Source organism: Hemitrygon akajei, chromosome 3 (assembly GCF_048418815.1).
Source record: "Hemitrygon akajei chromosome 3, sHemAka1.3, whole genome shotgun sequence".
Taxonomy (NCBI): Eukaryota; Metazoa; Chordata; class Chondrichthyes; order Myliobatiformes; family Dasyatidae; genus Hemitrygon; species Hemitrygon akajei.
Window position 1 is genome coordinate 142,590,035 of NC_133126.1, and position 72,089 is coordinate 142,662,123.

The following is a 72,089-nucleotide window of genomic DNA, read 5'->3' on the forward strand; positions in this document are numbered from 1 at the left end:
GTGCTCCATTTCTTTGCAGGAGAGAAGGAAATGTGTTTGCAAGTCTGTTACAATACTCTCCCTCACATGCACGAACACTGGAATAATGGTTAATGCTTGAGATGATGGTTGGTAAGTGCAATGTTGTTCAGATGATCGCTGGGTGCTTATTGTGTGTAAGTATGGTGCCTGAGCACTGTGATGGATTTGTTGATGGAAGAGCTGCACTGATGTTTTTGTTGGCTGATACTATGCATGTGTGGCTATTAAACGCCTGCATCATAGTCCTTTCTGCATTCTTTTTGTATTGGCGTCTCATTACCAATTTACTGCTGATCTAAACGCTTTCTGGCTTCCGAAGCTCGGAGGAAAACTTTTCTTCCACTTCACTCCTACAAATCAAGTGTCAAAGAATCAAAGGTGCCTGCTCCTGTTTGACTTGTTATTGCTTTGTTTGGCTTTGGAAAACTTCAAATGACCTCCAACAGGAATTATACAAATGGGGAACCTCCCCTTTAAGAGGGACAGACCTGACTTCAATCAGCTGCAGCTAAGCACTTCTCACCAATGCACACTAATGTGCAAATTCCGTCAATTTACACTGTTTGAACCTTGCAAACATTATTCAGAGGTCGGTACACAAATTTCTGTAACAAATGCCACTGAGGCAATTTCGGACAATTTCCTTGTGCATTGCCAGTCCAGTGCATTTTCCACTGCTGTTAGGTTTCAAGTTCTACAGTTTCATTTTGAGGGATAATAATGACAACTTTTTCAATATTATTTTTACATGGAATATAAACAGTACAGCACAATACAGGCCTTTGAAATTACTCAGTAACAATCAAAAGATCTTAGGATTTAGTTTCTAATTGTTTGAAATATCTCATCTGGTTTTAGTACTCCAGTATCAGCCTGAGACCCTTTCTCATTGAGTCTGCCTTTCAAAATCTGCATTAGGTGGTAGAAAGCATTGTCTAATGGACAAAGCCCAGGTAGGGTTCATTTGGTAGTGTTATTAGTTTGATCTGATTAACCCAGACAAGGTCAATTTCACTGGTTACTGGCCAACCATCTGGTTTGAAAACTGCCTTATATGAAGTTGACACCGAGAAATTCCCAGCCGTATTTCTTCATGCCTTTGTAATGATGAACTTGCACTTTGAAGACACGTAACACATCATCATCAGAGGTTTCTTTGATGCTGGTCTCAGTGCTCTTCCTGTCAGAAATGGTTTCCAAATGAGTCTGTTCCATTTCTACCACAGGCTCGGCAGTGCTTGCTTCACCACTGTCGTTGATTTTTTTTAAATGTGGCATTAGCTTCAGGCTAATACCATTTCCTACAGAGTACAGGATTCATTCCTAGCTTTTACCCATTCTTGCACATTCAAGTAGATCCTTCATTGCTGAGCTATCTTAATGAATGTATTCTTATGAATATGTTCACAGTATATTGAGGGTGACCATAATTAGGATCTAGTTTAGAATCTGTCCAATAATTCATATTCCATTGCATGCTTGGTGTAAACGTAAATGAATGGAGCACTGATAAGATATTTGAGATACTCTGAATTAATTTGAAGGACATAGATGGAGGGTACACAGATACTTAATTATTTGCCAATTTATGCACAAACTATAAATACATGAGTAGGATGGTTAAGCCACATAGCCTGCAAAAAAAAACATTAAGGGACTTGAGTTAAGAACAGACCATGAATGACTTTCAAATGCTAAGGGCATTCCAGAAACAAAACCTTTTCACTTATCTACTCACGCACATTGCTCTTTTTTGTCTTTTTCATTACAATATGTCAATATTTGAATACTGTATATTTTGTTTTGTACCAGTGAAGTGGGAAACAATTAATCAATTTTGCCTAATATCAATACTTAAAAATGTGGTGACGAGTAAATTACTTGACAAAGTGAATGCAATTTTAATGTTGTGACAGTGGGCAGAGTTTAAATTACACTGCTTTTCTTAAAATGTGGGAAATTGTTAGGCCATCAGTTTGATAAAAATGAAGGCAGGATATTCTTGAAACCTGTTAACAAGAGATGTAATTGTGTGTTCTTCTACACCTATCACTTAAACAGGCAAGTACAACAAACAATTCAGAAGGCAAACATTGCTTTTACTTACTCCAACACAGAAGGCGGCCATTTGGCCCAAGGATCCATGGCAGCAGAACAATCTCAACAGTTCCATTTATCCTCTTTATGTCTCTGCTAGTCTGTAACATATTTTCCTTTTCATACCTTTCAACTCATCCTTTGCCACCCACTTACGCAAAAAGATAATTTGCATACATTAATTAAACTTTGTGATTGGAAGGAAAGCTATGCAGACATGGAGAGGAAATGAACCTCCCCACAAGGTCAAAACTAAACTCGGGTTGCTGGGATTGTGAAGTACCAACACTAAATTGCCATGTCATCATGTTTACAAGGTTAGAGATGCCTTGTTTAATTACACAGGGCTCTGGTTGGACATTACAGGTCTGTCTCTACAACAGAAAGAACACATTTGCAATAGAGGGAGTTCACAAAAGCTTCACCTGATTCAGTACTGGCATGGGAGGATTCTCTGGTAGGAAGAGTAAAGCCGACTTGACCTGTACACTCTTATTCAAAATAATAGTTTAATTGAAAAATGCAAATTCTTCTTGGATTGGTAAATTATTTGATTATTGGCACGTGTACCAAGGTACAGTGAAAAACTTTATTTTACTTTATTTTGCTTGCCATCCATATTGGTCATTTCATTACAACGACATATTGAGGTAGTACATGGGAAAGTGCAGAATAAAGTGTTACAGATACAGAGAAAGTGAAGTGCAGACAGACAATAAGGTACAGAGCTATAACAAGGTAGATTGCGAGATCAAGAATCCACCTTAGATGCAGGAATGATTTTTCCCTAACTGAGCTGTCTAAAACCAACGGTTATAGTGGCAAAATAAAGCACCGGTCAGGACTGAGATGAGAAATTTCCATCCAGATTGTGACTAATGTTTGAAATACTAGAGTGGTATTACTGAGGAGATTCAATTACAGAGCATATTCAAAAAAGAGATCAATATTTTTTCAGATATTAAGGGAATTCCAGGGATTAGAGGATTGGTGCAAGAAAGTGATGTTACAATCAGGCAGAATCTTATTGAATGGCAGAGAAGGCACAAGAGTCAGTTTCATATGTTTCCATGTTCATACCAAGTCTTAGAAAATTAACTCCCCAGTAATAGGTTGGTGAAGAAACATGAGAAAATAAAACTTGGTAGCGGAAGATTATCCAGGAGACAAAAATTCTAAGTGTTCATTAAACCTAATATCAACTTTATGCTCCAGTTATTTCTTGCATGGCGTTCTGAACCCTAAGGTCTGTACTCATGAAATTAGAAGTTGAAAAGCAGCAGACGGAGGCAAAGGTAAAGAAAGCACCAGGCACATTCCAGCTTACCCACCTAGATGGCCCAGGAGAAGCTCTTGCTATTGATAGGCCAATTTAAATCTGAAGGTGGTACCTGGCATGTCTGCAAGCCGGGTAATACGCAGTGTATTCCCAGAGAACCTGCAGTGGGAGGTAACTAGCTGTCCTAATAAGGGAAGAGATCAATATTCTTAGTGTGGATGTCATAATGGTGGTAGAACAATGACCTGCTCATACTCAAACCTCTCCTTGATTATTGTAGCATCCAGGATTGAGGCTACCAAGCAGATAGACCCTAAATGATAGGATCCCTACTATCTTCATTTCTTTCTTCAAAGTCAGTTTTCTGCAAAACTTCAGCAGGTCTTTCCTCACAGCAAAAAGGAGTGAGAAACAAATGGGTGTCACAAGGATCAAGAGCTCCGAAGGCTCTTTTGGTGTTTGGGTTCATTCAAGACTTCTCATCTGACCTGCTGAGGAATTTGGAGAGGAAGGAACTAGTTGTTTTGGCCTAGGTGGGTACCAAAGATGTAAGAACAAGAAAAGAGGTTCTGCCGAGGGAATCTGAGCAGCTGGAGACTACATTAAAATGCCAAATCAAAAAGGTAACAATCTCTGAACTGTTACCTGAGCCACATGCAAATTGGCGCTGGGTTATTAAGATCAGAGAGCTAACTGTGTGGCTCAAAATTTGATGCAGAGAAATAGATTTGAATTTGTGGGACTTTGGCATCAGTACTGGGGAAGAAGGGAACAGTTCTGATGAATCAGACTTCTCCTGAACCACACTGGGGCTACGTTCCTGGTAAATTTCATAATTAGAGCAGTGGATTGGACTTTAAACTAAATAATAGGGAGTAGGATTGGGGGGGAAGGTGGGTTAACAGCTTGAAAAGTGTGGATAAATTAAAAGGGAAGGAGAGTGTAGGAGATGTTACTGAAATCTCCAGGATCAAATATAAAACAAAATATTTAGAAAAGAATAAAAATTTAACTTCAGGCAACATGGAGACAAAATTGAAAAGAAGGGTGGCAAAGACAGAACTGAAGATGCTATGTTTGAATACATACTATATCTGAAGTAAGACAGATAATCTTGTAATGCAGTTAGAAATTTACAAGTATGATGTTGTGGGCATCAGAGAGTTGTAGCTGAATGAATTTCACAGCTGGAAGCTTAACAGCCAACAATGCATATGATATCAAAAGGACAGGTAACACACTAAATGCTGGAGGAACTCAGCAGGTCAGGCAGCATCTGTGGAAATAAATAAATGGTCGACGTTTTGGGCCAAGACCCTTCTTCAGGACTGGAAAGGAAGGGCAAGAAAGCTGGAATAAGAAGTTGGCAGAGAAAGTGGGTTGCCTTTGTTGGTAAAGATTGAAATCAAATCCTTAGAAAGAAGTATCAAAGGCTCAGAAAATGTAGAATCTTTGTTGGTAGAGTTAAGTAATAGCAAAGGTAAAAAGACCCTGATGGGAATTACATACAAACCCCCAAACAGTAGCAAGGATTTGAGGGTACAAATTACAATAGGAAATAGAAAAAAGTATGCAAAAAGTGCAGTGCTATGATAATCATGAGGGATTTCAACATGTATGTAGCTTGGGTAAATTGGTGCTAGATTCCAAGTGAAGGAATTTGTATGAAGAATGCCTATGATATGGCTTTTTAGAGCAGCTTGTGCTTGAGCCAATCAGGTGAAAGATAATTCTGGACTGGGTGTTGTAATGAATCAGTTTTGATTAGGGACCATGTGGTAAAATAACCCTAAGGAGGTCATGACTATAGTATGATACAAATCACTCTCAAGTTTGAGAGGGAGAAGCTAAAATGCAATTATTGTTTTTACAGTGGAATAAAGGGAACTACAGAAACATGAGAGAGGAGTGGCCAAAGTTGATTAAATGGGGACACTAGCAAGGATGACAGTAGAGCAGCAATAGCTGAAGTTTCTGTGAGTAATTCAGAAGGCACTGGATCAGTTTATCCCTAAGAAGGAGAAGCATTCTAAAGGGTGGATGGGACAACTGTGGCTGACAAAGGGTAACAAAGGCAGCATAAAAGGAAAAGAGAGGGCATATAATATAGCAAAAATTACTGGGAAGTTAGAGGATTGGGAAGCTCTAAAAAAAAACAACAGAACAGAAAAGGTGATGAAGGTAAGCTAGCCAATAAAGAGAATACAAAAAGATTTTTCTCATAAAGAATCGATGCAGTGTGCAGTAAGACTGTGAGGAAGAACAGGCAGATGATAGGGCAAAATTGCAGTCGGTAGGTTGAATTGAAGAGTAACACGGGGGCAAAATTGAAATGAATGCAGGACTGAAGCTGTTATATTTGAATGCACTCAATGTACAGAATAAGTTGCATGATCTTGATGCACAGTTAGAGATTGGCAGGTATGACATTGTGGGCGTCACGTGGCTGAAAAAAGATCATAGTTGGGAGCTTGACATCCAAGGATATGTACTGAATCGAAAGGACAGATAGGTAGGCAGAGGGGTGGGGTGGCTCTGCTGGTAAAAATTGAAGTTAAATCCTGAGAAAGAGGTGACGTAGGATTGGAGGATGTAGAATCCTTGTTGTTTGACTTAAGACCTGCAAGTGTAAAAAGACACTAATATGAGTAATATACAGATCCCCAAACAGTAGTCACGATGTGGGATATAAATTTCAGCGGGAGATAGAAAAGATATGTTATGGTAGTCATGAGGTATTTCAGTATGTGGGTAGATAGGGAAAGTCAGATTGGTGCTGGATGCTTAGGAGATGGCTTTTAGAGCAGCTTCTGGGTGGGCCCACTAGGGGAAAGTCAACTCTAAACTGGGTGATGTGTAATGAACCAAGTTTAATTAGGGAACTTAGGACAAAGGAGCCCTTTGCAGGCAGTGATCATAATATGATAGAATTCACCCTGCAGTTTGAGAGGGAGAAGATAAAGTCAGATCTATCAGTATTACAGTGAAGCAAAGGGAATTTTAGAGTCACGAGAGAGATGCTGGCCAAAGTTGATAAAAAGGAAACACCAACGAGGATGATGCCAAAACAACAATGGCTGGAGTTTCACGGGGAAGTTTGGAAAGTGCAGAATGGATGCATCACAAAGATGAAGAAGTATTTTAAAGTAAAGATGAGGCATCCATGGCTGAGAAGAGAAGTTAAAATCAGCATAAAAGCAAAAGGGAGGTCATGTAAAATGCAAAAGAAAGGTCACATAAAATGCTGGAGGAACTCAGCAGGCCAGGCAACATCTATGGAAAAAAGTACAGTTGACATTTTGGGCTGAAACCCTTTGGCAGGACTAAAGAAAAACAGCTGAGGAATAGATTAAAAGGTGGGGCGAGGGGAAAGAGAACCACCAGGAGATAGGTGAAACCTGGAGGGGGAGGGATGAAGTAAAGGGCTGGGATATTGATTGGTGAGATGAGGTGAGAGAGGGAAATGGGTATGTGAAATGGTGGGGGGGGGGGGGGTAGGGAGTCATTGCCAGAAGTTTGAGAAATCAATGTTCATGCCATCAGGTTGGAGACTACCTATATGGAATATCAGGTGTAGTTCCACCAACCTAGGTGTGGTTTCATCATGACAATGGAGGATGGACATATCAAAATGGGAATGGGAAGTGAAATTAAAATGGTTGGCCACTGGGAGATTCCACTCGTTCTGGCGGATGGAGCGTAGATGCTCAGTGAAGTGGTCTCCCAATCTATGTCGGGTATCACCGATGTACAAGAAGCAGACCAGGAGCACCAAACACAGTAAATTACCCCAATAGTCTCACAGCAGGAGGTATAGGGGCAGGTGTAGCACTTGTTCCGCTTGCGAGGATAAGTGCCAGGAGGGAGATCATTGGGGAGGGATGAATGGACAAGGGGTGGCAGAAAGCTGGAAGTGAGGGGGGAGGGAAACATGTGTTTGGTGGAGGGACTCCACTGGAGTTGGCAGAGGTTTCAGAGAATTGTGTGCTGGACGCAAAGGCTGGTCATGTGGCGGGAGGATGGGGTAAGACCTGATGTGCGTGAAATGCAAGAGATGCATTTGAGGGCAGCGTTGATGGTGGAGGAAGGGAAGACCCTTTCTTTGAAAAAGGAGGACATCTCCTTCATTCTAGAATGAAAAGTCTCATCCTGAGAGCAGAGACAGGGGAATTGAGAAAAAAGATAGCGTTTTTACAAGTAGTAGGGCGGGATGAGGTATAGTCTAGGTAGCTGTGAGAGTCCATGGGTTTGTAGAAGACATTGGTAGATAAGCTGTCTCCATAAGTAGAGACAGTGAGATTGAGAAGGGGAAGGAAGATGTCAGAAATGGATCGAGACCCACGGACTTTCACAGTCCCTACACCGGCCCCTACATCTCCTCCCTCACTACCATCCAGGGCCCTAAACAGTCCTTCCAGGTGCGGTGACACTTCACCTGTGAGTCTGTTGGGGTCATTTACTGTGTTTGGTGGTCCTGTGTGGACTCCTGTACATTGGTAAGACCCGATGTAGATTGGGAGACCGCTTCGATGAGCATGTATGCTCATCCACCAGAACAAGCAGGATCTCCCAGTGGCCACACATTTTATTTCCATTTCCGATTCCCATTCTGATATGTCCATCTATGGCCTCCTCCACTGTCACGAGGAGACCACACTCAGGTTGGAGGAAAAACACCTTATATTCCATTTGGGTAGCCTCCAACCTGATGACACGAACACTGATTTTTCAAACTTCTGGTAATGCCCCCCACTCCATTTCCCATCCCCATCCTCTTTTTCCTCTCTCACCTATTCTCACCAATCAACTTCCCAAGTCTAAGTTTCATCCTGCCCACTTCAGGTTTCACCTATCACCTGATGTTTCTCTCTCCCCTCGCCCCACCTTTTAAATCTACTCCTCAACTTTCTCTCTCCAGTCCTGCTGAAGGGTCTCGGCACGAAATATCCACTGTTCTTTTTTCCACAGATGGTACGTGGCCTGCTGAGTTTCTCCAGCATTTTGTGTGCGTTGCTCGGATTTTCAGCCTCTGCAGATTTTCTCTTGAGAGAGGTCATGTAATATAGCAAAATCTAGTGTGAAGCTGGTGGATTGGGAAGCTCCTTAAAATCTAGTGTAAAGTTAGAGGATTGGGAAGCTTCCTAAAATCTAGTGTGAAGCTGGTGGATTGGGAAGCTCCTTAAAAGGAACAGAAGGCAACTAAAAAAAAACCGTAAGGAGAGAAAAGATGAAATATGAATGTAAGCTAGCCAATGACATCAAAGAGGAAACCAGAAGTTCTTCAGATATATAGAGAGTAAAAGAGAGGCGAGAATGGATAATGGACCACTGCAAGATGTCGCTGCAGAGGTAGTAAAGAGGAACAAACAAACTCCGGTCATATCTAATAAGTATTTTGTGTCAGTCTTCACTGTGGAAGACAACAGCAGTATGCCAGAAATTCGAGAGTGTCCATAGGCAAAAGTGACTAAGGGAAAGATGCTGGGGAAGCTGAAACGTTTGATGATAGGTCACCTAGATCAAATAGACTACACCACAGTGTTCTGAAAGAGGTGGCTGAAGAGATTGTGGAGAAGTTGGTAACAATCGTTGCAGAATCACAAGATTTAGGAATCATTCTGGAGGGCTAGAAAATTGCAAATGTCAATCCACTCTTTAAGAAGGGAGGGAAGCTGAAGAAAGGGAATTATAGGCCAGCTAGCCTGACCTTGGTGGTTGGGAACATGTTAGAGTCCATTATTAAGATAAGGTTTTGGGATATTTGGAGGCGCATGAATTTGGAGTCAACATGGTTTCTTTAAGGGAAATTCTTGCTTAACAAATCTGTTGGATTCTATGAGAAATAACAGGCAGGACAGACAAAGGAGAGTCAGTGAATGTTGTTTACTTGGATTTTCCCTTTGTGGCCAAGTCTGTGGATGATACAGGAATAGGTGGAATAGTAGGTGGTGTTGAGGAAGCAGGAAGTCTGCAGAAGGATTTGGATAGACTGGGAGAATGGGCAAAGAAGTGGCAGATTGAATCAAGTGTAGGGAAGTGTATGGTCTTGCCCTTTGGTAGAGGGGATAAAGGCATAGACTGCTAAATGGGGAGGAAGTTAACAATTCAGAGGTGCAAAGGGACTTGCAATTCTTTGTCCAGGATTACCTAAAGGTTAACTTGCAGATTGAGTTGATCATAATGAAAGCAAATGCAACGTTACCATTTATTTCAAGATGTCTAGAATATAACAGCAAGGATGTGCTTATAAATCTGAGGCTTAATAAGACATTGGTCATACCGCACTTGGTGTATTGTGAGCAGTTTTGAGCCCCTTATCTAACCCCTATGCTGACTTTGGAGAGGGTCCAGAGGAGGTTTATGAAAATGATTCAGGGAATGAAAGAGTTAACATATGAGGAGCATTTTATGGCTCCGGGCCTTTATTCGCTGGAATATCGAAGAATGAATGGAGATCTCATTGAAACTTTTAAATAGTGGAAGACCTTTATAAATTTGATGTGGAGAGGATGTTTCCTACAGTGAGTGAGTCCAGGACCAATGGGTACCGCCTCAGAATAGAGGGAAGTCCATTTAGAACAGAGATGAGAAGGAGTTTCTTTAGCCAGAGGGTGATATATCTGTGGAATTCATTGTATTGGATGGCTATGGAGGCAAAGTTATTGAGTATATTTAAAACAGAGGTTGAAAGGTTCTTGGTTAGTCAGGGTATCAAAGGTTCCAGGGTGAAGGCAGGAGAACGGGGTTGAGAGAGATAATAAATCAGTCATGATGGAACGGCAGAGCAGACTCAATGTGCCGATTGGCCTAACGCTTCTTTCATGTCCTCTGTAATAAAGAGAGCCCAGAGTGGATATCGTATCACAGTAAAATGATGCTGGATAGGCAGTAATGGGGAACCAAGAAATGGACGAACTGAACAGGTGTCAGTATTCAATGTGGAAGACACCAGCAGCATGCCAGAATTTTGAGAGCGTCAGGGGCAGGGGTGAGTGTGGTCATTATTAGTCAGAAGGAGCTTGGGAAGCTGGAAGTTCCAAACACAGTTAAGTCACCTGGATCAAATGGACTGCATCCCAGGGTTCTAAAAGAGGAAGCTGACGAGATTGTGGAGGCATTAGTAATAATCTTTCAAGAGTCAATAGATAGATAGATTCTGAAATGGAAAACTGCAAATGTCACTCCACTTTTTAAGAAAGGAGGAAGGCAAAAGATAGGAAATTATAGGGCAGTAAGACTGACTTCAGTAGTTGTGAAATCTTGCCTGACAAATTTGTTGGAATTCTTTGAGGAAATACGAAGCAGGATAGAAAAAGTCAGCGGATGCTGTTTACTTGCATTTTCAGAAAGCCTTTACCAGGTGCCATAGATGAGGCTACTAAACAAGATAGAAGCCATGGTATTGCAGGAAAGATACTATTATTGATGGAAGATTGGCAGTCTGGTTAAAGGCAAAGAGTGGGAATAAAAGGGGCCTTTTTCTCTTGTTAGTGACTAGAAGTGTTCCACATGGGTACTGTTTGGTCCACTACTTTTCATCTTGTATGTTAATGGTCTGGATGATAGAATTGATGGGTTTCAGGCCAAGTTTGCAGATGATACAAAGATATTGGAGGGCCAGGTAGAGTTAAGGAAGCAGGGTGTCTGCAGAAGTACTTGGACAGATTAGGAGAATGAGCAAAGAAGTGGCAGATAGATAGATAGATAGATAGATAGATAGATAGATAGATAGATAGATAGATACTTTATTCATCCCCATGGGGAAATTCAACTTTTTTCCAATGTCCCATACACTTGTTGTAGCAAAACTAATTACATACAATACTTAACTCAGTAAAAAATATGATATGCATCTAAATCACTATCTCAAAAAGCATTAATAATAGCTTTTAAAAAGTTCTTAAGTCCTGGCGGTAGAATTGTAAAGCCTAATGGCATTGGGGAGTATTGACCTCTTCATCCTGTCTGAGGAGCATTGCATCGATAGTAACCTGTCGCTGAAACTGCTTCTCTGTCTCTGGATGGTGCTATGTAGAGGATGTTCAGAGTTATCCATAATTGACCGTAGCCTACTCAGCGCCCTTCGCTCAGCTACCGATGTTAAACTCTCCAGTACTTTGCCCACGACAGAGCCCGCCTTCCTTACCAGCTTATTAAGACGTGAGGCGTCCCTCTTCTTAATGCTTCCTCCCCAACACGCCACCACAAAGAAGAGGGCGCTCTCCACAACTGACCTATAGAACATCTTCAGCATCTCACTACAGACATTGAATGACGCCAACCTTCTTAGGAAGTACAGTCGACTCTGTGCCTTCCTGCACAAGGCATCTGTGTTGGCAGTCCAGTCTAGCTTCTCGTCTAACTGTACTCCCAGATACTTGTAGGTCTTAACCTGCTCCACACATTCTCCATTAATGATCACTGGCTCCATATGAGGCCTAGATCTCCTAAAGTCCACCACCATCTCCTTGGTCTTGGTGATATTGAGACGCAGGTAGTTTGAGTTGCACCATATCACAAAGTCCTGTATCAGTTTCCTATACTCCTCCTCCTGTCCATTCCTGACACACCCCACTATGGCTGTGTCATCAGCGAACTTCTGCACATGGCAGGACTCCGAGTTATATTGGAAATCTGATGTGTACAGGGTGAACAGGACCGGAGAGAGTACGGTTCCTTGCGGCGCCCCTGTGCTGCTGACCACCGTGTCAGACCTACAGTCTCCCAACCGCACATACTGAGGTCTATCTGTCAAGTAGTCCACTATCCAATCCACCATGTGAGAGTCTACTCCCATCTCCATTAGTTTGTGCCTTAAGATCTTGGGCTGGATGGTGTTAAAGGCACTAGAGAAGTCAAGGAATGTAATCCTCACAGCACAACTGACCCCCTCTAGGTGAGAGAGTGATTTGTGCAGCAAATACGTGATAGCATCCTCCACTCCCACCTTCTCCTTATACGCAAACTGAAGAGGATCCTGGGCGTGCCTGGTTTGTGGCCTCAGATTCTGTATTATCAGCCGCTCCATGGTCTTCATCACGTGCGACGTCAAGGCAACAGGTCTGAAGTCATTCAACTCCTTTGGTTGTGGTTTCTTCGGTACCGGGACAATACAGGATGTCTTCCACTGAACAGAGAACAGAGAGCACAGCCTCAGAGTAGAAGGGTATCACATTAAAAAGAGATAAGGAGGAGTTTCTTTAGCCAGAAGTTGTTGAATCTGTGGAAATCATTACCATAGATGGCTGTGGAGCCCAAATCTTTGTGTACATTTAAAGAGAAGGTTGACAGGTTCTTGATTAGTAAAGTCATCAAAGGTTACAGGGAGAATGCAGAGAGAGATGTATTTGAGATGGAAAATAAACCAGCCATGATCAAATGGCAAGCAAACTCGAAGGGACAAATGGCCTAATTCTGCTTCTATGTTTTATGATCACATGGTCTAACTTTAAGATAGCTGACAACTGTGGAAACATGCAGCAAGTCAGATTTGTGGAAAAAGAAACAAATCTAACATTCCTCAAACCCTCAGACGTGAAATGTTAACTCTGTTTCCTTTTTCTAAAATGCTGTCTGACCTACTGATTACTTCAGTTTTTATTTCAGATGTTCAGCTTTTTCAGCATTTCAGTTGTTTTGATTATCAGCCTTAAGGAAAGCCATGTGAAGCTTCTCTCCAGTCCCCAAGGGCCATCAAGCACGGTGTATAGAATCGAACTGACATGATGACTCCGTTCCCAATTCAATAACTACCTTTCATTTATTTGTCACCATCAGGAATTGTTCGATTTCACTGAGTAAATTTTTAAATACTAACTCATTCACTGTTCAGGCCAGCAGATTGTACCTGAAGTTGATGGCACCTTCCTTCTAATATTGTTCTATTCTTCCATAACAAATGCATCCCCTTGATTTTCTTCATCCACCCAAATCAAATAGACAGCCAAACTGAAGCAACAAACGATCAGCTGGAGCAATTCAGCAGGCTGAACATTATCTGTAGGAGGAAAAGGATTGCTGACATTTTGGTCAAAACCCTGTGGTCCTGATGTGGAGATTTGACCCGAAATGTTAACAATTCCTTTCCTCCCACAGCTGATGCCTGACCTGCTGAGTTCTCGTTGCTCCAGACTCCAGCACCTGCAATCTTTTGTGTCTCCAGTTGACTTGAGATGACAAATTGATATTTTCTAAATATTTATGATTTTAATAGTATAATGCAATCTCTTTGAAATAAAAAAAAATCCCAGGCTTCGACGTTGTGAACTTCATAAAATCTTTTTTGAGCTTTTACCTTTTTCCATCATGTGGGAGAACTAAGCTAAACACAGCATTCCAGGACATTTTTAGACACTTTAGGAAAGATGACAAATCCTGAAAATGACATGCAAAGTGTAAAAAAGATTGAAATACCGGTGCAAAAAGAACGCTGAAGGAAGTGTCCTTAACTTTGTGGTTTGAGAAACAGGTTCTATTGGTAATAAGGTTGGATTTAAGGTAACTGATAAAAGAACAATGGGAAGATAAGAAAAAATAAGTTTGTTCAGCAAGTTGCTATGATTTTAAATGCAAAAGGTAAATTATTGTAGTTTAAGATAATTTAAGTTAATTTTAACTTAAAATAGAACAGCAATACTAAAACAGAATACATAGAATTATAGGGATAAGAGAGGGAAATGGGACATTAGACTATAAGACCATAAGGTATAGGAGCAGAATTAGGCCATTTGGCCCATCAGGTCTGCTCCGACATCTCACCATGGCTGATTCAACTTCCCTCTCTTTTCTTCTCCCCTTATCCGTTCATGCCCTGACTAATCAAGAATCTACCAACCCCTTCCTTAAATATACATAAAGACTTGGCTTCTGGCAATGAATTCGACAGATTCGCCAGTCTCTGGCTAAAGAAGTTCATCCTCATATCCATTCTAAAAGGATACTCCTCTGTTCTGAGTCTATGTCCTCGGGTCCAAGACTCTCCTGCCACTGGAAACATTTTCTCTATGTCCACTCTATCGAAGCCTTTCAACTTTTAATAGGTTTCAATCAGGTCACCCTTCATTCTTCTGAATCCAAGTGAGTACAGGCTCAGACCTATCAAACACTCTTCATATGACAAGCCGTTCAATCCTGGAGTCAATTTCGTGAACCTCCTTTGAACCCTTTACAATGACAGCACATGCTTTCTATGATAAGGGGCCTAAAACTGTTCACAATACTCCAAAGTGAGGCCCACTAGTGCTTTATAAAGCCTCAAAATTACATCCTTGCTTTTATATTCTAGTCCTCTTGAAATGAATGCCAATATCGCATTTGCCTTCCTCACCACCAGCTCAACCTGTAAAGTAACAGGTTTAGGGAATTCTGCATGAGGACTCCCAAGTCCTGTTGTACCTCAGATTTTTTGTATTTTCTCTCCATTTAAAAAATATTCTACCCTTTTATTTCTTCTAGTAAAGTGCATGATCATACACTTCCCAACACTGTATTCCATCTGCCACTTTTGCCCAGTCTCCTAATCTGTCTTCTGTAGCCTCTCTACTTCCTCAAAACTATGTGCCCCTCTACTTTTCTTTGTATCATCTGCAAGCTTTGCAAGAAAGCCATCACTCCCATTATCCAATTTATATTAAGCAATTCCTATGTAGAACTAACTGAAGAATAATGTGAAAAATTAAAATTATAACTATCTGATCAAGATAATTGATTTCAATTCAGGTACGTATCGCTTGATGTGAAACAAAGTGATAAATATGGCACTGTGAGAAATATTTTCAGTGCAAATTAATTAAAACATGCATATTCTGGATATACTTTATCCTTGATTATATATAATTTTAATGAGATTTGATAAATATTTCTATGTATCTATCTGAGGTAATTTTTGAACAAGACTTCAATTATCCCAAATCGATTATATTTATTATGTATTACTTATGTTGTTAATTTTAAAATGAATATTAACTAATAAACAGATTTTTGATATTACTTTGTTTGGTATTACCATGGAGCACAGTTTCAGAATTTTATAGTGTTGTGGGATTCAATACAACTTATAAAATGGACTATAGATTCCACATATTGATAGACATTGAATTAATGTCAGGCAAATCATAACTGATGCACAGGCTACCTGCTGACATTAAGCATCCTAAAGGCAGTGAAAGTAAAAATATGAATCTCTCCAGAGTGGCCTAGCATAGCTGCTTAATGGTACATCAATACTGAATGAGTTCATGTCTACATTTCTCCACATGGTGATTTCTTGTTGTTCTCCAGGCTATCTGAGGAAGATGATAAGCTGGGATGATGTGCTCACTCAGAAGGGGGAATGAAAATTGCTCATGCTTTCCCATACCCAACATCTTTGTGGCTGGAGAATTAAAAGTGATTTTAAAAGAGGAATATATAACAAATAAAGAGAACATTAAGAATTCAGAGTCAGATATGAATAAAAGATATTCACCTACCCAGTGTAACCTTCTGATATGCCACTAAAATCTTTGGCTTCTAAGTCAGGTTTATCCTTTGCAATCCCAACTAAAATGATAAAAAAAATGAAAGAAATTCTTTATTCCCATTGTGCTCTCTTGATTTCCACTGCGATGACTGTGTTAATTGCTTGCTTGCCCACTGAAAACAAAGACGAGAGAACAGTGCAGGTGTGGAAATTGTGTAAGGCTAGGGTTAAAGACCACATCCATGTGAGGTCGACCGTGGTGTAATGTAGTCAAACCCAGATGAGGGAAACCTTCGCAGTGAGACCGCTGGAGACACCTCTGCTTACTACAGATGAAACATGCAGGGATGGCTGTGGCAGTGTGGAGTAGTCAGACAAGCGGGGCCTCTGTAGTGAGGCTTTTCTAGAAAGGTCTTCCAAAAACGTAACATCCCTTTACACAATAAAATGTGACCTTGGAGCGACGGAGGATAAGAGGTGACCTGATAGAGGTGTATAAGATGATGAGAGGCATTGATTGTGTGGATAGTCAGAGGCTTTTTCCCAGGGCTGAAATGGTTGCCACAAGAGGACACAGGTTTAAGGTGCTGGGGAGCAGGTACAGAGGAGATGTCAGGGGTAAGTTTTTTACGCAGAGAGTGGTGGGTGCGTGAAATGGGCTGCCGGCAATGGTGGTGGAGGCGGATACTATAGGGTCTTTTAAGAGACTCCTGGATAGGTACATGGAGCTTAGAAAAATAGAGGGCTGTGGCTAAGCCTAGTAATTTCTAATGAAGGGACATTTTCGACACAACTTCGTGGGCCAAAGGGCCTGAATTGTGCTGTAGGTTTTCTATGTTTCTACCTCTATAGGAAATGGTGATTGACCTTGCAAGTAAGGAATTCAAACATATACAATTTACTAAATGGCTAATATCCATAACTGATTAGCCAATTCTGTATAAAAATAGCAAGTTTTCTGTCCTGGCTTCAGAACAGTGTGGGTAACAGGGGCCATGCTGTATTCGTTGTACATAAATATAAATAAAATATGTTTCGGTCATAAGAATGTGTGTGTTCTGAGTCCAGTTATTTTAGTCATTTCAGTTTATTCATTATCAGTGACAACAGTTACTTGGAGTCTCCCACTGAGATGGCTCCCCTTCGACTTAGTTACACAGGAGAAAGGAACTCACCCCCAGTAGCTGATCAGTCCTACATCCTAAGCTGCTCATAATGGAGCAAGGGACTGGGCTTACGACTGCAGTACAAATTTCCTCCTGTGTGGAGCAGTGAAGGAATGCCAACATCAACATGGGAAATCTGAAGCATTAAAAAAAAGGTTACTGTGGGTGCGGGTTGCATCCCGTAGGAGGTTACTGTAGTCCAGGTCATCTCCCGCGTGAAGTTGCCACGGTCTGGGTCAGGTCCTGCACAAAGCACAGGAAAATTTAGATAGTGTGTGGTTAAGATAAAAGGTGATCTAAAATGTGTGTGTGTGTGTGTGTGTGTGTGTGTGTGTGTGTGTGTGTGTGTGTGTGTGTGTGTGTGTGTGTGTGTGTGTGAGTGTGTGTGTGTGTGTGTGTGTGTGTGTGTGCGTGCGTGTGTGTGTGTGTATATGACTGGTAGCATGAAAGTTCCCACTTTGGATCTTCTAAAGATCTCCAGTCGCATGCATGTTTGTACATTATGGACTGGAAATCATTAAATCAGTTTATGTATGGGTGGAACAAACTTGTGAGTGTTGGCAGACTTTGTTAGAGAAAGGAAAATATGAGAAGACTGTAAGGTTGCCTGTGATTGTTTAATGTAGATGTGAAATGCAAAAATGGTGAGATGAAACCAGTTAAAAAAAAGCAGAGGAAGTCAGCAAAAGTTACAGAAGGCCAAGGCACAGAAAGAGCAGCCAAAGGATAATAATGTTGACCTCAGTGTTTCAAAAGAAACAATTAACAGCTGTGTCTGAGCATGAAACAGATGCTCTATCCCTGCCTTCCCCAGGCATGGTTTCATCAAGGCCCACACCAAGTGACACCTCTTGAGTGCTCGGTGAGGCTGGCATCAGCCAGTGTCCTGCCACGGGCAGATTCTCCAACATAGGAGACGACAGGTGGAGAGGTGGAGGGGTGGAGGGGGATGAGCACAATGGTGATTTATACGCACCTTGAACTGATCTATTAGGAGCCCAAAGAAAATGTTTCCCTTGCGCTGTAGACTGGCAATAAAAAAAAGTGTCAGACAGAAGACAAGAAGACAATGATGTTAATGAATAGGTAGAGCGTGTGGGTAAATGTTTTTATCAAAAGTATTCCGGATTAACTGTAGAAGTGTGGAATGTTTGTTTCAATAAATGTTATTGTAAGTAAACTGCAGCCGAGGTTGAAGTAACAGATATACTGTTACTTGTGTGAGACAAGGGAGTTAAGTAAAATTGTGAGTATTTTACAATATTGCCAAAAGCAATTACAAACTCAAAGGATTAAAGGTATTGCAAGGAATGAGGACAGTACTTGCGGAGGCTTCCCAGGGTGCTCCACTAAAGTCTCCGGACAATATTGTACATTGCTTACAAGTATTGTGATAGATGTTATTCTCACTTTTAGCTGTGTTTTGTATTTAACCAAATTGACAGTGACCAAATTTTGGCTAATTATTGCCAGATTAACTTCTTTTAAAATGTCACTGTAAACTTTGGTTTTAACATTACCTGCCTTATGGACATATGGATCATGTGACCCAAACAAGAGAAAATCTGCAGATGCTGGAAATCCAAGCAACACACACAAAATGCTGGAGGAACTCAGCAGGCCAGGCAGCGTCTATGGAAAAGAGTAAAGACTACGTTTAGGGCTGAGACCCTTTGACAGGACTGATGTGACCCACTTGTGACAAGTAACTTTTATTTGAACAGCGTAGTTGTTTAGATAATACTATTCTAAGTGTTTGGGGTTTACAGTTCTTTGATCCAACAAACATGGAAACGTGAAGGTGGACGCAGTGGACACAAGCATGAGGATGTCTGGGAGGGCTATGGTTTGTTTGTGGGTAGTTTAGCCACTGGGCTCGAAGATGCTGTCAGGCCAAGGTAATTTTGATAACAGTTTCCTCCATCACCACCAGCACCAGTTTAAGTAATGTTTCTGAACTGAACCTAGCAACTTGTACGATTTCGATTCTGCCCATTGTGAAATGCCACCTTATGTAAGCATGTATGTAATTTTTCTTTGATAGCTTTTCCTCCTTTGATATGGAGAAAAATTTTAGTAGAAAATCCAGTGGAATTGCAGTGTGTGCCCCCCATTTAGCGGGTAAGGCGGCATAGCTGCCATCTCTCCTGTTCTGCTCAAGCAGCTGAATCTTTTTACCTCAAGAAAAGCCTACATCGTTGCAGCTGGTGCTGCTGTAAGTAACCACACTGAATCTCATTATGCTTAAAGGCTGATTTATACTTGTGCGTCGCATCTATGCAGTAGGTACTGCGTACCCTACACCGTACCTACGCCGTACCTACACCATAGGGTGACGTACACCTCCCCAAAAAAGTAACTCACGCGTTGCGGTGATGCAGACCGCAACAACTGTGATTGGTCCGCTTAGTAGCATCGCATTTCCTCCTACGCATTTCCGGTTGCTTCTTCTCCGCCATGTCTGTACACCGATGCGAAATAGATGAACCAAATCATCAAAACTACCTGCCGACATGCAAAATGTTTGAAATGTATTTCCTCGTCCATGTCTCTCACGAAGAAACTAAACACAGTGGTATAGAAACCCCACCACCAACTAACGTTTTTGCACACACCAACGCATGCTCGCTATGGCGTAGAGCCTACACAGCGGTGAAAATCAGGGCTACGGCATAGCCCGTACACACAAGTATAAATCAGCCTTTAGGAGTGACAACGGACAATGGACAATTAAGGAATCTACATGGGGTTATCTCCTCTTCGGAATCCTGATAAAACATGGTGAACTAACTGAAACTTCTCCTGCTTATAAATTATTTACAACAATTGTTGTTATTAACTATGTGGTTCATACTAATGGGAAAGATGAAATAGCTAGAGGGAACAAACTCCTTTGCTATGGCAGCAACAGCAGATCTTTATGGCCACATAGTGTCTCAATGTGTTCAGGCTGCCAATTCTTTTTCAAATTCTGTTGATGAACTTATAAAATTTCATTGTTGCTGAAAGTATTTTGTGGACTACGGCACACTTTGAACAGGACTCTCAGGGCCTCTGGCATCATCCCAATGGTTGTTCTGTGGCAGCCTCCACTCCCCTTCCCTGGCTTGGTTAGCGGTGCGTGATCTGACATAGGCGGGGAAAGGGGCAATGATCGATATGAATGAAAATGAGTAGAAGGACCCAGCATTTCCAGCCTTAGCAAGAAAAGTAGCAACGAACTGTACGATTTGTCAGAGACATAATCCTGGGGAAAACACCACCAGTACCAGCTGCTGTTGGACCCTCCCCCTGGGGACCATTCTTGCATCTCCAAATGGACTTTGTGCAATTATCCAAATGTATGGGTATAATTATGTGCTTTTCATTCGTTGTATGTTTGTTTTCTTGCTGGGTAAGAGCATATCCAGCTAATAGAAATGATGCTATAACTGTCATTAAACTCTAATTACAAAAATTTATTCCTGAGTTTGGAATGCACGAAACGTCCTCAAGTGATTATAGCCCACACTCCACAGACAAGGTGATACAGGAGCTAATGAAAACCTTATAGTGTAAGTAACATTTCACCTGCCTTTACCACCCTCAATCTGTTGGGACAATTGAAAGGCAAAATGGGGCCCTGCAAAGCAAGCTAGCTAAACTGTGTGAGGAAACTGGACTGAGGTGGCAAGAGACACTTCCACTGGCCCTCGTGGCAATGCACTGTGCTCCAAACTGTGTAACAGGACATTCTCCGCATGAGGTAGTATTGGGAGGTCCCATGTGCTTGCCAATCACTTCTCCCTTTTGGGTAAAACAGACGGACATCCACACTGTAAGTGAAAACACATTCCAGTATTGTGTGCCATTCACGCAAATGTTTCCATCACCAGGTATCTGAAGCCCAAAGAACGAAAACTGTAGAGTGCCATACCTCCCAGCAAGGAGACTGGGGACTGGCGAAAGCCTACAGACAAAAAGAACTGCCTGGAACTCTGTTGGGAATGTCCATTCCAAGTATATAGATATAGATATAGAGCCTAAAAGGTCCAAGGAAAGCCAATATGGATACATGCCTCACGTGTTAAGCCAGCAGTGTCACCAGACCAGGGAACGGGTGGCCAGAAAAACCTTGCTGATAAGGAATAATGAACTGAACTCTTGATCTTTACTATTTGACATCTTAAGTAACCAAAATGCGATATATGTTTTGAGTAACCTGGACACCTATTTTCAAACTAAATGCAGAAGTATCCCACAACACTAATACCCCTAACACATTTCTTCACCACAGCTAAGAACATGAGTTACGTACTGATCAGTCAAGTTGTTGGGTGTGCTCTAGAGGCTCTGTACATTTGGAAAGTGGATGGCCATGCATTTATACCCCTGAATCGTCGTGAGTTTGATTATGTGTTTTACTTTGATAACAAATGTAAAGCTGTAAAGGGCCTGCCCATAGGAAAGACTCTTGTCAATGCCACCTGTTTCAATGACGAAGGGTCTCACCCCGAAACCTCGACAGCGCTTCTCCCTATAGATGCTGCCTGGTCTGCTGCGTTCCGCCAGCATTTTGTATGTGTTACCTGTTTCAATGGTTGGGCACAGCCTACCTACAGTGGAGAGAATAACCCCCCTGTGCTGACACTCCCTCACGAGGGTAGGGCCGAAGGATGTAACTGTAACTAAGAGACAGGACTAGACTTAGATAACAGTACATGCAGTACCTGTACGACTGGTGACCCTCTGGATCACAAGTTACTGGTAGGTACTGGGTGTGTGGCTACCAGGCCTATCACTGGCTGCCAGGAATACCCTGAAACAAATGAGATCTTTGGCCTGAACCAAAGGCATGGTGCAGTTGTTGTTACTTGGCCTATGTAGTACCATAAATGCCTGCCTACTCTCTCTCTTTCCAACACACTGTGTGAGGCTTCCATAAGGACTATGGGGCCTGAGTGTTTCTGAATTGTGAAAGCATTAACACCACTGGAGAAATTGACTAATGATGCAACCTCAGTGCCATATGACACGAGCCAGACCATCAATGACATTATGGCTGGAAGGCTGACAATCCACACTGTGGCCCTTCAAAATCAACTAGCACTTAACTTTCTGTTGTCTAAGAGAGGTGGTACTTGTGCCATTATTAACCAGGAGTGTTACACATATACCCCCGATGAAACTGTCACGGAATTTCGGAGACTCTGCATTACTGAAGGACAAAGAGGAGGGATAGTGGAAGCTCTGGTAAGGCAAGGGTTAAGGACAGCATCCATGTGAAGATGACTGCCATGGTATACAGTCAAACCCAGACAAGGAAGACTGCTGAAGTGAGACTGCTGCAGACACATCTGCTTCCTACAGATGAGATAAGCAGGGGTAGCAGTGGCAGTGTGCACTGAAGCCTGACGAGTGAGGCCTCTGTGGTGAGACTTTTCCGAAAAGGTCTTCCAAAAACATAGCGTCTCTTTACACAACAGGGGGTGCCAGAGACCGATGAGATAAGAATAATGGAAGCATGCCCAGCATCTACAGGCAATTATCTTAACGAACTTCAAATTAGCATCATCTGTCCGCTTTCAATTGACTTTTAACACATCTATTGTGCATGACCATTGATCATTCAAGTAAGGAATTCAAACACACAATTTACCAAATGGTTAATACCCCAAAATAATTACTAGTTCTGTATAAACATAGCAAGTTTTCTGTCCTGGCTTCAGAACCAGGGTGGGTGACAGGGGCCATGCTTTCTTCCTTCTGCACAAGTAAAAATAAATACGTTTGAGTCATAAGAATGTGTGTGTTCTGGGCCTAGGTATTTAAGTCATTTTAGTTTATTATCAGTGGTGAGATAAATTTTGGTGACAACAGTTCAGATTGCTGCCATATTCCAGGCACTAACAGACCCTAGGAAGGAAAACTACAAGTCTTCCAGTCTCGTGGCTTTGAGAAAATGACCGTGCTGAAAAAGAACCATATTTTTACAACATTTATTTAACTCATCATTTTAAAATGTGTTTCTCCAAAGAAATTTATTGAAAATATGTAATTTTAAGTACTTAGTATTCACAAAAACACCTCGAATCAGTAAAGATAAACGTTTATTCCCTATAACGATGTGGTTAAAATTGTTGATTAATAAATCTGTTAAGTAACTGGCATTAATTTAATTAGCTACAGTATCCAAGCAAAATATTAGTCCCAAAACAATGGAATCCTGAGTAGAAGGAAAAATGCTTGTTTTTCTGTGTTCATATTTTCAATAGGTACTATCAACAATTTTCATTCAGCCATGTGATGTAGCTGAGTCCAGCAATTGCTTTCCTTCATTAATTACTCCTGAACTGAGTGATTTCTGAGGTCATTTCAGTTTGCAGTTAAAAATCATATATAGCCCAGCCCAGGTAAGGGCAGCAGATTTCATTCCCTGAAGGATATTAGTGGAGTGGTGGGGATTTACAGCAATCCAGTAATTTTCATTACTGATGCTATTTATTCCTAATCTAATTGGAATACTTGAATTTAAATTTTCCAGCTGTTCTGGTGGGATTTTAATTTATTTTAGCAGGTCAGTGATCCGAGCCTCCTGACGCTGGTTCAGCTGCCGTGCTACTATTTTCATCACGTGACGTTTTGTAGCATACATGTAATAAAACTCAGTCCTACTTACTGGAAACTTTATCTGAGACACCAAAGAAATTGAACATAAAACACCAAAGCATCCATTGGGACGATGTTGGTTTCTTCAAGGATAATTGAACCCCTAAACAAACCAAGCCCTGACACATCTTTTTTTCCATTTCATCCATTCATTTCTTGGGGTCTAGGCACAACTCACAAAGATAGCATTTATAGCATATTCCTAATTGCCTGAGAGAGGACACTGGTAATCCACCTTCTTGAACTGTGGCAGCCCTTGTGAAGAAGTTATTTCCATTATGTTGGGGAATTTCCGGATTTGCACTCAGCAACAATGGAGAAATATTGGTTTATTTGCAAATCAGGACAGGATCCTATTTGGAGGAGATATATTCCCATGGACCTCTTTTCTTTCATGTTGTTATGCGTCACAGATTGGGGATTACTGACTGAGTGGCCAAGTGCACGTTATGGACAGCACACTTCATGGCTACTGTGCACCAGGGAGGGTTGAGGTAACTTGCAGTCAGTTATGTGCAACTACATACCTCACTTCACTGACAACTTCGGGTAGGTCATCACATCAACATCGCTTGCAAGATGTCGTAGGTGCAGGATGTCATTGTGCATGCTGCAATCACGGTGACCCCTGATCACTCCGATTTTCAGCTAGAAGGTTGATGAACACCACCCCAGCAAAGCAATGCTGAACTACAACCACAAGATATTTCTGTAAGCCTGCGCTGTTGCCATGGTGGTATACCCCTACTTAACTCAATTTCTTGAACACATCTGCATCTGGACAGTCATTGGTTGATCAGAGACAAGGTACATCACATTAAATCATTGCTGACAATCCCCAAACACTGAGATCAGTCCACCCAAAGCCATGGGACAACCATTCACCGTGCTGTGCATGCCTTTAATGTGTTGGACACAGGGGTGTGATGGCCACACTTCTGTGATGAAGTGATTGAGGATTGCTTCAATGGGGTAGACACAGATTCATGAATTGGAGTAATGCATGTGTTACTCATTTTGTACAGGCAAATGTGCTCTGTCTCCACTTTTCTTGAACCAATGATGTCATTAAAAATCCTATAATACTGAATTTACAAGCCACACTCATGGTGCCCACTTCTATTAATACCTGTTGCACTCTCTGAATGATGTTTCTTCCACCCTCCCACAACAATATATACATAATGTCCCTTGCAGTCTCCACAACTATGTGCCTTTAAGCAGTGAAGCTGAAATTTATTCATGTGCGTCAACAATAAATCTAGTTAGTCTAATTGGTTTGTAAATCTAAAAATAATATGTAAGTATGTCTGTGACTAAGGTGCTACTGAAATCTTCATGTCTTTCCATTGTGTACAAAAATACTGAGCTGCACAGTTGAATGTCTGGGTTAGTGTGCTTAAATTAACAGGAAGGGATTCTGTTTAACAAGTGTGCTGACACAGTTGTTAAGCTGAGGAGCAAAAATTGATTGTCACTATCTGTGGGCTAATGGGCACACATCGCTCATTTACATGGTGCACTGTACGTCCAATGCTAAGCTGGAGGCTGAATTGCACAAGTGTGCTGGTCATGAGAACATTGTGGTAACATCTTCTTGACCCCTGGACCATCATAGGATTGTAAAAGATTTTAATGATGCCAGATATAGCCATTCAATCCATAATTCAACATAATTTTACCCTACTGTTAATGCACTTTAGACTTTTCCATCAGTTTGAGATTCTTTCCAGTGCAACCAATTTTGTGTTAAATTGCTTTGTTGAACAATTATTGGTAAATTTGCCAATATAATTTATCGATGGTTAATACAGTGAAGAAATCTAGCACAGCAAAAACAAATGTGAAGCTATTGAAATCTGAATGTCTCAACGATCCAACAGCAAATATTTTAAGCGTGCCTAATGTAATTCACTGTCAGGAATGACAATGCAAAAAAAAAGTTCTGCTGCACAGCAGGTCTAACTCCATGAAGCAAGGCAACGTTCCACATATATTTATTAATGGACTTTTTAAAAATTAGGAACATCAATTATAGAAAAAAAGAGAACAGTTTGTAATTGGTTTTCACTTAAAAATAAATCACTACTTACTGATTACTCACTACATTTAAAATTCATAAATACATTTCATTCTAGTTTCTTCATGTTTGTGGGAATAGTAGCTTTAAAACGCTCCCCAGCTCAGTACTTCCACATCTTGTTACTTGATTCCATTCCACAAATTTCTATAAATAATGTTTTTAAGGCCCATTTGTCAAAGCACATTTTGAAGGGGAGCTCAATGTTTAGCATATTGATACTGTTTATTGTTTTGTAAATGACTGCAGCTTCTCTTAGTGCATCAATTTATGGCTAAAGGGCCTTTGAGCCTCCAATCTGCAGTGTAGCGTAGTTCTTTGATGCTGTGTGAGAGCCACACTCAAAACCTGAAATTCTTCCTAAGCTTGTAAATCTATCATTTTCTGAAAAAAAATATTATATACAATATTACAAAAATGACTCTATTGTCAGTGTATGCCTCGTGTAATATATGCAACACCACACTAGGGATTTTCAGATTTGCAGCATTTCCTGCTTTCTGCCTGAAGTTTTGATACCAATGTGGAAGGTGGCAATGTCAGAAAATAATGGACAAGAAAAATATTCAAAGATACTCACAACCACAATTCTACTAAGAAAATTTCATTTTGAGAAACTTGCTAATGCAAATAATGGGCTTGTGGTATAAATGTTACTGATATATTAGCGGAGACATACTCTGACTGGCTGAATCACAGCCTGGCATGGTTGCAAGAAACTGTAGGAGGTGGTAGACTTCTCCAGTTTCTACACAAGTACAAAAACCCTCCCCATCCCCCACCCCTGCCATCAAGGACATCTTCAAGAAACAGTGCCTCAAGAAGGCAGCAGAGATCAGTATCCTTCACCATCCAGAACGTACGCTCTTCTCGTTACTACCATCATGGAGGAGGTACAGGACCATGAAGACCTGAGCTGAACAATTTAGGAATAGCTTCTTCCCTTCCATCAAATCAGATTTCTGAACAGTCCATGAACCCACCAACATCACCTCACCATTCATTTATTTTGCACTATTTATTTATTTTTGCAATGTACTGCTGCCACAGAACAATTAACTTCACATCATACACGACAGTGATGATAAACTTGACTCTGGTTTGATCAATCACAAGATGCAATTGCCAGGTGACAGAAGTTTTACCCCCTGGTACCAGTAGGTGGAGACACAACACTGCAATAAAAATTCTAGAATTAAAATCTCACTATTGAAAGTAAGTTTATAAAAAACACAGATCAGAAGTTGGCTTTTGCTCAGCAGGTTGTAAAATTAAATAATGTTTTAGTTTGTGCTCTCTTAATTACTTGCTGGACTGCTTTATGATTCATTGCTTCTGCAGTAAAGGGGGTGCAATGAACCGGTATCAAACACAGAGATAAATATTGTGAACGAAATGTCATTAAAGACCAGCTACATGCACTTAAAAAAAGAGTTAAATTTATACCCCGCTAATACAACAAACCATCAAGGCAAATTCTATATGTAGGAGTTGATTTTAAGCAACATTACCAGAGTGGCAATCACCTCAGGATTGGGTTGGTAGCTTTCGTCCAGGCAAACTCAGCAGTCATCTGCTGGCATTCATGCAGGAGACTGTCTCTTGTTGGCAGATGAACAGAACAACTAATTTCAGGATCCTATTCTACAAATGATTCTGACAGCTTGCTCTGTTTTACACTCTGACTAGTTTCACTGGTGATAAACCTAGAGAGATCCTGGATGGACATAAGAACAGTTTCAAGTGCAGTACTGGAACTGCCATCCTCCTAATCCCCATAAATCCCCTCAGGCATGCCATCTTGCCTTGGGCTAGAATCCACCAGTGCCCATCCCTTTCCTCATTCCGCTTCCCACTGGACAAGGCTGCCCCATAGCTGCTGATGGTTCTCACTCCTGTGTGAAAAACCAGAGAGGTATCCAGAAGCATCCATTGCTCATTATAGTTCAAATCATTCCTGGCTCTTCAATCAGCTGGCCAAAAGTCTATCCTGTAAGTATGAAACATTATAAAGCAAAATGTTTGAAGATAATGTATGATTTTATTCATATGAGAAATAGGAAGTCTTTAATTTATAAGACACAGCTATCTACATCTTTGTTGTGGGAACTAGTATGATTAATTCATGTATAAACAACAACCATTAAAAATCAAAACAAATTCTTGAGATTAGATTCCTTTGTGTAAAAATAAATTATGCCAGTATTTTCATGTGATTTGTGTCCAATAAAGGATTTAAACAATTTTCATAGTCTATTTAATCCTCCTGTCATCACCAATAATGTTATTCATCAAACTAAATATTCTTGAATATGTTTATTCTGCAGAATGCATATTTATATGATCTCTTGGTTAATAACAAAATATAATGCTTGTAGTAAATGAAGGTGTTTGCTTTCTGGTACATTTTCACTGAATTTAAACCTTTTCAAACATTCTTTTGATAGTCTATCATCAAAAGCATCCTCCTCTGCTGCACAACCATCATCATTTGCTGATAAGTTAATAGGATTCTTCCCAGCACACAACAGGCCCTCTGTCCAAACTTAGTCACATATTTCACTAGTAATATGGACATCTCCTTGAAGAAGGAATGACTGTAGGTACTGGGTAAGTGACAAAAGGTTTCAAGAATGTTACCAACAAAGTGGATGTGCTGTTCAGATCTCACTTATCAGAGTTTGATGTAGGAGAAGAATCCTTCCTTCTATGTTTTATTTTGTTTGGAAGCAGATCCATGAGTGATTCTTTCTAGATGTTTGGCTAGGTGTGAGCTGATACTTTTGGAGCACACACAAGGTTCAGCAGTGAGGATCTTGGCAAGTTTCTTGCCATTTTTTGCATTTCTTTCTTTTTTATAGCCATCTGAATAAAATTTGGAAAAAAAACAATAATACTCCTGGTAGCATAAACTGAAATTGCAATTCTAAATTATCGCAAAAACCGACGGCGATAAACAATGGAAATATGCATCAAACTTAAGGAAGATCTGATCATATCATATGGCATTCATACAATCATACCCAATCATTCTCTCTGTAATTCCCAGACCTCAGATGACGGAAACAAGAAAGGAGGAAAAGTGGAAGCATAAGGCTACTTGCTAAAGGATCAGAACCCTTCCTCGCTTCTTAATAGTGGAGTGAAACAAAAACGCAAATAAGCAGAAAAATATAATGGGTATGGAAAATAAACAGATTAGGCAGGACGTGCCAAACACTGCTCCTCCCAGCTGACTGCAACAACGCCTGACAATCCCTTATCACAAGTTCCTACCCAACTTTTGCAGTTCTGTCGAAGCTCTGATTCAACCCCCCCCCCCCCCACCCCCATTATCAAACCTCTCATCATTACAATTCCCATTCCTCAACCCTGCAGTGGCTGAAGGCATAAACTCAAAATCTGGAAGGAATATGTTTTTGCATGTGAATCCTTGAGCCTCAAGCAAAATAGAAATTGCAGAGTTACCATGCTTTGACCCAAACATATCACTGGTTAAATTTACCTTTTGAGGAGCAGAACAACAAGTTAAGTTTACAAGGGGTGATTGATAAGTTTGTGGCCTAAGGTAGAAGGAGTCAATTTTAGAAAACCTAGCACATTTATTTTTCAATATAGTCCCCTCCTACATTTACACACTTTGTCCAGCAGTCGTGGAGCATACTGTCCTGGTTTGCTATTGATCTTGGTAGAAAGAGATGAGTTATCAACTTCAAACTTTCTGCATAATCACTCAAAGAGTTGAACTGCATGTGTATGTAACAAGAGCTGTATAACTCATCTCCTTCTACCTTCGACCACAAACTTATCAATCACCCATCAGTGGGCACTTTCTGGAGGTCCAAGATCCGTATGCTCCACGGCCACTGGACTAAGTGTGTAAATGTAGGAGGGGACTATGTTGAAAAATAAATGTGCTAGGTTTTCTAAAATTGACTCCTTCTACCTTAGGCCACGAAGTTATCAATCACCCCTCGTATGTTCAAATGTTGGTCAGAGAGGAAGACATAAATTCACATTTATCTCACACCTTTTCTGATCTCTGGAATCTCAAAATGTCTGCAGTTAATTATTTTCCTTTAAAGTACATTCGTAAATGAAAGGCAAGGAATCTAAGAACTAATTTGTACATTGCAGGTTTCAAATAAATTAATGGGATGAAATATACAGTCAAGACAAAGCCATGGTGTTCTCCACTGACCGTCTGAAAATTGCCCAAAACAAAGGATTTCAGTCCTCTTCCCAAAAGGGTAGTTGGAGCCTTTAAGCCCATCTGTGAGGTAGACAGCACCCTGATTAAGTATTTCATGAGACAAACAAAACTAAGATTAGGGCTAGTGTAGAACTAGAGTTAGGGTTAGCACCTGCTAATACTGCCTTGCATCATTCTAGGCTCAGAATTTAAACTATAACATTCTAACTGGAGTTGAGACCCTTCAGAGTGAAAAGATTAATAAAACTAAACTTTTGCCTTGCTAGGCCGTTCCATCAATTGAACCCTTGATTCAGGAATATTGGCGCAACAGTAGTCCAATAGTCTCCTTAAGCTAAGTCACGGCTAATCCAACATACTTTCATCTGAGATTTCATTACTACAAACATCCTTACCAACAAAAATCTATAAAGTTTAGACGGACTATCTTACATACAGTCACAATAAATATTACTCATCACTTCTTGTATAATGGTAACAGAACAGACAACTATTTGAATATGAAATATGAAATTACTAAAAGAAAATCCCACAGGATTCACCTGTTTGATGTCTTTTATTATACTGGAATATGACAACTTGCACAGACAGTAGTCACAGTCCTTGGCAGATCCTTGCACTCTGAAGTGATGTGAGAATCTCCTACATGAAATTTCCTACATGAAAATGGTTATGCATGTCTCAAAGTCTATCAGATATCTGAAATGCTCCACTGTGGGTTTAATGTTGCTACCTCCTGACGCTCGTGCCCCAGCTTAGTGGCAATAGTGGATTTTTTTTCTTCTCCCTGGCAGGATACTGACATTACTTCACCTTCCAACCTCCTGTCCTGGTTTGCTATTGTTACTTGTCATGTCAAGTTGTCAGTCTAATGCCAGATAACTGTCTGCAAATCAATCCTCAGAATCAATGCTGAACTCCATGGCCGGATATAGCTGGCTGTAATGTCCCAGCCACAGAAGCAACGAAGCAAAAGATCTCACAAATAGATGATGATTCTATTCAAGAAGTCCATTTTTATACATGTATGTGTTTGTTCAGATAAATTACAGATAAATTGGGGAAAATAATTCATCAATCAGTTCAGCAATGGTAACCTAATTGCTGAGACCTAATTTGTAAATAACCCAACAATTAAATTAACACAAAAAGCATTTTTAAATCCTGTTTGATGTGATTACCGGTAGTTCAAAGTGATATCAATACATGAACATATATTTGCCATCTTTAATTGAAAATGATGCAACTATTTTTGGTAATGAAGGTTGAGTTACCTGCTTTCAGGCAATATGGCAATAATAAGATTTTGTGAAATTTAAGTTCATATGTCATGGAGATTAGCATTGAGAAATTGAGGCAGAAAATGGCTGTGCAGTAATATTAACAACACCTCTGCCAATTAATGAGCTCTTCAGCTTTAGCGATGTTGGATCTGTCTAACCATGGAGCAAAGGTGGGAAATTTGGCATAAACTAAACCATGACAGACGTGTAATTTGTGCAATAGAAGAAGGAGAAAATGAGAAAATCCCGGTGCATGCTTCAGTACAATAGCATAATGAATTGTACGCCAGTGGCATTATTAAAAAGATTCTTCAAGATGTCGCTATTTTAGTAACAAGCGCAAAATTTGAGGAATGATTTGAAATTCAATACAGTAAAAAGAAAACTAAAGGCAATTAGAAGTACTGAAACATTTCACGATTTAAGAGAGAGAAAAAATACTAAACTGAAGAGCACAAAGAAGCCATTTGGGCAATCTTGTAAAATAGTTTAAAGTCTAGATCAGAAGCAAATACTTAAAAGATAGGAAAAAATACAAAGCTGTGACCTAACATTCTAATTTTAACTTCAGTACCTCATTTGACATATGGATTTCATCATTTCCTTTTTTGGATGAGATTCCCCAAGGTATCTTGACTTTGTTATTTAATCGGTCAATCTCAGGAGCTAGAGGAATGTCGCTTTCACTTACATAGTTTGTTGAATTGGTTTGTTTAAAACACACAATATGTTCTTCCAACAATGAGGACACTGTGGAAAGTTTCACACAATAAACGACATAAAATTATTTATGCACCCAGCAAATATTAAAATATGGTTGCCGTTCATGTGGTAAACAAAACATGGAGGTGAAACTACATATACAAAAATTCAAGCCTTTATTTTATTGAACTGACTGATTCAATCACATAATAAACTTTAAGGAAATTCTGAATGTTTAGCACTTAAAAGATCTATGATTATTTCAGAAGGCAGCATCATTAATTTATACTTCAATTTACAAGACAGGAATGATAAATTTTAAATCCTGAATCATCAATGATAGTTCACCTTGAAAACTCTATTGTAGGGACACTGGTAAGCTTTCCATGTTATGTTCAGGCTACTGAGGAAACTACATCTATCACAGAGCAAGCATTAGGGGAACTATTTTACTTGTTGATTTAAAAATTGTAATAGCAATTGGGATTCTCAACCTAACAGTCCAGTTGCAACAGTAAAGTCACTAACAGGTTGTAATGCTAATATAACATTTTTAAATTGTGACACATGTCTAACATGTGACATAGAATGACTGCTATTTGTGAAATTGAAACTCAATTAATTATAGTGACAATGGCAACATGGATATATAATTAACTGTGAAAACGGAGAAGCAAAGGAGGTTTGATTTCTATGCTGGAGTATATACATGGTCATGTCCCCAGGGGTCAGTATTAGGACCATTTCTCTACTCAAAATATATTAATGGCAAGGACTTGAGTATAAAGTGCACAAATCTGAAGGCTCCAAATGACATACAATTGTGAATTGTTACAACAGCTTCCTGGCAGCATTGCCAGTCCAGTGAAATGGGCAGTGTGGAGGATTGTGAAATGATGCATGTTAAAATGAACCAGTAGCAATATAAAATACAGTGGATTCTGGTTAATATGGGAAGACACTTAACTGGGACAACACTTAAAGAACAAAAAACTAATCAAGAAAATAGCCAGCATTCCCTTCATTTAATTGGGACACTCTGCCGCTTAATTGGGACAGGGGACTGTTTGCCAAAGTTTCTAACTAGCGTCAGTTAGGAGCACTTAAGTGACAGTTAGATACTATAGAGTGAATAGTTTTTAAATCACGCCAGTTGCACATGCTTGAGTTATGTTATCTATTTGGGCCAACAGATGCCAATTCAAAAAGCAGTGATTTTTGACCATTTTGTTTTTATTTTGACTTTATGCAGGAAGACAATGAAGGTTGTCTACTATGTGCACCAGTGTCTATGCTGATTTTGTTCACTTACAGTCAATCAAAAGAACAACATACATTGGATGAATATCTCTGTTGATAACTATTAGGAATTAATACACAGTTTATAGTACTATAGTGGTATTGGTATTGTTCGAATCTGCTCTGAATTTCATTTAAATGCATAATTATTTACTCAGTTAAATGGTAGTTTGCCTTTTTTATACCTTTTAACTATTTCCATACAACTTCAGCTAATTAGCACAGCTGCTTAATTGGGCCAAGATGTACTGTTCCCAATGCGTCTCAATTAACCAGACCCCACTAATCTGAAACTATTTTAAAGCAGGAAATGAATCTACATACAAAGCACTTGATGGCAGGCCAAGTTGAAATGGTTGTTTAAAAGTGTAAGTAGCTTGGTTCTGTAAAAAGAAGCCATAGGGAACAAACAAGACAATTTTACTAAAAGTTAGTAGTAAAATAACCTCTGCAAATATCTGAAATCTAAAATAAAACCAGAAAATTCTTGAAATACTGTATTTACGTGTTGAGCAGCATCCATGAAGAGGTGACGGATAGGCTGATGGTCTTTCATTAGGATTTTGACGTTCTGATACAATGTTATCAACTTGAAAATTTGCAACACTCTCCGAGAAGCCTGAACAGCTGAATAGTATCGATCTTTTCTGAATATGCTACATCCTTTATAAAACGAAGGCACCGTGCTCAATTCTGGGTACCTCACTTTAGAAAGGTTGTAAAGGCTTTACAATTAATTTTATTAGAATAGTATCAGATATCAGGGAGTTCCAGCTTGTGGAGAAACTGGAGAAACTAAAGAAGCTGGATTGTTATCCCTTGAGAACTGAAGACCGGGGGGATATTTACAAATTATTAAGTGTTTTGAAGATGTCACAGATTTGACCTGAGAATAACTGAAGACCTGAAGAAAATGTCTCTGATACAAAAAATCAGGATCTATCCAAAAGAATAATGGAAACAAATTGGGGAAAAAAAACATTCAGAAGGGAACTAAGAGGTCAGTGGAAATAGCCAAACTGGATAACTCCTTCAAAGAACCACCACAGACTTATTCAGTATTATGTTCTCTATTCTATGATTCTGTGATGTTAATATGGTTGAACATATTATTTAATGAAAATTAATATAACATGAAGTATTAATCTGAAGAGACTGCTTTGTTGAAAAGGGCAAACCCTAAACAAAACATCAAATTATTGAAGTATATCGTTCTCCTGAATAGCCAGAATAGGAAAGCAATAATGAAGATTTCATAAGTTTAGATCCTGACAAAATTGAGTTGCCCTTCCAATCAAAATTTACTGATGAAAAACTTGATTATCAGTATAGCTTAGACAATCTACATTTTCTTAACAACAGTGAAAATTTGATGCATCAAGAGCAACATTTAAAGACTAGCAGCAGACATTATGTCAGGTGAAACTGCAAAGTGAGTTACTATGGAGAGCAATTCGAACATCCAACATGAGTTAAATTCACAAAAGGATAAAATTCTGGAGGGAATGAATGAAGAGATTCTGATAAAAAGACAGATTGATGTTGTTCTTTGAAATGCAGACAAGCTTGTTTAGAACTAATGAGTTTTCCTTGGTCATAACACTGCCGATAAATCAGATATTTGCAAAGCAAAAGTGACGTACCTCCAGCTTAATACCCTGAAGCTACCTTTTTCTGGATGGATCTTCTTATGTTGTTCTCTTTCAGCCATGAAATGAACATGTGACTTGTTATGGCAAATGAATAGACCATATCCTTCCACAGCTTTAGAATCCAGATAATTTGTTCTGATTATGAAGGACCAGTAACCGCAATTTAAAAAACTAGCTATTCAAGAATTTTTTGTAAAATATACATTTTGATATGTATCAGAATATGGCACAACTGCCTGTGCATGGAGAAAGGCTGAGAACTAATTGAAGAACTTTCAGTTCAAGCAATCTTTTATAAACTAAGATATTGAATATGTTGTCTTAAGCTATGAAATACATTTTTGTTTTAAATTGTTATTAGCCTCATATAAGATTTAACCATTTAGGTTTCTGAAAATTAAAATTTCAATAATAACATAATTATCCAATTTTGTAAATAAGGATTAGTTCCAAATGTAACATTCCTATTGCATTTCTTCTAATTTTGCTTGATATATCCACAAATGCTATATATTTCCCACATTAATATGCCCTCATTCAATTAGTTAAATAGCACAGCCATACTATTAACCAGAATAAAAATGCTCCAAGCCAATCTCCTGAATTAATTAAGCATTCTATTAAATTCATTCTTGGGACATCGGGGTCCCTTAAAAAAGCTTAAATTTACTGCATATCAGAAGGCTCGAGATTGGTAATCATGAAAATATTTCAACAGCAAGGCAAAACAGTAGTTCCAAAATATTAACCCAGTCATGAAGAAAGAATAGAAACAAGCTTTTTTAAAAAAAATCTGCTGATGCTGGAAATATAAACTAAAAACAGAAAGCGCTGGAACATACAGTGGGTCAGATAATGATTGCGGAAAAAGTTTAAAGTTTCAGGTCAAAACTGGAGACGAGAGAAAATCTGCAGTAGGAGAGAGTTAGACTGAACAAAGGGATCTCTAAAAGGTCAGACCAAAGGGCTTAATGCAACAGAAACACAATATGCTTATTTGTCTGAATAATGGCAAGGTTGTGGGATATGTCCAGCTTGTATTTTCATGTTCGGATATACAGTACTGTGTGACCTGGTGAGAAACTTGGAAGTGTTGCTATTCCTTTGTACTTGCTACATTTGACCTATCTGATAGTAGAGATCATTGTTTCGAAAGGTGCCGCTAAATAAGTCTTGGTAACTTATAACATCGCTGTCTGTCAACAAAGAACACCACCCGCCACAGTATGCTGTTGGTGAAGGAAGTGGATGTTTAAGGAAGTGGATGCTTAAGGTGGCAAATGGAAGCTGATTAAATGGACTTCTTTGTACTCAATGGTGGCAAACTTCCTGAATGTCAAAGGAGCCACGTTTTCTATCATGCTCCAGACTTGAGTACATGAAGCAAGCAGGCTTTATGCAGAGTCTAAATGTAGCAAAATCATTTCTCAGCTTAAAATAGAAGACAAGCAAAAACAAAAAAAAACCCAGCAAAACAGGACACTGTGGCAATTTATCAGATCTGTTTCAATTTTCATGATCCAATAAATTATCGATATTAAGATATATTAGTCCATTGAAAGATTTTAAAAAATCAGGTATCAGAGAACAGTTGGCAATAACTTGGAAAGCTTATTTAATGAAAGCAGTTTACTTCACTTGCTAATACCTGTAAAATCCAGAGATTATTGAGTCCACTGCGAGAGATGTTTGCCTAGTTATCCCTATACTGTTCAGGTTGCCTGCTTGTGAAAGGTGATTTTTTTATATCAAAAAGTTTAAAGGGAACATTTGGGGAGGCTTCTTCACACAGAGAGTGGTGGGAGTGTGGAATGAGCTGCCAGATGAAGTGGTAAATGCAGGCTCACTTTTAACATTTAAGAATAACTTGGACAGGTACATGGATGAGAGGTGTATGGAGGGATATGGTCCGGGTGCAGGTCAGTGGTACTAGGCAGAAAAATGGTTCGGCACAGCCAAGAAGGGCCAAAAGGCCTGTTTCTGTGCTGTAATGTTCTATGGTTCTATGTTCTATATGTAAATCTGAGCAACAAGAACTTGATTGTATCACAGTTACAATTACAACATTTATTGAGGTAATATCTCTTCAGTCTGGATTGGTTATTGTCGTGAATCAGATATACTGTATCTGTGACCGAGAACGTTTACAAGCTAACCGGCTACAGCTAATGTTGTTCTTTAATAACTCCCACAGGGTATGAAAAAGTGGGACTGAGTAACTCACCCACCCACAATCCTATGAAGTAAGAGTCTCATCTCTCACCTACAGAAATTGTCAATGAGTATTTAGCTTTCTTGTGGCTCAGGGAACTAATGACTGTAAATATGTTAAAGCACAAGTTCTGTTCAAATCCAATTCTGTAATTGAAAAACTATTATTTTGTGAACATGCAAATAGTCTGTTATGCCAATATCATTTTCCAGTGTCTACCATGACGCCTAATTATCTACCTTAAGGGAATTCATGATAAATAACTGTGCATAGCCCTGGCTAGTTGATATATTGCTTTGTTTCATTTCATCTGTCTAAGTATATTCAATCTACTTACTTCTCTATGTAGTTTGCAACCTCATCAAGATTATTAACGGACTAGGGTGGGGAAAACTGTCAAAGCTAAAGTAAGTATTTTACTTGGGAGAAAGAAATGTGTTGATTCTTTGACTTTAAAATCTTCAAAATTCACAGAAACACAGAAAGGCAGTCTGAAGGAGCTAATAGTGACATCATAAAATTGCCACAGTGGAGATGTTAGAAGAAAAGTCAAGCATGATGTATATTTATCATTAAGAAGGGATGGTGGTAAATGCTATAAGAAATACTAATGCCTATAAGAAAAAGAGAATTAATAATTCTAGCAGTAGTCGAGGGCAGAGATGAAAGGGTCTTTGCCGACTGGACGAGGTTTGTTTTGCTAAGTATTCTGCTGAAGAGTTAAAGGAATTTCCTCAGGAAAGAAACAAGAAGTGCTTGAATAAAAGCACTTTGGCATGAAAGGAGAAACACAAATGTTGTTAGTTCCTTCAGAAATGGAGATATGAGAATCTCTGTGACATCAGGGAAAGTAGTGAAATTATGAATGTTCGTAGATTAGTAAATGATGCCATGAAATTTATGAGGAGGCAACTGATGCTTAGATTCGCAGCAGTAATGTTTCCAATCAATGATGTTTAAATACAGAAAATTTTAAATTTTGCTCACCTCAGCCCACAAAGCCTGGGAAGAAATTATGAATTGCAACCACAATTTTCTTGCCAGAAAAGAATCAGACTTTTTGCTTAGGAGCTGGATTATTTTTGCACCACTTTTATTGAGCAGGTGCCATAGCTTTAGTAGAAACTTCAGTGGAGAATCGTCTTTACAACATTATGGATCACCTCACATTCCTTATACAAGATCACAAGACAAAGGACCAGAAGAACTCCACCATGAGCTGAACTATTCTCCTATCTAGTTCCAATTTCCGGCTTTTCCCCATATCCCTTGATACCCTGAATAATTAGATACCTATCAATCTCCTCCTTAAATACCCTCAATGATCGGGCCTCCACAGCTATATGTGGCAAAGAATTCCATTAACCTACAACCCTCTGGCTAAAAAGAATTTCCCCTTATCTCTGTTTTAAATGGGTACCTTCTAATTCTAAGACTGTGGCCTCTTGTCCTGGACTCACTCACCAAGGGAAACAGCCTTTCACATCTACTCTGTCCAACCCTTTCAACATTTGAAACATTTCTATGAGATCCGCTCTCATTCTTCTATACTCTAATGAATACAGTCCAAGAGTCGACAAACGCTCATCATATGTTAGCCCCTGCACTCCAGGAATCATCCTCGTAAATCTTCTCTGAATTCTCTCCAACATCAGTACATCCCTTCTAGGATAGGGGGCCCAAAACTGCACACAGTGTTCCAAATGAGGTATCACCAGTGCCCCATAGAGCCTCATCAACACCTCCTTACTCTCATACACTATTCCTCTTGAAATGAATGCCAACATAGCATCACTTTCCTTACTGCCAATCCAACCTGGTTAACCTTTAGGGTATCCTGCATGAGGACCCCCAAATCCATTTGCACTTCTGATTTTTGAATTTTCTCCCCATCTAAATAATAATCTGCCCAATTATTTCTTCTTCCAAAATGTACAACCGTACATTTCTCAACATTGTATCTCATCTGCCATTTCTTTGCTCACTCTCCTAAACTGATCAAGTCTCTCTGCAACCTTTCCGTTTCTTCAACACTTCCTGCTCCTCCACCTATCTTGGTGTCATCCACAAACTTAGCCACAAAACCACTTAATCCATAGTCTAAATCATCCATATACAGTGTAAAAAGCAGCGGCCCCAACACCGACCCCTGCGGAACACCACTAGTAACCAGCAACCAACCAGAATAGGATCCCTTTATTCCCACCCTTTGCTTTCTGCCTATCAGCCAATGCTCCACCCATTCCAATATCCTTCCTGTAATTCCATGGACTCTCATCTTATTAAGCAGCCTCTTATGTGGCACCTTATCAAAGGCCTTTTGAAAATCCACATACACAACATCCACAGCCTCCCCCTTGTCAATCTTATTCGAGATTACCTCAAAAATTTCTAATAGTTTGATGAGGCAGGATCTTCCCTTCATGAAACCATGCTGGCTTGGGCCTATTTTGTCATGCACCTCGAGGTATTTCATAACATCATCCTTGATGATCGACTCCAATAACTTTCCAACTACCGATGTCAAACTAATAGGTCTGTAATTTTCTTTTTGCTGCCTCCCTCCTTTCTTAAACAGCGGAATTACATTTGCAACCTTCTAGTCCTCCAGAACCATGCCAGAGTCTATTGATTCCTGGAAGATAATTTCCAATGCCTCCACAATCTCCAAAGCCACCTCCTTCCGAACCCATGGGTGCACCTCATCAGGTCTGGGAGACTTATCTTTCCTTAGTCCACTTAGCTTCCCAAGCACTTTCTCTCTAGTAATCTTGACTGTACCTAATTCTATTCCCTGAGACCTCTGGCTATCAGGTATGTTGCTAATGTCTTCCACTGTGAAGACTGATGCAAAATACTCATTTAGTTCCTCTGCCGTCTCTTTGTTACCCATTATAATTTCTCCAGCATCATCTTCAATCAGTCCTATACTTACTACATTGAAAGAAGCCATTCAGCTGATCAAGTCCATGGCAGCTCTAGCAACTATTCTGTTAATCCTATTCCCCACTTATTTCCATGTAGTCAATTCCCTTTTACATGCTGCTGAACTCCTCCCTGATTCTCCTATCACTCCCCTACATAGATATAATAACCAATTAATTTATGAACCAGCAAATCTTTGCGATAAAGGAGGAAACCGAGCACTTGATCAAAACCCCTGCTCCATGCAACCAGTTCCCAAGGTCAAGATCAAGACCAGGTGACTAAAACTGTGAGGCAAGAACAGTGCCCACTGCACCACTGTGCCACACAAGCTCCAGCTGCACTCTATGACACACAGCATTTATAAAGTCAAGACTTTCTTAAACATTTATTATTGCAGTGTAAACTAAATGCAGGAAATGGGACTGAACAGTAGAGTGAACTCTCATGATGTTTAATTCCACAGATCAATTATTTCAGGTTAGTTGAGATCTGAGATGAAGAAGATCTCATTATATTCAACTGGGCTGTAAATGGGGTTTGGATGAGAAAGAAAGGCTGCTTTTATTTTACAAAATTATGGTATGAAAATTTGGTTAGGCCATATTTAGAGTACTGTGTGCAGTTCTGGTTGCTGCACTGTAGGAAGAATATGGAGGCTTCAGAGGAAAGCCGATGAGGCTCACCAAGATGTTAACTGGATCAGAGAATATTAACTATAAGGAGAGGTTAGACAAATGTGGATTGTTTTTCCTGGATTATTGGAGGCTCTGATAGGAATATGTAAAAATCAAGTCCACTCAAGTCAACTTTTATTGTCTATTGTCTATAACTGCTGGTACAGTGCATAGTAAAAATGAGACAACGTTTTTCAGGACCATGGTGTTACATGACACAGTGCAAAAAACTAGACTGAACTACGTAATAATTAAAAAAAACAACACAGAGAAAGCTACACTAGACTACAGACCTACACTGAACTGCATAAAGTGCACAAAACAGTGCAGGCATTACAATAAATAATAAACAGGACAATAGGGCAATGGGTGTCAAAGACAGAGTGGATAGAGAATCTTTTTCGCAGTGTGCAATTGTCAAATAGAACAGAGGGTAAGTTTGAGATGAGTGGAAAAATGCTTAAAAGAAATTTATAAGGCAAGTTCTTTCTCTACATACAGAGATACATGGTGTCAGAGTTGACTGCTTCTAAAGGTATCAATTGGACATAGAAACAGTTAAAAGTTTTCTTGACACTAGTAAGCTAATAGATCATCAAGGTAGTCCAGGCCAGGATCTCAGGATCTGTCATCTGAGGCCTACTTGGTGCCCATGGATACATTATCTCATGGGGAAACCAGCGCAGGGAAGCAGACATGATTGCAAAGTGTAACAGGCATTGAAATACGTGCCTTTTTAAATGCTTTTTAAAGATTGCAATTGTATTTGCTTCCACATCACCCCTGGCACCACGTTCCAGGCATCTGCCACTCCTTGCGCAGGAACAGGCTCTTCAGCCCAAGGTGGCGTGCTGACCGTAATGCCAACACAAACATGCCTGTACATGCTGGAGGGCCTGTTCTTGCATCTGTACTGTTCTATGCTCCATGATACCACTCATTGTAATCCTCTGGTATCAAGAGCAGGAGGCAAAAAGGCTGAAAAAGGGGGGGAGAGCACAAATGTCCAGGTGTGCCTGACCTTGGAGGGACCCCTGGGATCAACACCCTTCAATGCATCAGACAAACAGCAATTTTTAAAAATTGAGATACTGCCTTTCTACCCTTTGAGGCATGCCGCCCAGCAATACCTCGATTTAATCCTAGCCTAATCATGGGACTATTTACAATGACCAACTAACCTCTGTGGCAGGAAACCTTTGGACTGTGTGGCAGGAAAACTGGAGCACCCAGAGGAAACCCACACAGTCACGGGGAGAACGTACAAACTCCTTACAAGCAGTGGCAGGAATTGAACCCAGGTCACTGGCACTATAAAGCATTGTGCTAACCACTACACTATCGTGCCACCCTAATTGAACTAGATTGTGCTACCACTTGGTCACCCTTTACTTTAGCTACTCATGGGTACGTATAATACTTGCCTCACTGCTCTGGCTGGCCCTTACAATAATATATCCTAGAGCAGCAGGTGACAGATCCTGAGTTCCTGACCTAGACCACCTTGATGACCTGTTGTTAGCTTACTATTGTCAAGAAACTTTTTAACTGTTTCGATTTCTGATTTTGATACCTTTAGAAACTGTTGAAAAAAATTAAGATTACGCAAAATAGCATTAAAAATATAACAATCTCTGAAGATCTATACTGGGCCCAACATATTGATATAATTACAAAGAAGGCAAAACAATGGCTATATTTCATTTGAGGAAATTCAGTATGTCATCAAAGACTCTCGCAAATTTCTACAGATGTACCATGGAGAGCATTCTAATTTGTTGCATCACTGTCTGGTATGAGGGGTTACTGCACAGGATTGAAAAACGCTGCAGGAAGTTGTAAGCTCGGCCAGTTCCAACATGGACACTAGCCTTCCTAGCATCGAGGACATCTTCAGAAGACAATGCCTCAAAAAGGTAGCAACCATCGTTAAGTACCCCCATCACCCCGGATGTGCCCTCTTCTCATTGCTATGATCAAGGAAGACGTATGGGAGCCTGAATTCCCACAGTCCAAGTTTCAGGAACAGCTTCTTCCCTTCCGCCAAAAGATTTCTGAATGGACAATGAACCTCTGAACACTTCCTCACTAAACTGTTTTCTTTTTTATTGCTCTCTTTTTACACTACTGATTTAATTTATTTTTTAATATATAGTTCTTCTTGTAAATTATTGTTTTTATTATTATGTACTGCTGACATGAAACAATAAATTTCATGACATATGCCAGTGACATTAAGTCAGATACTGAAAATATTGAAAAGAAGTTTATTAAAAGCACACAAAATTTAAAATAAAAACAAACATTCCCTTAAATCAGTCTCCTTACATTTTTTTTAGCCCAGGTCAGTGACTTTATTCACATGAATGGGCTCAGTCTCAATAAGCCAGCCACAGCTGGTGAAAAGGGTGCAGATGTGAAGTCTATCCAGACAGCTGGCCTCCATCTCCAGACTCAGTGTCGAACTTACCAACCTCACTTCCACTCTGACCAGTGCACTGCAGTTAGACACCAGACCTCTATAGAATCACAAGGTCACTTGTAGCATAATCTTGGCCAATGCATCAGTGGTAAGATGTTCAGGTTAAGTGGTCAATGAGATGTGCCGCTGGGCTCTAACCACAATGGTTACTGGTAGTAAGGTCACAGACTTCACTAAACAAGACAACTGGCCAGAGTTGAAGGCTGCAATTGTATTGATCAGTTGTATGCACAAATTTCAAGTAGGAACTGCACCAGATTCATTCTGACACAACGCTCTCCATAATCACGGCAGCTGGTAAATTTCCATCTTCCTCAGAACACACTGGTGCAATTCTACACTATCATTCACAGGGAGCAGCATCACCTCGGCCATAACTGTCTGGTTTGGTGGAGCAGGTTTTTACAAGATATGAAAACTACAGCAAACTGTCAGGTCAGCAGAAAAAGTCATTGGCTGCAGTCTACCATCGCTGCAGGGCTTGTGCATGTCCAGGACAAGGAGGCAGACAGGAAAAATCATTACAGACATTACCCAGCCTGCAAACTGCCTTTTGCCGAAAGAACCCTTCCGGAAAGCACTATAGGGCTATTAAAACAAAACCTTCACACCATCTTAAAAGTTTCTTCCCCCAGCAGTTAATCTGCTCAACCATTCTACTCAGACAGCCCACCTCCCTCTGTCTATTACCCCACTCACTGTACTGCACTGCAGACGTTTTAAACCACTTTTTATAATGATGCTTACATTGTAAATACATGCTGGTATTTATTTATTCATGCACGTTTTATTTCATATCCGTCCTTTAACCTTCAACTTTATTAGCTTTTTTATAGACACCCGTGGCTACTTTATTAGGTACACCTGCTCATTAATGCAACTATCTAATCAGCCAATTGTGGCAGCAACTTAATGCATAGAGGCATGTAGACCTGGTCAAAAGGTTCAGTTGTTGTTCAGACCAAACATCAGAATGGCGAAGAAATGTGATCCAGTGACTATGCCCGTGGAATAATTGTTGGTGCCAGATGGGGTGGTTTGGGTAGCGTAGAAATTGCTGATCACCTGGGATTTTCATGCACAACAGTCTCTACAGAGAATGCTGTGAAAAGCAAAAAAAAAAATCCAGAGAGTGGCAGTTCTGTGGGCAAAAATGCCTTGTTAATGAGAGAGGTCAGAAGAGAACAGCCAGATTGGTTCATACTAACAGGAGGGCGACAGTAACTCAAATAACCACATGTTACAACAGTGGTGTGCAGAAGAGTATCTCTGAATATACAATACAATGAACCGTGAAATGAATGGACTACAGCAGTAGAAGATCATGCCGGGTTCCACTTCTGTACCTAATAAAGAGGTCACTGTTTATAAAATTCTTTATTCTTTGTAATTGTTGAATATTATTCTTTTTCGTTGCATGTCACACCTTGACCAACACACCATAGCAAATTCCTAATATGTGTAAATGTATATGGCGTGTAAAGTTTATACTTGACCCTTGCTTTCTTGTGCAATCATTTTTTTTATTTAGAGATACAACACAGTAACAGGCCCTTGTGGCCCAACTACACCCATGTGACCCAGTAAACTACTAACCCACGGTCTTTGGAATGTGGGAGGAAACCAGAGCACCTGGTGGAAAGCCACACAGTCATGGGAAGAGCGTACGAACACCTTACAGAGAGCTGCAGGAACTGAACCCCAATCACTGGAGCTGTAAAGCTCTAGCAATGTTAACCATAATGCTAAAGTGCTGCCCTTAAAGAAAGATGTGCCCAACATGGGACACAAACCCACAACTCTAAGATTAAGAGTCTCGTGCACTACTGACTGAGCTAGCTGGACGGTAACGTCTGAGCCTGTCAATTCTACTAATTTAAGTCCACCAAATTTTTAAAACTTTAAAATTAAAAATACAGCATAAGATTAGCTCAGAACAGCTTCTTTTTAGTGAGTAATTACAATGATTTTATTCTGATTTTATAGTGTATTTCTTCTCAAATTTTTACGACATGGAATACAGGCCATTTGGTCCACTTCATCTCTGGCAGCTCCCAGAGCATTTCTATCAGTGCCATTCCCTCACTGATTCCCTCTCTTATGCCCATCAATCCCCTTTCTAGCCCCCAATCACAATTTCTTGCCATCCACAAACAATTAACCTTACAATTAACACGTCGTTGGAGTATAGGAGCTAACTGGAGTACCCAAGGGAAATCCCACATCTGTCAAAGGAAGAAAGTGCAAATTTTGCATAGGCAACACCAGAGGTCAGGACTGAAACTCAGCTGCTGCAGATATGAGGCATTTTGTTGTCCTTTTTCAAACTTAGCAAATGTAAATTTCATATTACTATTTGTGGATCGGCGCTTTCCAACACAAGCAGTAGCATCTGAAATGACTGGCTAGAATATAACAAAAACTAAGCTTGAAACAATATAAAATTATTATAACACAGGATTCTAAGGAGATGCGAGCTAAGTACTTTTATTTACAGAGAAAAAATCTTATAATTTAATCCAATAACAAGAAACTACTGTTAAAATGAACATTGCAGGAGTACAGTGGTGAAATCATAAATATTTTTCAGACATCCACTGATCCAGATCTTTGGCAAGTGGCAGACAAAAGTATAGGCCCAACACAAAACCTACAGATTGGTAATAATTAACTTAAGGAAAACAATCTGACCAAGACAATGACCAAAACTCACACAAGAATGTAAATAATTGAATGGAAGCAAATACTGCAATAATACTGATTTTCCCCGTGAAGCTGGAGGATAGAACTTTCTCTTTCTCCTAATGCTCATTCTTTCAGTAAGCCAATGCTTCATACAGAATTCACATCTTTTGAGTTTCAGACATTTGCTGAGCAATTTATCGCAGCTTGCATTCCCAATTCCCCCTCCCAATATCCTCTTTCTCTCCACTTCACATTCAATAGACAATAGACAATAGGTGCAGAAGTAGACCATTCGGCCCTTCGAGCCTGCACCGCCATTTTGAGATCATGGCTGATCAATTACTATCAATACAATAGACAATAGGTGCAGAAGTAGACCATTCGGCCCTTCGACACAGTTTCACAAAACTCTGTTATATATTCAATCACATTCAGCCTCACTTGCATGCACAGTTCCATTCACCTTTTATTAGCAATCTCATAACTACATTGACGCTACTGTTACTTTATCATTATCAGAAATAACAAACAGTGCCCAGAATTTCCCCTCAGTTGTATAGAACCCAGTGCAAAAGATCAAAGGATATTAGGAGCAAATTACCTGTAGTGCGATACCTGTTAGTACATTATTAGCAGTAATTTAACAACCAAACCTAGAAACCTGCTCCTTCCATAATTTGCTCATGTCCCCAGATGGAATTCATCACCTTTGCAAGTTTCTGCCAATTTGGCATATTTCAAGGCCTCCAGGAAGGCTCTGAAAAGTAAGCTGTTTTAGTTAAGGCATGAACACATTTTGTTTTCAGATGTTTTTATTTAAATTTACTAAGAATGCAACCACCAATATAATCATGAAGTGATTCAGTATAGCTTTTGTAATAATTGTTAGGTTTCAAAAATCAGATAATTCACAGATGGTGGGGCATTATATAAGGGATAAATATTTTTGTGTTAAAACTATTTCTACCTGTGTCAATCAAACTGTGATAAATTATCTCTGAAGTATGATACAATTGTGATCTTTATTGATGGTTTGAAAGTACTTCAAGAAAACAAATTTTCTCTATCAAAGTGCTAGGTCTGTCAGTTTTTTATTTTAACTTTGGCCAGTGGATTGGCTGCTTTTGAACTGGGTGAAAATGCAGTTGCCAGTACCTTTAGGAAAATCAGACTTAATTTTCTTTTTGTATAAAAATATTTGCAAGTAATGATATGGAGGATAGTTCACAAAAAATACCAGCAATTAATACAGAGCTGATATGATTTAAGACTCTAAGACAAAGCAGATATGCATAAATATTAAATAAAAATAGGAAATGCTTGAGTTCTGATGCATGATCTTTGACCTGAAACATTAACTCTGTCACTCCTAAAACAGATACAGAGTGTTTCCAGCATTTTCTGTTTCCATTTTACTCCACCATCTGCAGTATAATTTTACTTTCATGTCCTGAAGTCATCCTTTGTAGCATTTTTCAAACAAATATACTTAAAAAATTGCTTATCATTAACTGTATAAAACATTATTTTAAATAGGATGAATTTCATTTTGTATTCCAAAAGGATTCTTTCTTTTCCTTTCAGATCATGTAAAGAAATGCAAGGGTGAACTTTGTTGAATATCCATGATCTAAGGTCTGAGGAAATTTCTACATCATAAAAAAAATCTACAGAGACAAAAGTATTAAGCTGCATTGCTTTTACTGCAGGCTATTGCTTTTTGATATTTAAAATAGTGTTAACATTGCTAAATAAGAAAACCTTTAAAGATTTCTATTCATTGGTTTGATAGACCCCAGAGTATTACCACTCTTTTTCAGGACATAATGAAGCGGAACCCATCACTTTTCTAAAAGATGTGTTTTTTTTACTTTTGGAGCAATAATTTAAAGATAATAGAAATGCATATGATAAAATTTACATTCCTTTTTTAACGTTGGAATGATTTGAAAACGCCTCATCTGCCCTGCAGATAATCAGCTGCCTGAAAAATCCTGAATATTGGAAGTACACAGACTCACCACAGTATAGATCTCCTAGACTGTAAATGTAAACAGATAATGCGTATTGAATGACAAAGAATCCAGACAACTAAATTAGCAAAGGTCAGTAAAACACTTCACGACTGTAAATCAATCTAAAGTATCACTTTCACTTTAAGAAATATTGGGTAAACATACATTGTATAAGATAGTGTTGAAAAATATAAAACAGCTTCAAGAAGATGCTAATCCAAGATTATTTACTAGCAGATGCATGTTAACTCAAACTTTACTGAATAAATGATTCGCATTTGAAAAAAATCATTGGACTGCCATTTGGAATCTATGTTTAAAAAAATTCAGAAAAGAATAAGGCTTTTGAAAACACATTTTTGTTTGAAAGTCCCAGAAATTTTCATATTTATATCCGTACTCTCGACCATTAATATTACGCGACTGCTGGTGCTGTGTGCAGTGCTTACAAGAGATATGTGGTACAACAGAAGATGTCTTGAAGTGTAAACAAGATTACTTTTTTCTGCTGTTCCCATTAGTTGAAAGCTGCAGGAATGTGAGGAGGGAGAATTTGAGCTTAAGTAATTGTTTACTTTAAAAGATTGCTCTCATCAATCCTTTCTATATGTGTTCTTCAGGATAGGTCAATACCCATATATATCAACCAAATCAATGGCTCTTCATTATTTGATGACATTCTGTGAATACTACAATCTTAAAATAGTTTGGCACTGAATGAGCTCAGTAAGAATGACTTTAATTAAAGAAGGTGCATCAACACAGCATGACCTGATTACAGCATTTCTCTCCATCTCCATCTTATAACACATTAAATTTAAAAATGCAGAAGTCGTTAGCAGATATCATTTTCAGCCTCAGGGATAGACAGATCTACACTTCCTTCTTCACCTATTACATCAATGCAGATTATGGTAAATACCAAATGGGATTAGAGGAACAGGTTTAGGTAGATCACTCAGCCAGTCAAATCTGTTCCAACATCTGATGACATGTGAAATGATGTGGCTGATCTGCAATTCACTTCCAAAGAGCCACATTTGTCTAAAATGCCATGTGAAAACCTATCAGACTCAAACATAACAGAGACTTTGATCAACTACCGTTCAATGGGAGAGGACAGAACTAAATATCTACTAACTTTTTTGTATCTCTTGCTATTCCTGAGGATGTGTAATAATTTTACATGACGCTCTCTTTGTCTACACCCCCCCCCCCCCCCAGTTAGCATAAATAGTCTGGCTTCATCAGTAACAAACCAGAGAAAATCTGCAGATGCTGGAACTCCAAAGCAACCTACACAAAATGCTGGAGGAACTCAGCCAGCCAGGCAGCATCTATGGAAAAGAGCAGTTGATGTTACAGGCCAAGACCCTTCATCAAGACTAGAGAAAAAGATAAGGAGTCAGAGTGAGAAAGAGAAGAGAGGGGAGGAAGAACCACAAGGTGATAGGTGAGACCAAGAGGGGGGAGGGGTGAAGTAAAGAGCTGGGAAGTTGATTAGTGAAAGAAATACAGGGCTGGAGAAGGGGGAATCTGATAAGAGAGGACAGAAGGCCATGGAAGAAAGAGAAGGGGAAGGAGCACCAGTGGAAGATAAGGTGAGAGAGGGAAATGGGAATGGGGAATGGTGAAGGGGGGAGGGGGGAGCTTTACCAGAAGTTTGAGAAATTGATGTTCATGCCATCAGGTTGGAGGCTACCCAAAAGGTGTTATTCCTCCAACTTGAGTGCATAATCTGTCATGTCTTAAAAGTTTTTATTGAATTATCTTCAGCCTAGGTGCCTGTAAGTATAATTGCAGATTTAATTTAAACACTAGATGGACTAAGTACTACTTTAATAAAGCTACACTGCAACTCATCCCAAGCTAAATACTGTGGCTTTCCTAAGTTAAAATGCCTGGAGTTGATCATAGTATTTCAGGTGTAGTCTGAACAAGGCTTTTTGATAATAGCACCAGATCTTTTAGACTCCTCTATTCTCCACATATAAAGACCAGCATTCCAAACTTTTACATACAATACGTAGTCTAAGTATTTTAATGATCTATGCACCTAGAAGCCAGCATCTCTTTGGACGTTTGGACCTATACAATTTTTAAATTTTCACCACTATTCTCTTCTATACTTTATAGGTTTAATAAGAATGAGTTCAACATTTGCCAACATGAAAATCAATTTCCTAGTTTTGCCTTTTTTTTCATCCAAAACTCTATATTTAATGTCATGCTTCCACCTAAACTGATAATACCATCGACCTAATTATTATCAACAAATCTAGATGCCTGACTTTCTGTCTCCTTCCCAAGTCATTACTGAATAAAGTGAATAGCTAAGCCTCAGGACAGATGGAGTGCTACTCATCACATCATGCAATATCCACCCACCCTGCATATCCACTTTGTCTCCTGATGCTTTGCGCTATTTCTTAAACAGATCAATAATTTGCCTTCAATTTCTTGAGCTTCATCTTCAGCCTACAATCTTCACAAAGGACTTTATCAAATTTTCATATAAATAACATGTATAGTTATTCTCCTGTGGACTACTTTAATCACCTCTTCCAAAATATTCAGTGAGCCATGATCTTAGCTTAACCCTTCTGTGTCCCAAAGCAGCTCCTTTGACTTGATCACAGATGGCTCCCTGTAAACTAAATGGTAATATTTATTAGATGGTTTACTTTCATTCAATTACTTTACAGAAGCAATTTTGTACATGAATATCCATGTTTTATCTAACCTAGTTTTTTTTTTAGTTTTATGCTCCCTATTGAATTTCACCACTCTGCTGCTCCAACAAATGACAAGACTCAAGGGGTCATGCAGAAACATCCAGTCAGTAAATAGAAAGGGATTGCTTCAAAATATACACATCAATTACACTTCCACAACAAAATAGCTCTTCTTGTCAGAAGAATAATTTTATTGAAATTACAACCTCTCATATATTAGAAGCCAGATAATAATTCAATTAAGTGATTCTGATTAATTGGAGCACATTGGGACCAGTACAATTTGGCCCAATTAAGTGGGCCACAATTAGCCAAAGTTTCTTGGAAATTGTTAAAAAGCTATTTAAAAAAGACAAACTGAGTAACAAACTAAGTATTTAAATGAAATACAGAAGAAATTAGAACACTACCATTACTACTACAGTACAATAAACTGTGCATTGGTTCCTAATTATTATCAATGGAGGAATTTATCCAGTGTACACGGCCATGTTCTTTTGATTGTAAATGAACAAAATCAGCACAGACATCTGGTGCAGGTAATGGTCTGCCTTCATGCAATCCTTTTGATGATTGCATCTTACAAATCTTCATTTTCATTGTAACATTCAAGATGATTGTCAATACCTTCAAATTCTTCACAATTCCTAGCTTGCTGAAGTAGTAAAATCATTTCATTTTCACTCCAGCTGTTTCTGACATCTGTAAGCCTGAATGCTTAAAAACACAGTGAGCAAAACAGTTCTAAATTGTTTTACTGATTATTTCTTGCCAACTATTAGTGACAAAATCACTTCTTTTTGAACAGGAATGCACACAACTGACCTATTGAGAAACAGCTCACTCTAATCACCGTGTAGTGTCTAGTGACTACACAAATGCACACAACTGATGGTAGTTAGAAACTGTGAGGCAACAGTCTCCTGTCCCAATTTAGTGAAATATTGTTGCAAATAAATGAAAGAAATCCTGGCTATTTGCTCCATTAGATTTTGTTAGGGACTGCCCTGATTAACCAATGACCCAATTAATTAGAACCCACTGTATTTTAAACTATAACCAGAATCCCCTTAATGAATTACAACCTTAAATACACTGCCTAATAAATTCTATTTTCTCAATATGAAAGGCATTTTGCAAACTGATACTAAAGAGCTCATAGCCTATATTTACCTATAAAGTGCCAGTTTATGCCACTAAATCAATTTAGTACACCAGTGAAATAATAGCTACCTTTTAGATGACTAGAATTAATATCAGAATCAGGTTTAATATCACAAGCATACATTGTGAAATTTGTTCTCTTTATGGCGGCAGTAAAATGCTATGCATAACAATAGGGAAAAATGAGAATTACAGTAAATATATGTATAAATTAAGTAAGTAGTACAAATATAAACATTATGTTTTAAAGAGATTAATATTATTCAATGAACATTTCATATATTGCAACTAAGCACCACGCAGAGCACATAGCATTCACACTTGACTCCAGCACATTACTATATTGTAAATCCACACTGAAGTCTTGAGGCCTATCTATAGGAATTCTACACAAAATTTAATTAGCTGATATTAAATCTAGATCTTCGTAGGCACTACAAAACATTAGTTCATTACTAACTTGTTATGTCAATCAAAGGGTTCAAAATATGACTCATCTTGTTCCTGGTCCATTTCTGCTCTATCCTGGTTCCAGTCATGCCAATAATACTAGACTTCCTTTGGTTCTTCTCCCTTGTATCTTCCACACATCAAACCCTGCAGCTCTTGCCTTTGTCCCTTACTCATTGTTTAATATGCTGTCTCTTAGCAACATAATCTATAACAATAGAGTGAACGCCCACATCAATTCAAAAACCCCCTATACTGCCTCACATTTATATTTCAACTGCTGTTACTATTTTCCCTTGTTTCAAGTCCAATACCTCAATCTCATGGAGCCCAGTTTCCAACAGCTTACTTGGTACAGCCAAAACCATTACTTTTGACACAACAGACTTTCAGAAACAATCTCTGGTTTCCACTTCAATCTGCTTCCAATGACATAAATCTCAATTATTCCACTTTTGCATTCTTCCCCCCATATAATCATTGGAAAAGAATTCTTTGTTCCATCTCCCAAATAGAGCAAGCCCTCAATCGTACATTTACTTGATCTCACACTGACTCTACTTCATGTTTTTTCTTGCCAAGATGCTTCCTCCTTGAACTCTTCCTTTCTTGACTTTTCGTTGTTTGCGCTCACCAATGTGGCATGTCTTGCATCCTTTCATGCAACGCCATCAGCCCCATTTTAGTTCAGCTTTGCTGGCCTCTGAATTCCAGATGTTCACACAGCTCACCCTGCACTTCAAGTCTGAGCTCCATATCTGCTCATGATATCTGTGAATGGTTTCCATTCTTCATGGGAATTGTAGTGCTATGTTCTAATAAGCAACACATACAAAATGCTGGAGGAACTCAGCAGGCCAGGCAGCATCCATGGAAAAGAGTACAGTCGATGTTTCGGGCGAAGGGTCCTGCTGAAGGGTCTCGGCCCAAAACACTGACTGAACTCTTCTCCATAGATGCTGCCTGGCCTGATGAGTTGCTCCAGCATTTTGCGTGTGCTGTTTGGATTTCCAGTATCTGCAGATTTTCTCTTGTTTGGTATCATGTTATAAAATCTAGAAATCAGCAGCACTGACAGTTTTTGGTGCATTAAATAGGACGAAATTATTTTGAACTTCACTGGAAGTATCATTCTGGTGAGCAACTAACAAAACGTAAAAAGTCATACATGGGCATACACAGTTTACACAAAAATTATGGCTTGAAGTGTCAGCCAACAAAGAAAAACAGAACCATTGTGTTCCTTCTTACCTGTAATCAGTAATTAACAAGCAGACTAGAATCAGCAAACTTTCTTCACGTAATCTGCTAAATACATTTATCCCAGAATTTGTATACATTGAGAAAGTAAGCACAACACAAGTGAACCTGCAGATGCTGGAAATAAATAAAAAACACAAAATACCTCCTCCCATAGATGCTGTCTGGCCTGCTGAGTTCTGCCAGCATTTTGTGGGTTTTTTTGAGAAAGTAAACACAATTGATTTAGAAGAAGAGCACAGATATGTTTATAATCATTTCCTTGCCTTTGCATCAGACTTATACCACAAACTGTTACAAATAAACTGGATCACAAAAGAAATTAAAATTGCCCAAAACTAGCACACTTGGCTCAAAACTAAACTCATCCGAATTACGGAGCAATTCTGAACTGCAAAAAATCGGCAGTAGACCCATCACCCCTGGCCATTTACCAAGGTTCCTCTAATTGCATTGGTTGAGGAAGATGCTAATATTTTGAGAGGGACACTTGAAAAGTATTTGATATGATATTAAAATAAATTTAACATACTGCTCAATAACAGATAACAATATATTTCTTATCAATTTCAGTAGTTTTAAATCATACTAATATTTTAAAATACAACAGAAGATATTAGAAGTAATCAACAGGTTGGGCAGCAACTGTGGAGAAAGAAGTTGGTTGCTTACTGCCTCAATCTATATGGGCGGCATTTCCACTTTACAGATTTCGAACATCAACAGAATTTTGCTTTTGGTTCTATGATTATCTTCAGGTTTGTCACAGGTAAAAGATTAGACACTGCCCATTTATAAAGCTTTTTTTTTTGATAACTGATTTCTTGCCTCATTAATAAAAGTGCATTTCATTACCTCCTAAATTCATTAGGAGTCCAAATTAATGGAAAGGAACTAGTTTTTAATTTCACTGAAAGTAGATTCCCTTCTGCAATTAATTTAAGTATCAGCTCAACTGAAACACAAGAGCTTCTTGAAGGAGACTAAGGACCCTGACAATTCTGGATGTGGTGGGGTACTTGCTGCTTGCATGTCAGCTGGGTCTGGAGTTGACAAAGGTGGATCAAGTGGCAACTCTGTCCACAAAATCAGCTCCGAGCCTTTGGGTCTGCAGACCTCACCCAGAAGTACTTCTAAACAGCTGGAGAAACCATACCCCAGCTGCACCACTTGTCAAAATTTTAAATATTTATATATGTCTTTGAGATTCATAATCACATGAAAACTATTAAAATAAATACATTTTAAAATAGAAAAGAACTTTAGCAGTTAAAACAGTAGAAAACATAAATAATGTAACGTGTTTACTTTTTTAATTACCTCAGAATAATGTGGTAATTAAAACCATCTTTCCCTTTTGCAGTTGTCCCTTTCCACTGATTGGAATGGTGTCACTGCCCTATACTGTATATAGGTTTAATGGGAAGATTTCTCAGTGTAACCACAAAAATTGCTCCCTTATAGCAAAGAACTCAAACTTCCCTGTAGGTTCTGTTCCAAGGTGAGTGGCCCAAGTTTTGCACAGGCCTTAAATGTGTAAAATAATTTTGCCAAGTCATCCTGTGGAATTATTTCCCATGCTACAGAGGCTTCTGTGCCTACGGTACATTAGGGTCCCAGATCAAATTCATAGAAATGTGTAAGTTGCATGAAGATACATTTTCATCATTTAACTTATAAAATTGCATGGTATGGATGAACTTCCAGCCCAATATTTTATGGTGAGCAATACTATTGTAGATCTACAAAAATGCATAAATCTGCAATATAGTCACTCATATTGATGCTGTGTCACTTCAAAACTGAAACCAAACAGTTGCAATGTGTAAAGACACATTCTGATTTCAGGAGCCACACTTTTAAGAAAAATATTAAGATTACCAATAGATTCTAAACACAGTCTGCATCTAATTGGCACCAGGAAAATAGAATCTTCATCCACAAAATAAAGCGTTAAGAAGCAAAATAGTTTGATTGACAAGTAATCGTGAGATCTGTAAATTACCATCATCCTGATAAAAAGTGCAATGGTTGTACATCTACCATTAGTCACATGAATATCATCGGGAAATCTTTATTACTGCAAAACCTGCAGAAGACTTCAGATCATGTAGCAGTCATCCTCATGTAGACGCGTATAAATCAGGACTAGCAGCAAACTGAGCTGTAAATCAGTTCAGGAGATTGGGAGACTGGGGAACATATCAGAGATTAGTGATTATCATGGGAGAGAGGCAGTGCACTCCAGAGAGGTGGTCAAGAGGGTGAGCTGTCAATGAAGTGTAAGGATGCAGTTAAGTAATTTATGTACATTAAAGACCTCCCAATTCACTACAGTACAAGTAAGGCTACGTTGTTCCAGAAATGCCCAGTAACAGGCAAGAATTGTGTCAGGGTCACAAGAATGATTGGAGCCAAGAACTGCCTCGCCAAATTTCCCAAATGTTATGATATGGTGCAGAACTTTTCAGAGACACAAGATAAAAATGACTTTCAATTGCAATGCATTGAAAAATAGTAATGCACCAACTTATTTATAGTCTGGTGCTGTTAAAAGGATGTACTGTTACAAAGAGCACCGATTTAATAGTGAAACAGTGCACTGTATATGAAAAGGTTTAATGGTTTTGCTGTAGGCCTAAATTCTTGTGGGCAATGATGGGGAAGTTTTCACCATTACCTGAAGGAGAATGCATAAATTTGCTGCCCTTCACAGTACATCTGTGATGCTTGCAACAGCAGGGACAACCAGAGTCTAGTTCAACCAATCAGTTCAAAGAATTCGCACTGAGAAAAATAAGAGTGTAGGAGTTCGGAGCCAAAGTGCCGCAGTAGCATAGTGGTTAACACGATGCTATTACAGCTCAAGGCATCAGAGGTCAATCCCAGCATCCTCTGTAAGGAGTTTGTATGTCCTCCACATGGAATGCGTGGGTTTCCTCTGGGTGCTCTAGTTTCCTCCCACAGTCCAAAAATGTACTAGTCAGTAAGTTAATTGGGTATTGTAAGGTGTCCCGTGATTAGGCCAGGGTTAAAAATTGGGGGTTACTGGCAGTGCAGCTCAAAGGGTGGAAAGGGCTTGTTGCATGCTGTCTCTCTGAATAAAGTGAAGTAAAATAAAATAAAATAAATCTCCCTTTCAGGTGAAGAGGCAAAGTTCGAAAGTTTAGGGAACTCTGATTAGCAAAGGATATTGAAGGGCATATATCAGTGTGAAGGGCTCCATCACACTGGTGCCCCCCAGGGCTGTGTGCTCAGTCCGCCACTGTTCACACTGCTGAACCACGACTGCACCGCCAGATCCGTATTATCAAGTTTGCTGGTGACACAACAGTGGTTGGCCTCATCAGCAACAGTAATGAGTTGGCATACGGGGTGGGGGGGGGGGGCGTCGAGAGGCTTGTCACATGGTGTGAGAACAACAGTCTGAGTCTCAACATGGAGAAGACAAAAGAGATGATTGTGGACTTCAGGAAGGTGCAGATCAGCCACTCTTCATTGTACATCAATGAGAGTGAAGAGCACAAAGTTCCTTGGTGTGAATAGAACAAACGGTTTAACCTAGGCTCACTACACCTCCTCAATAGTCAAGAAGGCTCAGCGACATCTTCACTTTCAGCAGACATTGGGGTGTGCAAGGCTTCCTGCTCCTATTCTAACAACTTTCTACAGGAGCACTATAACGAGTGTCCTGTCTGGCTGCATCTCTGTGGCATAAAAAGCTGCAAGGCAACAGACCTCAAGACCCTACGGAACGTTGTAAAACCACAAAGGTAACCAAAGGTCTCCCTCCACTCGTTTTGTGAACATTTACTGGGAGCATCGTGTACAAAGGGCCCAAAGCATTGTTGAGGGATCCTACCACCCACCCCACAATCTCTGTAGTCCACCTCCATCAGGACTAGGACCACCAGGCTGGGAAACAGATACTTCCCTATTGCTGTGAAACTAATGAATACCTTGCCACCACCAAGATCTCGACACTAGGATAGTGAGCTGTTTAAAGTTGTCCTGAGCTGCGCACTACATGAACTTTGAATTACATTTTATTAAATTATTTGTGGTAATATTTTGTTTTATATGCTGTGTGTGATATATGTTGTGTGGGTGCATTGTGATCCAGAGGAATGTTCTTTCATTTGGTTGTATATTTGTACAGTCAGATGTCAATAAACTTGAACTTGAACTTGAGGTACAGGAAATGATTATTAAATGAATCACTTGAGGTTTAGAGCAAACATAGTAAAAAAAAATTTAAAAATTCAAGGGCAAAAAGAGGCCAAGAAATTACCTTTGCAAGTAGGTGTAAGGAGGATCCTAAAACCTTTAATAAGTACATTAGAAGCAAGAAGGTGTCTAAGGGAGGCATATGACTTTTAAAGAACCAGAAGGTAATCTATACATGGAATCAGGGAATATGGGCAAGATGCTAAATTGTATTGGTTGAGTCTCTCAAAAGCAGAGGTGTATGCCTCATGATCAACTCTTCAGGTCCACAGATGTATCTGTGTTCTCCCAGTTCTGTTCACCAGACCTGGAATATCTCACAATTAAGTGCCGTCCATTTTATCTGCCGTGGGAGATTTCAGTGATCATTTCAGTAGCAGTGTACATTTCACCTCAGGCCAATGTCAAACAGGCTCTAGAGGATCTGAGTGATGTGATCAACATGCACAAAACAGTACACCCTGACACCTTCACCATAATTTTGGGGGATTTTCACCAGGCCAGCTTACCATTGACAAATCACTTGTAGTACTAGAGGAAACAACACACTGGACCACTGTTACACCACCATGAAGAATGCCTACTGTGCTATTTCATGCCCAAACTTCAGCAAGTCTGATCACCTGGCTGTACTTCTACTCCCTGAGTATAACCTACTGAAGTCTGCAGCACCAGAAATGACAACCAAGAAGGGATGGACAAGGGAAGCACAGGAGCACCTACAGGACTGCTTTGACCCGGTGGTCCAGACTGTATTCAGGGATTCATCTTCGAATCTGGACAAGTATGCTGCAGTTGTTACCAAGTTCATTAAAACTTGTGTGGATGAGGGTGTACACACAAACACTTGCTGTATGTTCTCAAACTAAAAGTGATGGATAAACCAGGAGGTTTGTCATCTGCTGAGGGCTTGATCTGTGACATTTAAGTCCAGTGACTCAGGTCTGCATGAGAAAACTAGGTATGACTTGTGGAGTGCAACTTCAAAAAAAATTCCAAGTGAGGTTGGAGGTGACATTGATGTACACCAACTCTGGCAGGGTTTGCAGGTCATTATTTCCTACAAAGTGAAACCCAATAGTATGAATGGCAGTGATGCTTCACTACCAGATGAGCTCAATGCCTTCTATGCACGCTTTGAAAGGGAGAACACAACTACAGCTGTGAAGATCCCTGCAACACCCGGTGACCCTGTGATCTCTGTTTCAGATGTCGATGTTAGGCTGTCTTAAAGGAGAGCGAATCCTCTTAAGGTGGCAGGCCCCAATGGAGTACCTGGTAAGACTCTGAAAACCTGTGCCAACCAACTGGAGGAAGTATTCAAGGACATTTTCAACCTCTCACTGCTATGTTCAGAAGTTCTCACCTGCTTCAAAAAGGCAACAATTACTGTATACCAGTGCCAAAAAAGAGCAGACTGAGCTGTCTTATTGACTATTGCCCAGTAGCACTCACATCTATGATGACGAAATGCTTGGAGAGGTTGGTCATGGCTAGAATTAATTCCTGCCTCAGCATGGACCTGAACACAACTCAGTTTGCCTATCTCCACAATAGGTCTACAGCAGATGCAATCTCAATGGCTCTTCACATGGCCTGAAATCACTTGGACAATATAAACACCTATGTCCGGATGCTGTTTGTTGACTATAACTCCGCGTTTATCACCATCATTCCTATAGTCCTGGTCAAAAAGCTACAGAATCTGGGCCTCTGTATCTCCCTCTGCAACTGGATCCTCAGCTTCCTAACCAGAAGAACCACCACAATTTGTGCAGATTGGTGATAATATCACCACCTCACTGACCATCAACACTGGTGCGTGTGTGCTCAGCCCACTGATCTACTCTCTCTATACCCATGACTGTGTGTCTGGGTGTAGCTCAAATGCCATCCATAAATTTGCTAATGATACAACCATTGTTGATAGAATCTCAGATGGAGATGAGAGGGCGTACAGGAGTGATATATGCCAGCTAGTGGAGTGGTATTCCAGCAACAACTTTGTACTCAACATCACAAAGACTAAAGAGCTGATTGTGGACCTCAGGAAGGGTAAGACAAGGGAACATAAACCAATCCTCATAGAGGGACCAGAAGTGGAGAGTGTAAGCAATTTCAAGTTTCTGGGTATCAGGATCTCTGAGGATCTAACCTGGCTGGTCCCAACATATCGATGCCCATATAAAGAAGGCAAGACAGTGGCTATATTTCATTAGGAGTTTGCAGAGATTTGGTTTGTCACCTAAAACACTCGAAAACTTCTATAGATGTACCATGTAGAGCATTCTGACAGACTGCATCACTGTCTGGTATGGGGGAGGGAGGGCTACTGTACAGGACCAAACGAAGCTACTAAAAGTTGTAAAATTAGTCAGCTCCATCTTGGGTACTAACCTCCATTGTACCCAAGACATCTTCACCAAGCAGGGCCTCAGAAAGGTGGCGTCCATTATTAAGGACCCCCAGAACCCAGGGCATGCCCTTTTCACATTGTTACCATCAGGTAGGTATACAGAAGCCTGAAGGAAGACACTCAGCCATTCAGGAACAGTTTCTTCCCCACTGCCATACAATCTCCAGATGGACATTGAACCCATGAACACTACCTCACTTTTATATTTACATATAAATATATATATATATAGAGAGAGAGAGAATTTTTGTTTTGCACTAGTTTAAGACTAATTATTTAATATACATATATACACTTACTGTAATTGAATTAGTTTTTTTTTTGTTCTATATTATCATGTACTGTATTGCATTTTGCTGCTGCTAAGTTAACAAATTTCACGCCACATGCCAGTGATAATAAACCTAATTCTGATTCTGGCATTCATTAGGGAGAAGTTTGTGGAGGCTAGAGAGTTAAGAAAGGGATACATTGATATTCTGGAACATATCTGTATCAGGAAGGAGGAAGAGCAGGACAAATTGGAACACCTTAAGTTGGATAAATCCCTGGTGCTGTATGAAATCTACTCTAGGAAGCTCAGGAATGCAAGGGAAGAGATTAATGGTGTTCTGACAGAGATGCTTGTACTTTTGTTAACCAGATTCCTGGAGGACAGCTAATGTTTTCCATTTGTTCAAAAAGTGTAGTAGGGATAAGCCTGAAACACAGACCAGTAAGCCTTACTTCAGCGGTAAGAAAGTTATCAAAGAAAATTCCCAAACACAGAATTTATGTTCACTTGGTAAAGGCAGACAGCACCGTTTTGTGCAGGGGAGATTACATCTCACATAGCTGAGTGTTTTTGAGTAGGTAGCCAAGGAGACTGATGAAAGTAGGGCAGAAGATCTTGATGATGAAGATTTTGGAAAGGCTTTTGACAAAGTCTTGTATGGTTGCTGGTCAGGAAGGTTAAGAAACAAGGGATCTGAGGAAGTTGGAAAACTGGGACTAAAGTTGGCTGGATGACAAGAGATAGAGTTATGGTGAATGAATATTTTTCTGAACAAGTAGTACACTGCAGGGATTTTTTCTGTCTCCTACATTACTAAAATATAACTGAGGCAACTCATAAAAGGCTGAAGGAACTCAATGGGTCAGTCAGTGTTCATGGAGGGAAATGGACAGTCGATTTTTGGGTCAACACTCTTCATCAGGACTGGAAAGAAAGAGGGGAGTTAGCCAGTATAAAGAGGTGGGGAGAAGGAATGCAACATGAGCGATCCTCCAACTTTCATAATGTGGCTTTGCTCCATCTGCTGTACCAGCTGGAATCTCTTACTCACCATCTAGTTACACTCCCATTCCCATACTGATATGATTGTCTATGGCCTCCTCTTCTGCTAAGGGCTATGAAATTCCAAAGCGGGAAGTTAAAAAGGAAGGACATAGAGGAGAAAACTTGAAGATGCCCTGTCAAAGTTTAACCTCCTAATTTATGGAGGTTAAAGTGCTCACATTTATGGAGCACAAAACAAAATGCTGGAGGAACTTAGTGGGCCAGGTTGCATTTTGATTAGCATCCCACCTGGCTCCATATTCCTCCTTCCATTCCTATCATATTCCACTATATACAGCCCTTTGTTGGTTCCACCTAAAACCTCCCAGTCTCTGTCGCTATTTCCACCCTTTCCACCTCTTTTCACCCACAGATTTTGGATCCACCCATTGCTTGCCAACTCTTCTCCTTCACTTCTTTATACTGGATGTGCCCCCTCTATTTCTCAGTCAAGATGATGTTCTCAACCCAAAACACTGATTCTCCATTTCCCTCCACAGATGCTGCCTGGCCCACTGAATTCCTCCAGCGTTTTGGACTTTTGTTCCAGACTCTAGATTTGCAGTCTCTAGAGTCTCCATGTTCTCCATTGTACTTATCAGAAAATGGAGATAAGACACTTGCTTGCTTGTCTTCTAGCCAATTTCACAGCAGCAGGCCCCACTACCCACACACTTTGCTCCAGAGAGATTGACATTCAGAGGAATAATGCAGCATCTATGCCAGGAAATAGACCTCACCACCAGAGATCCAGGTGAATTAGTTCAGCATGGCTGGAGCTATTTCTTTGAGCCACAAGCAGGCAAATCTCATGGCTGCTCCTGAAAGGAAGGAGAGAAGAGGATTAAAGGGATGAGCATCCTATTCTCTGTCCCAGCAGGGGTAGGAAACATGAAGGGGTTGGCCTGAGCCCATGGGCTACCAATCTAAAAGACTGAAGAGAAAAAAATGAGATTTCATTCATCCCACTCCTTCTGAGCCTTACTGCCACCCAGCCCCCCAGTCTACTCGCTCAGCTCAAGGACTAGCCAGATTTCCTGGGTGTTTCTGGGAAATGGATAGTTTAAATTAATTTACTTACTGCTCAGTGGATCAGAAAAGGAAAATCCAAGATCCTAAAGATCTTCCAAACTGATTACACATGAATCAAAAAGAAAGCACAAAAGGTTGCTTGAAGACAGACCAGAACATTCTGTTCCAATTAACAGTTGATGTCAAAGCTAGGGGTGATGTTATAGGATTGAAGAAGCCTACCAAGTGAGAGAAAGCCATCTTAAGGCAGCTTTAAAAGACCACAGTATACCCACAGTCTTTTCCAGCTGTGTCTCACCTGCGAGCAACTTAATAGCTTTGTCACATGGAGCCTGGGCTGGGACTTCACAGACTGAGGCATTTCAAAATCAGACCCAGCCAGTAAACATTGGAAAGATCCTGACCACCAATCAGCTGCAGATTGGCCTCCCATAGGAAACCAACCAGTGCCAATAAACTAAGATTTGTCACCTAAGTTAACTACAGCATACATCAAAATAAACATTATAATATACAAATAAGTTTAAGAAGACCTGAAAAGCTATTGGAAAAAAATTATTTATTTTGAACTAATATAATTGCAATTCCTCTGAAAGAACGACATTCGACATTTGAAGTTGTTGCTAAAAATAATGTTCATTTCTTGTGCTATGAAAGTTCATTTATTCCGGACCAATGTTGTTCTAACTTCTTCATTGGTCCTTTTCATTTTTCACTGGTGAGATTACCAAAGATAATTGAAGCCCAAGCCATCATAATGGCAGATACCAACAGTGATAGTGACAACAGAACACACTGTGGAAGAGTAGAGTATATGTGACAGCAACGTCTAAATTTTCATGTATACTATGCTTGTGAGGTCATCAATTTTAAAATGCAGAATAGATTAGCAAAACTGCTAATAACCTCGTGTGATGCATATGCATTATGATGTTTGCTGTTATTGGATCATCTTTCAACCTACCATGAGCAGTGCCAGAAAAGATCGACTGGCATCAGCAGTAGGCCGGGTTGAAAATACCTATCATTTGGGCATTTAGAAATATGAAATGGAAGTTTGATGGGGCATTGTGGTGAACTAGATATACCTGTCTGACTGCTCCTGTGGCTCCTCCCAAGACCCTGCTGACTACCCCTGTGGCTCCTCCCACAGACCCCTGTATAAAGGCGACTGTGGCCTGCTGCTCTCCCTCATTTTCCCCAGGATGTAGTGTTGTCCTTCAGTCAATAAAAGCCGATAATCTCACTTCCTAAGTCTCGGCGTGAGTTATTGATGGTGCATCAGGCATTTACTGACCTGTTGTATCAAGCGCCAGTCAAAAGGTAACAGACATTCTCTCAGGCAGAGTTAGGTACTTGCTACAGCCTGGGGTAAGAGAAATATATAAAAGAGAAAGTTGAGATCTGGATTTTCTGGTGCAATGACACCTGCATATTAATTGAAAGGATGTTTGACAAATCAAAAAGATTTTATTTGGGCAAAATACACCCCTGGAGCCTTAATCATATATCATGGGAATAAACTTGAAACTGGATTGATTTCACCTTTAAAGAATGAATTCTTTGAAACACTGGAAACCACAGCTGCTTTTCGGGGTTTTTAAAACACTGCTGCAGAAATTGCTCCATATTGTAAAAATTAGACAAACCCTCATGACAACAACTTCATTATGAAAAATTAATGATCAATTAAATTTTGTTAAAAAGTAAATTAAACAAGTTTTAAGATCAACCACCATGATATAAAATATTCCTAATGAAGCCATTGTCTGCTTCCAAATAAAAAAAATGCAGGTTATAATTAAAGAGATGTTCAAAATCCTGTATGTTTCTGGAATGTAGAATGTTGCCTGCTGCAAATTACCCATCCTTGATGTTTGTAAGGAGTTAACATCTCAATATTAAAAAGAATAGTCGAACAATTAATTATTAAAAGTGGCAAAGAGACATTTGTCTTTCAAAATTTAACTACAAGAAGTAAACAGCCATCATGAACTGGAAATAAATGTAAAGCCCACCATGCAGATAGAGCAATCCAATCACAAACAAGAGAAAACCTGCAGATGCTGGAAATCCAAGCAACACACACAAAATGCTGGAGGAACTCAGCAGGCCAGGCAGCATCTATGGAAAAGAATACAGTCAACACTTCAGGCCAAGACTCTTCAGTCGGACTGGAGAGAAAAAAAGAAAATGAGGAGGAGAGTTAAAAGGTGGGGTCGGGGAGGGAGAAGCACAAGGTGATAAGTGAAGTAAAGAGCTGGGAAGTTGATTGGTGAAATAGGGCTGGAGAAGGGGGAATCTGATAGAAGAGGACGAAGGCCTGGAAGAAAGAAAAGCAGGAGGAGCATCAGAGATGAGCAAGCAAGGAGATAAGGTGAGAGATGAAAAAGGGGATGGGGAATGGTGAAGAGGGGGGAGGCATTACCAGAAGTCGATATCCATGCCATCCAGTTGGAGGCTACCCGGACGGAATACAAAGTATTGTTCCCCCAGATTGAGAGTGGCCTCATTGCAACAGTAGAGGAAGCCATGGATAGACATATCGGAATGGGAATGGGAAGTGGAATTAAAATGGGTGGCCACTGGCGGACAGAGTGTAAGTGCTTGGTGAAGCGGTCTCCTGATACGTTGGGTCTCACCGATACACAGGAAGCCACCCTGGGAGCACAGGACACAGTATATCACCCCAAAAAACTCACAGGTGAAGTGTTGCCTCACCTGGAAGGACTGTTTGGGACCCTGAATGGTAGTGAGGGAGGAGGTGTAGGGGCAGCTGTAGCACTTGTTCCGCTTGCAAGGATAAGTACTAGGAGGGAGATCAGGGGAGAGGGACGAATGGACAAGAGAGTTGTGTAGGGAGTAATTCCTGCGGAAAGCAGAATATGCTTGGTGGTGGGATCCTGTTGGAGATGGCAGAAGTTGCGAAGAATTATGTGCTGGACACAGAAGCTGGTGGGGTGGTAGGTGAGGACAAGAGTAACCCTATCCCTGGTAGGGTGGTGGGAGAATGGAGTGAGAGGATGGTGGTGGGGGGATGGAGTGCATGAAATGGAAGAGATGCAGTTGAGGGCAGCATTGATGGTGGGGAAAGGGAGGACCCTTTCTTTGAAGAAGGAAGACATCTCCTTCATTCTGGAATGAAAAGCATCAACCTGAGGGCAGATGCAGCAGAGGTGGAGGAATTGAGAGAAGGGGATGACCTTTTTTACAAGTAACAGATTGGGAAGAGGTACAGTCCAGGTAGCTATGAGAGTCCATGGGTTTATAACAGACATCAGTAGATAAGCAGTCTCCAGAGATAGAGACAGAGAGATTGAGAAAGTGAAGGGAGATGTCAGAAATGGACCAGGTAAATTTGAGGGCCAAGTGGAAGTTGGAGGCTAAGTGGATGAAGTCGGCGAGCTCCGCAGGGGTGTAGGAAGCAACACCAGTGCAGTTGTCGATGCAGCTTTGGAAAAGTGGGAGATGACCACCAGTGGAGGCTTGGAACATAGATTGTTCCACGTAGCCAACAAACAGCCAGGCATAGCTGGGACCCATGCAAGAGCCACAGCTGAACTTTTTGTTTGAAGAGGGCTAAAAGAGGAATCATTTAGGGTGAGGTCATTCTGCTGAGCAGAGGAGAGTGTTGGTGGAGGGGAACTGGATGGGTCTGGTGTCCAGAAAGAAACAGAGAGCTTTGAGGCCTTCCTGGTGGGGGATGGAGGTGTATAGGGACTGGACATCCATAGTAAAAATAAGATGATGGGCCATGGAACTTGAAATCATTGAAAAGAACCAAGGTGTGAAGTATCACGGATGTAGGTAGGAAGGGACTGAACTGAGGGGATAAAACAGGGTCAAGGTATGCAGATATGAGTTCAGTGGGGCAGGAACAAGCTGAAACAATGAGTCTACCTAGACAAGTGGGTTTTTGGATCTTGAGTAGGAGGTAGAAATGGGAAGTGCAGGGTCTATGAGGTTGGTGGCAGTGGATGGGAGGTTGGTGGCAGTAAGATAGGAGATCACTAGAGCGAATAAGGTCAGTGATGGTGTGGGAGACAATGGCCTGGTGCTCCTTAGAGGGATCCTGTTCAAGGGGTAAGTAATCAGAGGCATCTGAGAGTTGTCACTGGCTTCAGCAGCTCCCCACCTTTTAACTCTACTCCTCATTTTTTTTCTTCCCCAGTCCTGCCGAAGTGTTTTGGCCCGAAACGTTGACTGTACTCTTTTCCATAGACACTGCATGGCCTGCTGAGTTTCTCCAGCATATTCATTGCAGATATAGTAAGAAGATATCTTGAGAGTGAAGCCATTCATCTTCAGCCCCAGTAGCTAAATTAGTGAATTTTGCTGTATCTCTGGGAAGTGCTGGTGTGCAGAAATGATGGCTAAGTTGGAGGTGGAGGGCAGGAGGGATGGTGGAGGGGGCAGGAATGACATTACTCGTGTGAAGCCGGAAGGGTTGCCACAATTTGCTTTTTGACCCACAGTTTTATCACCCGTTATACTGAAGCTCTTCTCAGATGTACAGGTTTCTTTCACAACATGTTCCAGGCCCACTACAGACCCCGTCAGCAGTTACAACGATACTCTTGCCTCACATACATTGTACCTCAATTTACAAAGATTAACAAGCATCCAGACTTGCCAGAGCAGAAGGGGGCCTTTGGGGAAAAGTGCAGCAATATAGGTGTAAGATCACGCTAGGGGGCCCCTTGCAAGGTATTGCTAAACCCTCTCCGTGATCAATTCCAGTCTGAGACTCAAGATGCAATGGAATTCTCAAGTCAAGGTCATGGATAGTAGTTGGACCCAGGCAACAAAGCAGATTATGGTAAACAGAAAAGGCAAATAGAAGAGTAAGTAAACAAGGGAACAAGAATGAGGAGGAAAAAACGGAAAGAGAGGATGAGAGAGAAGGGAAGAGCGAGCAAGAAGAGAAAGAGAGAGTGCCTGAATGAAGAAGAGGAATAAATGAAGATAAAACTGAGGACAGAGAAATTGTCTGATTACAGGAGGAACCTTTGCTTCAGTTATTCTTTGACTTTTAACAATACAAGACATCATTCAGCTCACTGTAGTGCCACTCCGCTCAAATTCTCTGAAAACATCATGGGGTAATAAAAGGAAGCTGATATATGGGATGAAATTTAATGTGTATGAAGAGTGATTGGCCACTTGAAAAGTAAGCTGTTAAAGGAACTGATAATTTATTGTGTGAATGGGAATTTCAATGTAATCAAAGGAATTATTCTGGGAATTTTGTCAACCTTTATTTTTCATAGAACACCTAAAGCAAACTATGTCATCCCTATTTTTAGCAGTTTAGGAAATTGGCTTTCACTTCAAGAATAGTTTATTGACCATAAAGGAGTTTGGGATATCCTAAGGTGATAAAAGGAACATTCTAAATGCCAAATTTCCAGTGATCTGAATTTGCAACCACATGAAGTTTTAAAACAAATGTTTTTCTGAGGTCACTTTAATAGCAAAACCCTATTAAAAATGTGACAAGACAGTAACTCTGTGATGAAGTATGAGTACAAATGAGAGCTTCATCAGCTACTCTAAAGGTGCTTTTATCTATGGATGCATAATGCTTTGTTTATGGACCCCCAAAGCCATTTCCCTTTGTACTCAAGGAACAACATATGTGCATGCAATACCAGAACTGACCTTTCACTGACTAGATGCACCAATATTGCACTAACAAAGGGAAAAGGGTAGATTACTGGTCACTCAGCAGATGTGGTAACTGTTTAGCAAGTGTTAATAAGATTTGACAATGAGTCAAAGAGGTGTAGCAACAAGGGCAGGGGGTGTTTTGGAGACAGATTCCCTTCCAGGGACAGGGGTGTAGGGAATGAAAGGCATTTGTTGTGAGCGATGGTGGCTACAAGGGGTAGGTAAAATTCTTAGAGCATTAACTTGCCAGCAACTCTTCTGTGGGACTCCGGATGCAGGCCAGATAAAGGCAGGAAGAAATAACCCCCACCTGCATGTTGTTCAACATCACTATTTATATCAAGTGTCATCCATCTGAATACATGCCAAATGCACAGAGGAACCAAAGCAATTTTAGATTAATTTCTATGTATATTCATTTCTGATTAATTTCTCCTCAGTATCCTACAGAAGTATTGGTGAGGAAATTTCTGGACAAATTAAAATCATAACTCCAGGTTAACTGTTATGTGACTAGTTTTGAGTAGAGAGATGATGTTAATAATATATTCATCTATTATAGTGTTTGACAGGTGTAATATGGCACAGATCAAGATCCTAACATGTTTTAGATTAGTATAAAGAAAGAACATTAAAATGTGTACTCAAGTTATCAACATGAACTTTTATTAGAGAAAATCATTTTGAACTTTGTTCTTAAATTAGGTACAATTATCAAGATTTACTTCCCTCTTTCTAAACCATTTTGTTGCCTTTTCTTTCAGATCAACATGAGATGCTTGATTCTTTTAATATACTTTCTGGTAGAAGCCCTATCACAAAATGCAACATGAACGATCTGAAATACCGCAGCAGCGTAATGCTACTAAAATGAACACACTTCAGTTAAAGTAATATTGTCTTTGTGGGACATGGATGGAAGAGATGTAGGATGAGCAAATTCTTCTCAGCATTGTGATTGTTCAGTGTTTTTGTGATGTGCCACAAAGAATATCAAGTACCACAAAGGTTCAATGCAAAGCAAAACTTTTTTGATGCTCAATAATGTGCCTTAAATATAGCTTCAAAAGAGTCATAAATGTAAGAACAAGATCAAACTGTTGCTCCTTGAGCCTGTTCTGTCATCAGATAAAACTAACTCAATTTGTCAATGTTGTCGCAAACAAATTCAGATTTCAGATTATCGATTTCAAGTTTAAAATTAACCAATTACCTTGTATCAAATGCCACTGCAAAAATGAGTGCCAAATTTCTATCTTCTGTCATGAATAGAAATGGTTACTAATTTCACTCCTGCAAGCTTCAGCTCTCCCTTTAGACTACATTGACATTTATCTGGCATGTTCGGTACCATTTATCCTGATGGCTTTTCTTGGTTATGTATCCAATTTAATAGGTATTAAACTAGAGTGCATTTTATGATTCATTAAGCACTCTTCAGCTATCATACTGAAAAAATCTTTCAGCTATTAATCCAAGTTAAATTTAATGCTAAGTGAAACAACATGCTTTAAGCATGAGGTCCCCTTGGATATGCAAAATATTCCAAACTCTACAGTTAAACCTTTAAAGGATAGCAGCAATAACCTTAGTTTGTCCAAAACATCTTTGGTCTTATGTGAGTTTTGTCCTTTGATCAAATGCAGCAGTCCATCACTTAGAAACCTGCGCACTTCATAGAACAGGATGCATTTTTGGCAAAATAGAAGCTATTCCCAATTAGTAAACAATATGTGAACCATTAGGTGAGAAACCAGCTTGTGTATGGAGACATTTCCAAGATGGCGGCGCAACGCAGCTTGCAGCAGCCACTCCAAAGCTCATTATCTGTTATTTGTGAAGCGGGTTGCCGTACGCAATCATATTCGGATGAAAAACGAACGTGGGAGCACGGAGGAACATCGGGAAATCTCCAGGAAGACCTTCTTCATTGCTGCTGCTGCTGTGAGGTCTGGGACTCTGCTGGGAAGAACAGGCCCCCACTCCTCAGGGTCGCGTTGCCAATGACGGTTGGTCTTAATACGCTCGGCAGAGGATGGTGCTCGGAGAAGCTGTGCCGGAGCTGATGGTCGGAGGTTCGGAGGTTCGACGGACTCGGAGTCCGCTGCGGTCAGGTCGCTTTCACTGTGTGCTGCATCTGCAAGGCTGGGTTCAGTGGATTTTCCATTGTGTGCTGCGTCTGCGAGGCTGAGCCGGGCGGCGCCGTGGAAGTCCATAGCAGGGGTATTCCCTTCTGCCGCCTGCGTGGGATGACGAGTCTATCAGGACCCTGAGGACATGTGGAAACTGTGTGGTTTCTTTTGAACTTATAGTCTTTTAACATCTTTGGACTATTTTTACTGTGCCCATGGTCTGTTTTTTTTTATCAATTATGCTATTGTTTGCACTGTTGTAACTATATGTTGTAACTATGTGGTTTTGTGCAGGTCTTGTAGCTTTAGTTTTTGGTCTTGTTTTGTCTGGTGGGCTTGGAGCTCCTTTCCGGAAAACACGCTAAAATGGTAGCACGATATTAATACGCAGCAGCCTCTCTGGACTCTGGATTGGGGATTGCCAAATGTGATGTGGATTTTCTGGTGTACTCTGTTTTGTTATGTGCTTTTGTGATATCATTCTGGAGGAACATTGTCTCATTTTTTAACTGCATTGCATTTGTGGTTTCTAAATGACAATAAACTGAATCTGAATCTTAATCTGAATTTATCCCATCAAGTCTGGTAATAGAATTGCTATTCAAAATTTATTGAATAATTTGTAATAGAGCACACCACTGAGATCGCAAAGTCTTTTTAAAACTAATAGTGAACAGATGTTTTATTGAATGCGGCCGTAAATATTTCCTATACTCCCTTGGTCCTCCCTCCATTGATTCTGAAGGAAATTCCCATACAGTTTGACACCAGTTGGAGAATACTTCCACTACGATGCAAACAAAATGGCTTTATATGGCTAGGTATTTCTTTATGCCCCCTGAGGTTAAACATAATGACAGAACAGTTACAGCTTTTAGATCAGTTGCATATCATTGATTAAGTATCGGTTGAATGCAATAATCAATCTTCTGACTTCAAGTATTCAATATAAAATAAGCACAATAATCTGTCTGTATATATTGAATTCGGAAGCACCATCCACCTCAATTTCTTTTTTTTTGTAATTTATTTTTTTATTGAAGTTCGTCAGCAAACAAACATTTCCATAAGATGTATTTCAGACATTGTACATATATATCATATAATCATATATATCACAAATCTCCACAAAGTATTTATCTGAGGTATACACTTATAGAAAAGAGTGGAAAGAAAAAAAAATATTTTATGATGTATGACTTACCTTTAAATTTTTGATTACAGAGTGGTATACCTTTATGTGTTATGCTATAACATTTTGATCAATTTTATTACAATATATGAATGTACACAAGTTATGTTGAGATGTATCTATGTGTTGCACTCTGTAAATCTTGTTTTTTTCTGAATAAAAATATTGTAAAAAAAAGAAAAGAGTGGAAAGAAAAAACAAGCAAAAGGAAAGAACTATGTACAAGTAGGGAGTGATCTTTTTTTTTACAACAGATTCATTGATTTGTGAGAATTAAATCAGGCCTATGAGGCATTATGTAGTTAAACCATTTTTCCTAGTATGAATCAAATTGTTCCAGCTTATGATTAACAGATGCTGTTATCATCTCAATTTTGTAAATGTCCATTGTAATTTCCATCCATGTATTTAAAGTTGGGCTCTCCTGTGATAACCATTTCCTAGTAAGAGTCTTTTTACCAGCCACCAACAGTATATTCATTAAATATTTATCTCTTTTCAACCATTCTTATATATATCCAAAATATATGGTCTTACTCTCTAAGGGTATTTCACATTTAAAGATGTCTTGTAGGGCATTGTGTATCCCTCTCCAAT